This window comes from Bos mutus, chromosome 6 (assembly GCF_027580195.1).
Source record: "Bos mutus isolate GX-2022 chromosome 6, NWIPB_WYAK_1.1, whole genome shotgun sequence".
Lineage (NCBI taxonomy): Eukaryota > Metazoa > Chordata > Mammalia > Artiodactyla > Bovidae > Bos > Bos mutus.
The window spans coordinates 104,992,243-105,062,207 of record NC_091622.1 but is presented as its reverse complement, the minus strand read 5'-3'; the positions used below and the strand labels follow the sequence as shown (position 1 = coordinate 105,062,207).

The following is a 69,965-nucleotide window of genomic DNA, read 5'->3' as shown; positions in this document are numbered from 1 at the left end:
GTCCTGGGCCAGGGAGGCCAAGATTTAAGGGTGGGGCCTTGAAGCTGCTAGATCTGCTCACCTGCTCTAGCAGAGAGCAGTCTGTGAAAGTCTGCAACACATCCCCACGCAGTTTCCTCTGGATGAATGGTAGCTCAACCCCTGGAGGGCTCTGTCAGAGCCCACTATGCCACACTCCTTCCATCCCACACTAAGTCCAAGTTTTCCCACTGAGCATGGCCCCAGCAAGAGGGGCCCAAGGCATCAGGGAAACCCATCCAGTACACAGCAGCTAGCTCAGCTCCTCCTGGGCCACAAGCTGATACCTTGTTCTTCTGCCACTGCCTGCTTTCAAGCCTCTTTAGACCCCTCTTTTTCCTTGAAAAAGGAAAGTCTGCTCAAGTCCTGACCTCTACTTAGACTGAGGTTGCAAACATATGCCTCAAGTGAGTCAGATAAACCCTTTTGTTTTAAACCCAGCTAAAGCCTCCCAACACCTCAGGACTCCAATCAAGGCCACGTTTGATACTCCAGCTGTTCCAAGTCCACACGGCCATACAGATTTAGGCCAATTGTCACCATTAAGAGACTAAATTTCAGCCAACACCGGCACAGAGCCATCCCTTCTACACACACAGCCTGTATCTACACCCAGGAGCATACAGAGCAGCGAGTGTGCCTTTCTCCAGACACACCAGGAAACCCTCTTTTCCAGGTGAGATTAATTAAAATGATGCACTTGGCGGGAAGTTAACTGCATACCAGTGCAGAGTCTGAGCCAAATTCTCCCCACCAAGCTCTAACCACTGCAAAAGGGGCTCATCTATATGCTATTAGTTCCTTCAGGGCACTGCCTTCTAGAAACCTCAAGAGCAACGTCGGGTTGTGGCACGTAGGAGAATCCCGGATTGGGCGAGCTTACAGGAGAAGTGTACTGCAGGGACTCTGTAGTCATGGATCCAACACAAGAGCTGGAGCCAGCAGCCAGGTCCTCAAGCAGGAGTCTGAGGATTTCCAGGCAAAAAAACACTCCTAAAGTTGGCCTCAATTTGCATTCCGTAATCCCTAAAGTGACACTCCCAAGCTGCTTCCAAGTCTTTACAGGTGTAAGAGGTAGAGAAGCACCTCCCTCATCTGAATTCAGACTCTTCCAATGGTTAGACTTCCCCTCAGTTCCTCCACCAGTAATCCATTTATTTGCAGTTTGATTAAAAACCCTTGCCAGGGCAGAGTCCATCTCCAACACCAGGCCCTAGCAGTCCTACAGAGCCTAGCAGAATTGCCGTTTCAGCTGAGAAAAGCTGGCTCAACACTCAAAAAACTAAGATGATGGTATCCCGTCTCATCGCTTCATGCAAATAGGGGAAGAAGTGAAAATGGTGACAGATTTTCTTTTCTTGGGCTCCAAATGCAGCTATGACATTAAGAGACGCTTGCTCCTTGGAAGGAAAGCTATAACAAACCTACAGCAGAGTATTAAGCAAAGACGCTCTGCTGACAAAGGTCCAGCTATGAAAGCTGGAGTTTCTCCAGCCGTCATGTACGGATGTGAGAGCTGGGCCACCAAGGCCGATGAGTGCCGAAAAACTGAGGCTTCCACATCGTGGTGCTGAAGACACTTGCGAGTCCCTTGGACTGCAAGATCACACCTGTCAGTCCTAAAGGAAATCAGTCCTGAATATTCATAGGAAGGGCTGAAGCTGAAACTCCAATATTTTGGCCACCTGATGTGAAGAGCCAACTCACTGGAAAAGACCCTGATACTGGAAAAGATAGAGGGCAGGGGGAGAAGGGGACGACATACTGCAGTCCATGGGGTCACAAAGTGTCAGACACGACTGGAAAACCACCCCCAAGCTGTTCTATCTACTCCTCCCCAGCAGCACAAGCTTACCACTGCAAAGCGTGCAGTCAGATCATCCATTTGATGGCCTAGCTTAAGTGACCAGATCACCCACCACACCCCAGTTGTCCAAGCTAAAAACCAAGCGTCACTGGGCTCCTTCCTTCACCCTTAACTCCCACTGCCTGCACAGCTCAAGTTTATCTACTCCCTGTTCCCACACACTGTAAGCTAAATTCAAAATTTACTGTAGCCTTAAGGCAGAGGACAATGAGTTAGCAATTTGTTAGCAGTAGCCACAGAGTGGACAATGGACCAACCTGGTGAATGTAGCGATAGTCCCCCATCCGGTGGACTTTTTTGGCATTTCTGAAACAGCCCTTCCCAAAGACTCACCCGGTCAACTCCCAGGCAAAATAAAAAATTATAGAGGAAATATCTAGAGAACTCAAAAATGCCACCAGAACGTGTAGAGTCTGCTCCTCCAGGGGGAAGTGAAACACGGTGTATTTGTAATAGATGTTACATTGACCTGCAAGTTTTAAAAGCCTTAGTAAGACACGTACAAGAATTTCAAGTGAAGTGCAAAAGTAGTCGTTGATATTAACCCAAAAACATAGGTGTTTCAACATTCACTTATGTAACAAATTGGCCACCACAGGCATCAGTTTCTACAAAACTTCCCTGGTCAATCATGTGTTAAGGTCTTTTCTCCCAGAAGACATTCTCATGCCTTAGGAAGATAAGGAACCTCATATGCCCCATGTCTCTGTAGCACCTCCAGCTCCCTGGCACCCAACATGCCTTTCCTCCAAGTTATGCACTTCTAATAACTATGTGAGCAAGACTATGCTGCTTTCCCATGATGAACTCAAAGTTTTACAAAGGGATAGAAAACCTGGGGTGCACCAGCCCCCGGAATACTTTCCCATTTGTGTCTAACTTTTCAGAGCCCATCATTAACGCAATGGATCTTTCAACAAGCATGAGCCCATGAGTTGCCATAGGCCAAGATTTTGTTTTGAAATATTCAGATAGGTTTGCTTGATTCCACTCCCTCTCCCCCCAGTCAAGGGTTATAACTCAAGTATCAGTATTTTGGCACTGGATAGTGGAATGGTCGGGGGTGGGCAACCCGAGGGAGGGGAAATAAGTTTTGTGAACCAGTCCTAAACTACTGTGACACAAACTGACACCCATCCAATGGCTGACTCCACACGTACTCTGCCTGGGAGTAAGCACTTAAATTCCAAGTTCTAGACATTCCCAAGGGCACCACTTTAAACATCTCTCAATCCTAGCACTCTTAGAATTAAGTGACCTCTTCCCACTGGTTTCTAGTGGTTCTGTAACTGAGGATCACTTCAAACACCCACATCATGCCAGGCAGACACCAGGTGAGTGGTCAACATGCAGAAATCATGCTGCCTGACCTACATGGTCTCCATCCTACAGGAGAAAGTCTCTCAAGGGCCCACATTCTCTCCCCTGCGTGTCATAGTCTCCACTGTGGCCAACACAGCATCCCCCAGTCTTGGGAATCTCAGAGACACACAGATGCACCAACCTCCTGAGAAACTTCCGCCTAAAGATACACAGGGCTTCAGTGGGATGGACATGCACAGAAGAGACTGAAAGCCTTGTTTGAAGTTATATCTAGTTGCCAACACCTCCCAGATGTATGTTACTGGTGCTGCCTGAAGCCATTAACTCTGGAGAGAGAGAAGCTCAGACTCTGAACACCAGCCTTACGCTCTGCAATCTCCCTTTGGATCTATTGACTTAAACTCTGCAGGGTTCATGTTGTCTGCGTACTTATTATCCAGTCCCAAAGCCATCTTTAAGGGACTGGAGCTCACCTGACCAGGAGCAAGGAGCCTGGGGCTCCTCCAGGTCCACAGTCAAGCCAGGGGCATCAAGAGAGCCACGTGCGGCCACTGTCATGGTCTTTGTAGACCGGGACCTGGGGACTGGAGTCAACGAGAAGAGGGACTCAGGGGACCCAAGTCTGGAGTGAACAAGGGTGTTTTATTTGTAAAAAATCAAAACCACAATGAGGTACCATTTCACGCCAGTCAGAATGGCTGCGAAACGTCACGTTTTATATTTTTATACATGCAGCTTCAGGCAGTTAAAAAATTGAGCAAAAACAAAGCCAAGCAAATAACAATCCTTAAAGGGCCAGAAAGCATTCTATGTCCTGAGTAAGAGGGGCATAACTGAGTAGACTACCTTTAAGTATAAAGGTCACTGAAAGGAATCCAAGGAGATGCCCTCTCACGTGATCTCAGTCCTGTGAACCGCGTGCAGATCTCAGTCCTGTGAACTGCGTGCAGCTCTGCTCGCTGTTTTCCAGGAACTGATAAGGAAGAGTGTGTCCTTGAGAAACGGCACAAAGAGAACATATTGGATCCCTTAAAGTTGAACGTCCCCTGACAGGCCACTACCACTCTCCATCTGCCCTTGGACACAGAAGTACTTCATATGACTACAACAGCCAGGCTGAGGAATTGAGCCACAAATCTCTGGGGAGCACAAGACGCTGAGTAGCCCCCAATATGACAAATGTCCTGGTGGCTATTTTAAGAGCTGCCATTTTAAGCTACAGTTGAGCATTTTCAAATGGGAGTCAGACTTGGGGATGGGCTGGAGAGCAACATTTATGATCATTGATACTTTTGTAGGACACCTGCCTGGTTGGGGGTTTCCCCCAAAGTCAAGTATTTCAGAACAGGTGGTAAACATTATGGTGTAAATGCTATTGTCAGTGAGTGTCAAACATCTTGCCACCTTCCCCTCCAAGGGGCTCAGAGGCTAGGGGTTGGGACTCTGGGCTTGGGAAAGGATGCTGATGACAGGTGAGATGGGCAGGTCCAGTCTTCTGTATGATGCAGGGTTGAATTGTGTTCCTCATGCCCCATACATCCAGGTCCTAGTACCTCAGGATAAGACCTTATTTGAAAATAGCACCATTGCAGGGGTCAAGACAACTTCATCTGGAATTGGGTGGGCCTTGATCTAGTGACTCTAGTATCCTGAGGGTGAAGGAGGTACGGACACTCAGGGATATTGCCATGTGAACATAAAGACAGAGATTGGGCAATGCTTCCACAAGGCAGCAATTAATTGCCAGCAGGCCCCAGAAGGGAGACAGGCACACAAGATTCTTCCTCATGCCCTTCAGGAGGAACCAACCCTGTCAATGCCCTGATCTCAGACATCCAGCCTCAAAACTGGACAATGTTTAAGCCACTTATCTTGAGACATCTTGCAAGGCCCAAGTCTCTGAAATTAGGCCGGCTCCTCACCTGGACCTTAAAAGGATCAGATAATGCAGGCTGTTGTCTATGAAGTGATGACAGAAAAATACAAGGATAGGTCAGTAACGAGTGAAGAGGATATATCCTCCCTGAGCTATGTTTATTAGATCTAGTAACCTATGCAGTGATCAAGTTCTTAGAGGTACATCCATCGGGCATAACCTCAAAGGTTATGCCTTCTGTATGCAAAGTTCAACAGTTTTCAGGGAACTGCAAACCCCTACCCACTCCAGTGTTATTGCCTGGAGAATCCCAGGGACGGGGGAGCCTGGTGGGCTGCCATCTATGGGGTTGCACAGAGTCGGACACAACTGAAGCGACTTAGCAGCAACAGCAAACCCCTACAGCACTCGTTGAGCTTCCCCGGTGACATAGCAGTAAAGAACCCGCCTGTAATGCAGGAAACTTTTCAGGAGACTTGAGGTTCGATCCCTGGGTTGGGAAGATCCCCTGGAGGAGTGTATGGGAACCCTCTCCAGTATTCTTCGCTGGAGAATTCCATGGACAGAGGAGCCTGGCAGGTTACAAGTCCATACAGTTGCAAAGAGTTGGAAACAACTGACAGCAACTGAGCACACACACACAGCACTAAAGTTATTCACCTGGCTGCAAAGCCCAGCACTCTGACACAGCCTGTGAAACATTTGTTTTCATCTGCGCAGCTTGAGGAGGGACCCAGTAACAAGCACACACTCAGAGGTTAAGGACTCACTTGTTCTTGCCTTAGAAGAACTTATATTCCAGAGATTAATATTCATACAAGGTTTATATAGGTAGGTCAGGGTTTTGAATTAAGCCTCTTTGACAAAGGCCTGGCAGACAAAGGCAGAGATCTTGCTGTGATGGCCCCGCCCTCAACAGGTCTCCCTGCTAGGAGGGCAGCCCAAGGGTACAGCCCCAGGTTTCCAGGACAGGAGGAGATAACCTGTAGCTAAGTTTGCCTCATGGGACTTTACCATCCCCGCCTCCCATTCATAAAATTTATTGTAGCCTTAATGCACAGAATATAATGACTTCAAGCAACTCCTGTTATCAGTAGCTAGAGAATGGGTAACTGACCATCCTGGTGAATGTAGGGTTAACCCCATCCCCGAAAAAATACACCTCATGGGAAATCCAGTAAAAAGAACCCATAGGTAGAGGAAATTACCCACAGGACTAAAAATACCGCCAGAAAGTCTTCTCTTTCAAGGGAAAGCAGTGACCCCCATGCTGTATTTGTAATAGATGGTCTGTTCCTCTGCACAGAGGTGTCTGTGATCCTGCCTACCACACTAATGAAGTATTAGAATGTTTTAGTAAGATGTGCAAAGTTTCAAACAAAGGGCAAAAACAAGTTGCTGATATTTACATAAACACTGGTGTTTCAACAGTCACTGACATGAATTGTTGGTCACAGGCATTGGTTTCTACAAAAATCCCCCATCAACGTAATTGGGCTATAGATGGATGGGAAACTGAGAACAAGATCCATTAAATACCAACTTGCTTGTCCAAGTTGTAACTTGCCTTTATTAAGCTTCCTGTAACTGTTCTTGCAAATTGAATCCCCTCCAGGGGTCACTGGAGCCTAAGACTTATCACAAGATTCCTTTGACCATCCCCCTTATAGGCAACACCTGACATGGGTCAGTGAAGAGTTGCTCAAGTTGTTTTCAGGAACTTGCCCAGATCACTTGAGACCACTGACTATTCAGCTGGACCTGAGTGTGTGACCTTGTGGCATCACAAGAACGCTCTCAGATCACGTGAATGTTGCTACTTTCTGAACATACGTCCCATGAACCATGTCAACTCACAGATTTTCCTTTCTACCTCCAATTACCTTTCTCCTGAACCTTCTACCATCATCTGCTCTTCACCCACAAGTATCCCAAGCCCCTCAACCTTCGGGGAGGGAGCCAGATTTGAAGTTTGTTCACCCCTCACACTTGGGGGCCTCCTGAATAAGCTTTGCCTCTTCTGCAAAGCTCAGCATCCGGCTTGCTGCATTCATCAGGAGAATGAAACTCACTGGACAACAGAGGCAGACTTGACCCAGCTTGAACTCAATTTTCTGGCGATTTGGAAGCGAGGGCCTGCTTGTGGAGCAGATTAACAGGTGATGGCAGTAAAGCTGGCTTAAGGCAGGAGGCAGGTGCTGCTTGAGTGTGGCTTACATGAGCTTGTTTACAAGCTGCAAAGGACCCAGGAAAGAAAGACTCCTAGAGGGCAGGGGGCAGTTACTCTACTGCATGCGACATTCCTACAGCTTCCTCCAAGAGGTGGGCTAGTCCAACCCTGAGCTCCTGGAGGGGGTAAGTGCCTGCCCCGCACCCCCTGCCCCGTTCTTCATTCCTGCACCTGGCACAGAGCCCTCTTGCAGGGGCCCAGGGCAGAACAGGAAGCAGATCCCTTCCTTGGGAGCCTGGACATGAGAACACTAGGGTTGAAAGTGGGCAAGCAGGAGTTCGGAACAGCCGTCCAATTGCTCCTCTCTCCCCAAAGCTGCAAACAGCCTACCTCCTGTACAGATCCAATTTAGGAAGAGACAAGGGCTGCCACCTTCTCTGGTGGCTCAGTGGTAAGGAATCTGCCTGCCAATGCAAGAGATGTGGGTTCGATCCCTGGGTCGGGAAGACCACTTGGAAAAGGAAATGGTAACCCACTCCAGTATTCTTGCCTGGGAAACCTCACAGAGTGGCCTGGGGGGCCATGGGGTCATAAAGACTGACAACTCAGCACACACGCACATAGAATTTAAGAGTTCAATTGAGTGCGTGTGCTACCGTATCTCTGCCTTAGTCAGACACTGTGGAGTTGGGCTAGCGAGAGGAAGTGGCCACAGCCTTTCAGGTTGCTTTTTTTAAATCAGGGCTCTTCTAGACCTGACTACCACTTGCACGCTCGTGTGCAACAAGGGCTGAGGTCAAGCATGCCCAGGGTGAAGTGGAACCTTGTAGGGCTGTTGGGGCCACTATGAGGAAAGCAGGAGCGACTCCCATCTTGAAGCTTATCTCTCTTAAGGACAGGATGTGAACTGGGCCTGAACTCTGCCCAACAATGAGGAAAGCGATGCTAACAAAAACCAGGTCTCCTGGAGACTTCCCTCCCTATCGATGGCAAATGGAGACTGTAGTTGAGGTCAGGCTGCTCCTGTGAGATTTAACCATGGAGACATCCCCATGATGTATAATCATTGTTCCCCCATAACCTTAATTGTTTGTTCTCCTAGCACCTGCTTGTTGTAAAACTCAAGTCATATAAGACAAAGGAGGTTGCTAACATGTAACCAGTCACATAGCAAGGGGTATAAAAGTCTCAAACATCAGGGTCCTTGTTGGGAACCGATTCCCCTTGGACCTGCTGGCATCATGAACTGTACTCCAATGTCTTGAGTGTCCTCCGAAGTGTGTTTCACGACTCTAGATTCCACAACAGGGCCACACGTTAAGCTTTTTTTTTTTTTTTTTTTTTTAACTACAAATCAGCTGGCAGAACTGAAGGGGAGAGGGCCTCCTCATACACATACCTGGAGCCAAATGAACGGTTTCTCTCCAAGTTACCCAACTCAGGTAATTGCAACCAGTTTCCTCCAAAGCCAGCCTAGGGGTTTTCCTGAAGAAAGTTTGAAGGAGTATGCCCCAAAGGGTGTGTTTTTAAGAGATGCTGTTTTACACACTTTGGAATTCAATGTGGATTCAGGTGATGCTCTCGTGACTCACCTCCAGAGGGCAGATCGGCAGCTTCCCTTAGCTTATCTGGTGGGCCCTTTGTTAAATATTGCAAAAACTGTTGGCAGGGCAGGCAAATTGGATTAACCCAGCAGGCACAGCATCGTATGTTAAATGCTGTTTATGTACAGTTTGGGCTTCCCAGATGGATCAGTGGTCAAGAGTCAGCCTGCTGATGCAGGAGACGGAGGTTTGATCCCTGGGTCAGGAAGATCCCCGGGAGGGGGAAACAGCAACCTACTCTAGTACTCTTTGCCTGGAGAATCCCATGGACAGAGGAGCTGGGCTGGCAAGAGTGAGGGGCTGTGGTCTGGCGGGTTACCCAGTCTGAGCAAGGCTCTTCGGAGCTGACTGCCACTTGTTAAGAAAGGGGTCGTCTCTCCCATTATCTGCAGTTGGAAGTCTCCCCAGGCAGAGGTATGGGTGTTCCTAAGAAAGTACTTCCAACCACTATTCCCATATCACAGGGATTTGCTCCCAAGTGGTAAAAAAATTTAGTTGAATGAACTTTCACCTTAAAATTGTGAGGTATCAGGAAAGGCCTGGAAACAGGTGCAGAAACCCCAAGGCAGGCTCTGAGCCAGCGGGCAGAGCTGGAAGAACCGGGGTGAGAGCAGTTTGAGAGCCAGGCTGGGCCTGGGCACCCTAGGGCCTGGAGAGGTTGTTGCTCTCTACGGAGAGAAAAAGACTGGAGTGGGAGGCGACAGAATATTAACCAGAGATTCGGGCATCCAAGAGTCCAGGTGAAGAATGTGGCGGTTGTGGGTGGGTAGATGAGTTTTCTGGCCAGTATAGCCAGAGATGGGGCCGCTGATCACTGCAGGAAGGGACAGCACGGAGGAGCCGTCTTGTGCAATGGGAGAAGGTGAGGTTGCCTGGTCTCAGCTGGCATTAGGTCCAGTCCTAGTAGGTGTCTCTGGGACACTCCCGAGGTGCCAGGGAGGCCGTTTCAGAAATGAGGGGGTCAGAAGTGGCTGGGCGACACAGCAGTCACAGACTGGGGTACAGTTGTGTTTGAGGGTCCCCACCGGAGACTAAGAGTACATTGACACTTGTATTAAAGGTGTGGGTGAGGAGTGGGAGAGCCCAAGGTGGGTTAGTAACAGGTAGTCACAGCTGATACCAACTCAAGGATGGCTGATCCCTTACAGCTGAGATAAACCAAGCTAGGATCACCCCAGGGAAACAGCACCCCTTGTCCCTCTTCCTTCCAACCCCTGAAACTCCCTGACAAGTCATGTTTTCTGTGACCTGATTTTTATAGCAAAGGCCTGCATCCCTAACCGCCAGCCAAACTCAAGTCCCCATACCAACCTAACTTCCTCCTAAGCTATAGAGTCTAGCTTCCTGCAGGGGTTGGAACTTAGCTTTAAGTTTGCTGTATGGTCTCATTTATCAGAGTCTAAGAAGGTTTTACCCCCATGCATAAGGGTTATCTGCTTTCAAAGGGCTTAAGGTTAATGCTTTAGTTTTAGAGTCAGTCCTTCCGTTACACAGATGCCTGAGGGGTGAAAAGTTAGCACACCTGATCTTAATCCCAGTCCCAATTCTCAGATGATTACAGCCCTCACCTGTAGACCACTCCTTTTCCCTTTGTTCTGGCAACATCTCTAGGGTGGTTCAGTTCACAAGACTACCTTCACAGATACTCTTTCTCAATTGAGGACTGCACATGGGGTCTGGGGTCAGCCATTTGAGTACCCTGTGCCAGGGACACACTCCAGATAACAGGGATATCAAGAAGGTATTTGTCGAGGATGGAAGGTTTCAATTCAGTCAGGTGGTCAGGGTAGGGGGTTTTCCCTGAATAAAGAACATGCATTTAAGTACTTTTGAGTAATCCCAGGTAGCCAACAGAGGTTACAGAAGCCCTGGAGGCAAGAGCAAGGCTGGGGCATTCGTGGAATACCCAGGAAGCTGAGGTGCTGCAGAAAACAAACAAGAGGGAGCAGAGCTGAAAGTGGAGAGTAAGATAGTCTCATGGAAACCTGAGACCTAGCACATAGGGCTCAGTAGGCCATTTTTATGACTTATAGCTTGAACTTTTGAGATCGAGCACCTACAGGTTTGAGAGTAAGGAACAGATTTCATTTTCAGTTTTAAAACAGGCTGCAGCCTGAAGAGCAGAGGTGAAGGTGGGGCAGGGTAGGAGCAGATACCTAGAGACCAGATAGGACACACCTGTGTTCACACAGGTGCGCCTTCAAGGCTCTGCAGGACTATTCAGTAAAGACACAAGGAATGGACCTGGATGCAATTCAAAAATAGAGCCAACCCAGGTACAACGTCCCCTGCAACTCCGGAAGATTTCCCAAGAGAGCCAGAGGCAAGGATAGCATGGCCCCCAGGAGGTCGCACAGGCCTGGCCGAGGAAGACACACTGACCACCTCGCTCTGGAAGCTTCCACCGCGAGCAATTCCTTATAATCAGTACATCGATTCCTATGTCTGACGCCAAGATCTTTATTATGTTTTTTCTATTTTTCTATGTTGAAAAATTTTAAAGCTTCAAATGAGTAAAGGTTAAGCATAAAAAATTTTTCCCGAAAGTCAAGGATCACCCTGAGGTTTCTGAGTTTACGTTTAACCCTCCTCTACCCTCGTTCACGCAAACCCCGAGGCAGTACCGAACTTGCTTTTCCCCTAGCAACGAGGCGCTGCTTCAGCCTTACAAGTGGAAGTTCCCCCTTCTGCTTTCATTAGGAAATAAGCACTATTTTTTTTTTTTTTTTTAGAACCTACATCCCTCCCCCTTCTGCTCTTGGGTTCCTAGTTTCCTAAAAAGTTTTTGAGAGAGCTCGGGCCCTGCAAAGCACATCCATAAAACTCCTCCTACAGCTACTTTTTGCGAGGAAGGGCGACTACCAGTTAAACATGCTTTGAAGGAGAAAGCAAGAAAAAGAACTCTTCTGTGTTTGCAAAACCCAAGCAGGACGCCCACTGGGCTGAAAAGCTGGCAGCTCGGTAAACGCCCGCCACGCAAACACAAGCCTTATCCTGGAGCTCCGGTGATTTCACCGCCCGCAAAACTTCAGCAAAAAAAAAAAAAAAATCAACTTCCTTAGCCCACCCTTCCCCACCACTACCCGAGCCACCCAACGTTCTCCCGCCGGCTCCCAGGCACATTCTGATGAGCCGCGCTCGCCACGCCGCCTTTTCATGCGGTCGCGGTTCTACGTCACTTCCGGAGGCGGGGCTCATTGGGCGGGGCCGTGCAGGGAGCGGGGAGGGGCCCGAACCAGGAGGGGGAGGGGCGCGGCGGCGGCCAGGTCCGCGCAGGCTCGCCTGAGCCGCAGCCGCCGAGCCGAGCGCTTGACTATATATGGTCAAAGCTGGGGGGCGAGCCGCGCACGCGGGGCCGCGCTTCCGGGTTCGGCGCGTCCGCAGCGGCTGCGCGCAGGGCAGGGCGCGAGCCGGCCTCTGAGACCCGGCCTCGGACCGCCCGCTCCGCCCCTCTCCGCGCCCTGCACGCCCGGCGCCGTCTTTCGGCCCCTGTCCCCGGGCTCGGCCTCGGCCAGGTCTGATTCGCGGCGCGCGCGGCCCCTGCAGGCTCTCTGGCGAGCGCGGCGCGGTAACAAGTGGGCAAGGATGCCGTACGAGATCAGTAAGTGCCGCGGCCCGGTGCGCCCCCCGCCCCAGGGGTGGGCGCCCGCCCTGCCCGTCTGCCTGGTCCCCTCGGCCATCGGCCGGGTGCGGGCGGTCCGGCGAGGTCCGCGGGGCGCAGGGGAGGGGTGCGGGAGCCGGCTGGTGAGCGCCCCGCCGCCCTCCCGGGGGCGCCGGGCTGGCCGGCGAGGGAAGGCGAGGAGAGCGCCCCAAAGTTGGCGATGCGGTCGGGGCCCCACAGAAGCCTCCGCATCTCCCTGCAGGGCCTGGTTAAGGGAGCGCGCGGACCAGGAAGTCGCACCCGTCCCCTGCGCTCCTTCAAAGTGGTGGCCGCCCCTCCGGGTTGGAGGCAACAGGTGACCGGCAGAGACCGGTCCAGGGCGCCCCCCTTCTCCTTTTTTCTCTCCCCTTTTCCCTCCCCTCCGCCCTCAGCCCGGCGCGGGGCTGGCCCTCAGGTGCCTGGCTGCGTTTGTGTCTCTGCAGAGAAGGTGTTCGCCAGCCTCCCCCAGGTGGAGAGGGGTGTCTCCAAAATTGTCGGCGGCGACCCCAAGGGCAACAATTTTCTTTACACCAACGGCAAGTGCGTCATCCTAAGGAACATAGACGTGAGTACCTCGCCTCCCCCGCTCCACCGGCCGCCGCCCGGATGCCGGTTCTTTCCCTGACCACCCGCCCAGCTTTGGGGTGAATCCTTCCCCTTGCACCCTCTCCCCTCCTGCCCAGCGGCCTGGGGCGAGGACGCCACGCCCCCCTCAGACTCGGGGACCACACCTCAGAAACCCAGGGAGACAGTTACAGATTTATCCAGACCCAATTCTCTTTCTCCGTGGGGGAAGCCGAGGCTCAGATTTAGTTCCCTTCAGTTGAAGGGCTTCTGGGTTTGAGAGATTGGCCCTTGACCCTTGGGGTGCTTGGTGACTCGGCCTCTCTGAGCCCCGGTTTACTCATCTGTAAAATGGAAATGACTTGGGGCTCCCCGGCTTGCCCTGCTGGCCTGGGCCCCCCTGAGGGAGACCCTGCATGCCGAGCGGACACCCATACTCATGGCACACCCAGGGTCCCCCAGTGTGGCAGGAGCGGGCTCACACCCAGGTCTCTACCCTTCCGGCCTGGTCTTCCCTTTCGCGGGGTCTGAGCCCCACTGCAAAATAAGGAACCAGTTTATCCCCATGAATCATGCACAGGCCTCCTGTACCCAGGCTGAGAAGGCTTCTAGAGCCCATTCCTTGGGAAATCCTCGAAAAATTCCGTTACTTCTCTGTAATTATCGAAATGACCCGGTGTACTTGTCAGGCTCCCCACTGCTGAGATTACACACTGAAATCTTTTCTGCCTGCCTGGACTGAGTAGGGGGTGGGGGGTGGAAGCCAGAGGTATCTACATGACCATTCCCTAGTGTCTGGGGGTGGGGAGGGTTCTCCTGAGCTTTCTGGGTGGGGCTTGTACACAGTCTGTAGGTGGATGGCTTTGATTGGCAATGCCCCCTCAAGGGGTGTCAGCTTTAATTCAGGGTATGTGGGTGGTTACCCCTGGGGCACTGGAACTGTCCCTTTGGAGACAGCCTTGCTTCTGAACCTCAGAGCTGGCTGAAGCAGTGCAGGAGCTCTGTGGTCTTGGTTTCCTTGGTCTGTTTGAGTTCTGAGATGCTGCTGGCTCTGCCTCCGCACCCCTCTCCCCCCCCCACCCCCAAAACAGTCTGCTGGGAGACAGAGCTCCATTTGGCAGTTTCTGCCCTGCCCAGGATGGCTTGGCCCCTCACTTGAAGGGGTGGGTGGGTGTGAACGTGCTTTGAAGGTGCGAACAGCTCCTCTGCTAGACACAGATTCCTCGAAAGCTGATCCCAACTCACTCAGAACTGGGGAAAACATGGCCAAGAACTTAGATCATAAAGATCCGGAGGTCTCCAGAGAGCTTCTGAGATATTGAGAAAAGAAAAGTTTAGATGACTTGAGCAGCAATGGTCCGCTCAAGTAGATAGATATTGATAGGTCCTGAGTAGATAGATACTGTAGTTTGTCAAATAAAATGAGTAAAGGCATTCTCAGGGATACAAGGGCAGCAGAATGAATGCTTGGGTTTGCCCCTGACAAGGCACGCACACGTCCCTGCAGGCTATACTCACTTCCAGATGGGAGCCTGCCCATGAAGACCTACTGTGTGTCTGGTGCCATGAAAGGTTCTTAACCTGCAGCTTCTCCTTTAAACCGCATCTTCCCCACCTCCCTGCTCCACCCGCCCAGGGGACCCACTGCTCAGAACTGGGGTCCAGCTCAGCGAGATGAAGGCAGCCAGTAACTGGAGCCACTTCCAATGGAGACGCTGTTTACAGTCACGGACAAGCACCCTCTTTGCAGAGGCATTCCCTAACTTAGGGAACCTATTCGGTTTTCTGCTTGCTTATTCTTCTGAGCTTTTTTTTTTTTAAATAATATTTATTTATTTTTGGCTGCGACAGGTCTTAGTTGCAGCACACGGGTTTCTCTAGTTGAGGCACCTGGCTTAGTCGTTGCAACATGAGGGCTTAGTTGCCCCGTGGCTGGTGGGAATCCCAGCTCCCCAACCAGGGATCAAACCCGCATCCCCCACATTGCAAGATGGATTCCCAATCACTAGACCACCAGGGAAGTCCCTCTTCTGAGCTTTTCGTCCTTAGCCGTACCGCCTCGAGTTTACCGTACTCTTTGGCGGGCGCGTCTGCTTACCTGTCCCATGTTTGTGAGTGTCTTCAGGGCCAGGACAGCACCGGGGTGCAAATGTGTTCTTCCCACCCTGTTCGGGAAGCCCCATCAGGCATTTAGGCTTTTGTTTAATGGGAGCAGACCATTGCTGCTCAAGTCAAGGTGGGAACAATTTTTGTTAGGGCGGAGTATTCCTGGGGAAAAAAAAGACACTACTCTCATGAATATTGAAATAGAGAGTGTTTTCTGGTTGGAATACAGGCTCAGAGTCCAGAAGAGACACGAAAGGGAGGAGGGGACCAGATCGGGGAACGTCCAACAGAACATCTGATGGGCGGCTTATACTGAACACGCCCGCCCATAGTTGGGTTTCCCACACATTCATCCCCAGAATGGCGACCGCCACTCCGCCAGCGGTTCTGGCCCCAGCCTTGGACTTCCCCTTTCCACACCGTATTTAGTTCTCCAGTGAGTCCTATTGCCTCTGCATTCAGAGACTTCCGAATCTGACGGATTTTTCACTGCTTCCACCCTCATCGTGCTATCTCGCCTGGACTGCAGAAACCAAAGGCCAAACTGGCCTTTCTCCCTGGCCCTCCTCCAGCCCGCCCTCAGCACTGCTGCTGGAACGGTTATTAAAATATGGGGTCGAGCTGTTCCTTCGCTCTCCCATCCGAGACCAATGGTGCCCCGTCATCCAGCCTTGCATCCCCGACCTCTCCTTACTGCCACCTTCCCCCTGCTGGGGCTCCAGGCCCCCGGATTCCACACCCCTCCCTGGAGCTTGCTGCGTGTGGGTCTCCAGACTTGGGCCTTGCTGTGTCCCTTGTCTGCGCATTCTTGCCTCAAATAGCAGCATGACTCGCTGCCCATTTGCTGTGGCAGCTTGGCCTCCTAAGTGGCCCTCCCATCCTGGCCTTCCGGGAGCCAGACGGCGAGTAGCCACTCCCACCTGCCGTGTCCCGGCCTAGCACAGTGCCTGGCACGTAGTCCGGTGCTCAGTAAGTCTCTTCTTGATTGAAAGGCGGGCGGTGTGGCTGAGATGCAGCCACAGAGGTTTTACTGTATGGAAGTAAGAAAGGCTCCCCTGGTGGCTCAGACGGTAAAGAATCTGCCTGCCGTGCAGGAGATGCAGGTTCGATCCCTGGGTCGGGAAGATCCCCTGGAAAAGGAAATGGCAACCCACTTCGGTATTCTTGCCAGGAGAACTCCATGGACAAAGAAGCCCTGAGAGCTACAGAGAGTTGGACACGACTGAGTGGCAGATACCACCTTTATTCCCGCCAAGCAGGCATCAGGCCCTTGCTAGCCTTCCACTTGGAGCCACAGCTGTCACGCACTTTGCTGCCTTCAAAGTTGCTTTGTGAACCCAGCATCACGGCGCTTCTCAAGCTGGCGGCAGAGAGCGTTTCTCATCTGTTTTTCTCTCAACACATTTGATTGCCACACCTAGGAGAGGAGAAGAAATTCTCTGCAGGGTTAAAAGCAGGCAGTGAGATGGCCATCCAGAAAGGAAGATTCCAGAAGGAGGGAGCCTAATAAACTCGTACTTCGAGGCCCTGTTGCCCGCCGCCTGCAGTGTAGTTAAAAGGTTCCCCGCCCGCCGCCCCCCCCCCCCCAGCCCCCGCCCAGTGGCTGTGAAGGAGCCTCATCACCTTCTAAACCGCCTGGGATCACTTCCCTGTAAACTGGCTCTGGCAAGTGAGTGCACGCTGCCAGTAGTAGCCAGCAGGGCTGCTACACAGGCAGGTTTGGGGCCTGCTTTTAAAGCTCTGCAGCCCCTACATTCCAGAGCTAGAATGTACTATATGTGTGTGTAGTAGTTGCTCAGTCGCGTCTGACTCTGTGACCCCATGGACTGTGGCCCGCCAGGCTCCTCTGTCTATGAAGATTCTCCAGGCAAGGATACTGGAGCGGGTTGCCATTTCCTTCTCCAGGGGATCTTCCCACTGTATATATACACACACGCACATATGTGGGGGAAAATGATTTATATGAAGTTAAATTCCAGGGGGTGTAGTGTTTGGAGCAGTCTGGTGTTTCTGTGCTTCCAAGCACGGGCTCTATGGGCTCCTTGTCAGCAGGGCAGGGCCCAGCTGGCGTGTGTGCCACGTGCTTAGTTGTGTCCAACTCCGTTGTGACCCATGGAGTGGGTTCCATGCCCTCTGCCAGGGGATCTTCCCGACCCAGGGATCGAACCTGCATCTGCATGCCTCCTGCATCGACAGGTGGGTTCTTTACCACTTGGGCCACCTGGAAAGCCCTGGAGGCCAACTTAGGGGATGTTGAACTTGAGCGCTGAGTTTTCCACGGGGTGACCTGCCGGTCAGCGTGCAGATGGACCACCTAGGGCGTCCCCTTCAGGTGGGGGTGGGGTGTGTACACGAAGGGACAGATGGCCAGAGGAGGACCGACCTCGTCCCTTCTGTCCCATGACGCGTGCCTCGAGTACCTGCCCCCTGCCCAGGACGACTGCATGTTCTATGGGCAGCGCAGAGACAGTGCCCCTGCCTGTGTGGAGCTCACTGCCTCGGGTGGGACTGAAACGGGCCGCCTGATGACAAAAGGAGGTGGCATGTTTGATCGCCACCTGGACAGAAGGCCAGCAGGCAGCACAGACATGGGGTCAGGCCAGGAGAGCGCTGGGGTCCTGTGGTCTGGCTTTTTAATGAGCAAGGATGCTGGGCTCAGAGAAGGCTCCAGAGCTGTTGGGGAGCCCGAAGGGTGGGGACGTGTTCCACTGGCTTCTGGGCTAATGATCTTCAGGTGCTTGGGCTCTGATGTCAGTGTCCACCCATTGCCAGTCGTCTTGACTATATGAACCCCCCACACCCTGAGTGGCAGCTGGCTCAGGGGGTCACTTCCACTTCTCTCCCACCCTCCTTGCCCCCTCCACTTCCTGTGCTTGAGCCTGACTTGATCCTGTTATAGGTGTATATAAGCACCTGCTGTGTAGCGGAGCCCAGGCCTGGCTCTGGACACTCCCCGGCAAAGGCCTGTCCTCACAGAGCTCAGTCTCCAGGGAAACCGACACTCAGGACTGATGCCGAGAGGAAGAAACATGCCAGGAGGTGTCATCCCAGGGGACCTTGAGCAGCTGGGGCCCTGGGAAGGGACCAGTCAGGTGGAGCGGGGTTGGCGAGAGAGTCCTGCACAGGTGTGGACCCTTGTGGCAGGAGCCCTGGGGTGGGGGGAGTTACAGGCAGGCAGGAGAGGGTGCTGGGAGTCAGGCCGCCCCACCACAGCCTGGCCCTGCCCCGAGGCCACCAGAACCACGAAAAGGTTCAACAGATGAACCATGTAGTCAAGTCAGTGGAGAGACTGTTCTGCAGCTAAGGTATGAAGCAGGTGTGTGCATGCTCGGTGCGTCCCACTCTTTGTGACCCCACTGACTGTAGCCCCCTAGGCTCCCCTGTGCGTGGAATTTTCCAGGCAAGAATACTGGAGCAGGTTGCCATTCTGCTTTCTCGTGGGATCTTCCCCACCCAAGGATTGAACCCACGTCTCCCGCGTCTCCTGCATTGGCAGGCAGATTCTTTACCACTTCACCACCTGGGAAATCCACGTGAGGCAGGAGGGAGGCCAATTAGGAAGCTGCTCGAAGATGAAGGCATCGTCAGCTGCTGCATCCAGTCCTCAGCCCTGACGTTTCCCACACACGTTCCCTCTCTTGCCAAGCCTGGCCCGTAGCCATGGTGCCCAAGGTTAAATCAGTGGCTCTCAGTTGAGAGGCAGTTTTGCCCCCACCCCACACTGTTGAGGGGTATTTGGCAATATCTGAAGACATTTTTGTGCTACTGGTATCTAGTGGGCAGAGGCCAGGGGTTGCCAAACATCCCACAATGCACAGGACTGTCTTGCAACAAAGAGTTCCCCAGCCCAAAATGTCAGCAGGGGCGAGCAAAGAACCCCAGTAGGTAACATTCTAACTCACCAGGTTAGCGCTTTAAAGAAGCGTGTCCTCAGCGTTTTGGGAACAAGAGGAAAGGGCCAGCTGTGTCACAGAGCCTCAGGGAAGGTTTCTGGAGCAAGGGCACTTTTGAGTTGGGTTTTGGAGGGTGGGTAAGAGTTTTCCAGGAAGGGGGGTTGAGACAGCAGAGATGAGGGGAGTCTGGACAGGGAGTGCAGGCGCATGGAGGTTGGAAGAAGCTGAGCTCGTGTCCTCAGCACTGTTGCGGACTCACTGGGGCCTTTGGGTGTCTGTCTTACCCTTTGTTGTCGTGTGCTTGCTCAGTCATGTCTGACTCTGTGACCCCATGGACTGTAGCCCACCAGGCTCCTCTCTCCATGGGATTCTCCAGGCAAGAATACTGCAGTGGGTTGCCATTCCCTTCTCCAGGGGATCTTCCGACCCTGGGACCAAACCCGCGTCTCCTGCATTGGCAGGCGGGTTCTTTACCATCTGAGCCACTGTTTCTTGCCCTTGGCAGGGAGGCAAAGAAACGGTTGCAGCAGAGCGGCAGCCCTGTCCCTGGTTACACTGGGGGCTGACCCTGGCCCCCAAAGCCTGCCCTCCTGACTCCTCCTAAGGCCCTGGGCAGGCAGAGGGAAAGGGGGACAGGAAGGGAGGGGGTGTCATGCTGGGCCCAGCAGGGAATGGTATGCCCACTCTCACGTGGGCACCCCCGCCCCTGGGGCCCCTATTCTAGGGCTTGGTTTGCTTCAGGGTGGGGGCTGGGCAGGAGCCAGAAGGAAGATTGTGGGCGTGGCCACTCCTGCCCGCCTCCATTCGGGCTCTACACTTTGAGGCGGGTAGCTGGGTAGCTGTCACCACCGCTGCAAACCTCTGTTCCCTGAGTTAGGAGTCAGGCTGACAGTGACTCCAGACGTAGGTAATGGAGTAGAACCAAGGGGAGCAAGGCCGCTCAGCTGAGTTCAGGTCCCAGTCCCCCCACTTACTTGGGCACATCCCTCCAAGTCTCTCTGCCCCACTTCTTTGCCTGTAAAATGAGTCCTAAGGTTACCCATAGGTACTGTGAGGTTTCAAAGAGAATCAACTGAAGGGTCACCCGGGCTGTCTGAGAGTAGTCATCAGCATACGATGGTTGTGTTTTCAAAAATGGCTGCTGGGGACTGGCATGCCCCAGTCTTTTTGGCGGGTGGGGGGGCGGTGGTCAGAAGTTGCAGTGGTGAATCAGACCTGGGCTCTGCCCTCTGGGGGGGTCCACTTGGTGAGCTTTGCAGGTGTAAAAATGACATGTGTCCAAGGTAGCAAATAATAAGGGTGGGAGGATAGGGAAGGTAGTGTATAGGCTTTCTGGGCTGGGAGAGATCATTTCTACCTTGGAGCATCAGGGAAGGCTTCCTGGAGGAGGCTGGGAGCCTTTGCCCGAGCATTAGAAGGTAATTCGGAGAAGGTCATCTAGGAAGTAGGGAAGGTATTCCAGCCTGCAGCCCTGGAGGAGGGCGAGGGCAGAATGGGAAATGGACTTTGGACTGTGGCTTAGGGCTGCTTCCTCTGGGTGAGAGAAGGAGGCTTCAAGGTTGAGCAGGGCGGGCTGGCTGAACCCTGGACTGAGCCTTTGGGTTCAGTTCTTCAGGTCTGGAAGCAGAGAGGTTTGTGGAGCTGCTTGGCGGTCATTGAGTTGGGGCCCCCGTGAGCAGAGGGCCCCGCAGGTCACATTCGCCACGCAGGTCCGGTTTCTAGGGCCTGCTTTTAGGAACTGGGTGTGTCTAGAAAGCCAGCGCTCTGGAAACTTAATCCTCCCAAAGGTCACTTTGCCTGGAGTTTGGAGGAGGCCGCCACGGGCCATCAGCAGCTCCAGAGGAGCAGGGCTGTGTCCCACGGCTTCACTGATGTGGCGACACGTCCATAGGATTCCAGGCGCGCCGTGGCAAAACTGCATGCCCTGTGGCTGGGGCCACCCCTTAACCTTACCTGTAAAGTGCCGCGGTGACCTCTGGCCTCAGAGGACACAGGAATGTGAAGGCTCCTTTGGGGGCGGGGGGTGCTTTAGGGATTCTCCCTTCCATGTGTGGAAAGGTATGGGGGGAGAATGCTTCATTTGCTGGGCTGGGGCGGGGCCTCCACGCACAGGTGGGAGGTGGGAGCGGTCCAGGGGCCTCTGAATGTGTGATCAGAGTCCGGACACAGAGCCTGGTGGGTTGGTGAAAGGCAGAGGGGTCAGTTCAGATGTTGTCACGGTATTGTCCTGGTCCCAGGAGGGGCAGGAAAAACTGGAATCTGGCCAGGGTGGGAAGATGAGTTGGATGGACTTGGGACAAGCCTAGGATCACAGGGCAGGGCAGGGTTGAACAGCAGGTCAGGGCCAGGGCTGGGACAGGCCTGGGGTCAGAGGTGGAAGGCTGCGAAGGGACGCACCAAAGATGGAAGGTTGGGGGCAGGGCTGGGATGCACCTGGGTACCCAGCAAGATGACAGGAGGTTTTCGCAGGCTCAGCCCACATCCGCTAGGCACCCACGGGCCTCAAATGCCAAGGCTTCCTTCTGGTTTCTGCCTGAAGCCCCTGTCCCCTGATGGGGTGGTGGGGGGAGGAGGGCAGGAAGGAAGTCCCAGGGGAGGGGCGCCCCAGCCCCGCAGGGCTGGGTTTGCCATGAGCCTGGCCTCTGGGGCCAGGGAGGTGTCCCCTTTGGCCGGGGAGCTGAGGGCGGGGTTCTGCTGCTGACTCGGAGTGTTCTGTTTGTTGTGTTCAGCCTGGAGAGCTCGCCCCCAGTTGTGTCGGGAATGTGGACGGGGGCGCTGGGAGAGCTCGCTCGGGCTGACCCGAGGTTTCACTCGCCCCAGCCGCTTTAGGGGAAGTATCTGTAGGGGCAGGACTGCCTCCCAGGGCCGCTGTTTAACTCACCTTCCACTTCTCCCCACGCCACCCCCTCCCCGCTCCCCTTTAAGGGTAAGGCCAGGCTGGGCATCACTGTGGGCATGAGTCCCCCTGGGGGGGTGGTCTCCCACCTGTTGTGCCCACATGCAGGGCTGAGAGCCCTCGGTCAGCCTCGGAACACGGGCCTTGAAGCCACCCGGCCACAGACCGCTTTCGCCAGCTTCTCTATGAGGGAAGTTGTCCTCGTTAGAACGTTCCAGTCCAGAGGACTAACCTGGGCAGGAACAGGTTGGGTTCTGACTGACGTTTACTGGATCCTACACGTCATCGTTTTATTGCAGGGTAATCTAAGGACAATAAAATCCTTCCGTTTCAAAAGCACAACTAGAGTTTTGACAAATTAAATATCATCCCATCACCCCCGCCACCAGCTGTCCAGTCACCGCCCTGGGCCTCTCCACGGGCCTCTCCACCCTGCCCCCCACCCCCCAGGCCCTGGAAGCTCCATCAGCGACTGGCTTTCTGTGGCCTGTGGGCTGGCCTTTCCTGGACTTTGATCAGAACAGACTCCTGCCGCTCGTTCTCCTTTGCGTCGGCTTTGTCACTCAGCATGAGGCTTTCGAGGCTCCTCCCGTGGTTGAGGGGCCTCCGCAGTTTGTAGCCTTTTGTTGCCGAGTAGTGGTCCCTTGGGCGGACAGCCCTTTGCTTCTCCAGGCACCTGGGGGTGGACTTTCCGGTTGGTTGGTTCCCACTTAGGGGCTGTCGTGAACTTTCATGTGTATCTTTTTGTGAGCACACACTTTTCTTTCTCTTGGGGTTTTTGCATAAATGTTGTGTTTAACTTTATAAATAACCAGCTCAACTCTTCCAGCTGTATTGTTTTACATTCTCCCCAGCAGTATATAAACATTCCAGACTGTACCCCACCCATCCTTGCCAACATTTGGTCACTTCAGTCTTAATTCTCTTGACTCTCCTGGGTATAGGGTGGTTTCTCACTGTAGTTCTGATTTGCGTTTCCCAAAAGGCTAATGACATCGAGCACCTTTGCACGGGTTAATTTGCCATTCAGAATATCTTCAGATGGTTGAAGTCTCTCTAATTTCACTTTTTGCATATGTTTATTCTGCATCGGATTAACGTATGAACCACATATGTTAAGTACCTACTCTATCATGTGACACCAAGTCCTAGGGGTAAAAGGACTGTGTAAACTTTTACCCCCCGCCAAAAAAAAATAATTGAGCATCTGTCATTTGCTAACGGCTGTGATGGCTAAAGGAGATAAATGCACATGGAGCAGCTCAAAGAGGAGTTGGAGGAGAGGGATAAGGGGGCCAGGGACCGTGGTGTGTGTCGGGTTAAATGATTCTCAGGCATAGGAGAGAGAGGGGCTGTCACAGCAGGCTTCACGCAGTTGGCTCTTCAGGCCTGATAAGTGGGTGTTAGCAGGCAGGGAGAGGTGTTGCTGGCGAGGGCACAGCATTTACGGAGACCGGGGGGCTTGTAGGAATGGTAGGAGGGCGGTTGCCGGAGCTGGGACTTAGCAGGACGCTTCTCCGGACTCTTGTCGGGTGAGAGGGCGGGCGATCCTGTGGCTAGGAAGCTGAGAAGAGTCCGGGCCTCTGGCCTTGTTGAGGGGCGTTAAGGAGATGGGGAGGGGGAGACTATGAGGTGGTTAGAAGAGGTGGGAGCGGTTGGGGGGCAGGTCAGATGCACCCGCAGCAGCCTCCCTGGGACCCGATGTGTTCACAGCCTGTAGCTGCTCCTTTCACAAGGCTCTTGGCTCTGCAGTGCGTGTCGGCGGGTGTCGGGGATTAGATGCCTGGCTCTCTCTGCCCTCCTGGGAGGACGCTGGGCTCTGATGACAGAGCATCTGAGCTCAGGGCCTTAGGTTTGCTGAGGCCCCTGGGCCGTGTGTGTCGGGGAGTGCCGTGATCGACTTTGATAAATTGTACGTTTAAGCCTGATGATGGAGTCCGGAGAGCTGCTCCTGGTCTCCGACACTGGCCCAGTTCTCACTGCAGAGTCCAGCCAGCCTTGGATTTGAGCCACGAAAGGGAGTTTCCCAAATCGAGGGATTTGACCAAGGAGGGGTCACACAGAGGTGCACACAGGTGCCTGCCCACCTCTGTGTTCCTGCTCCTCCAGGCCAGAGGCTCCGGTTTGGGTCAGACCCCACCTGGCAGCCTGGGGAGAGCTGGTTTGGAACAGGGGAGACCCGCTCTGGGGAGCTAGACTCAGGGAAGGCGGCAGCCCCTTACAAGTGGGAGAAAATTAAGAGTCGTAGATTTTTTTTTCCTAAGGAAACTTTTATGTCCCATGTGTATTTCGAAAATACATACTTGTTCAGCAAGTACCGAAAGAAAGCAAATCACCTCGCATCTCATAAAAGAGTTAAATTGCCTAGAATTCTTGTCACCCAGGCAGGTAAGTGTACTTCTGGGATTTTCCTTACGGAGGTTTTGACGTCTGTATTTGTGTATGTCTGTGGGTCATTTTCCCACCCACCTCTGTTAATCCAGAGAGTGGAAAGCAAGTTTGCCCACTTCTGGGTTGCCTGTGTTCATTCTGGTCTCCTCCCTGCAGAATCCGGCCATTGCGGACATCTACACGGAGCACGCCCACCAGGTGGTGGTGGCCAAGTACGCACCCAGCGGCTTCTACATCGCCTCCGGAGGTACCTGTCCATCCGCACATGTGGCTTCTGGCTGCATGTGGTGTGGCCCACCCCTCCCCCGCCCTCCCCACCCCGCCCCAAGTCTTGGGTGCCTGGCTTGGGAAGGTTGGGGAGGTGGGTGAGGGAGGAAGGTCCAGGAGGATGGAGATGGTAGGTGGGCTGACATGGGAAGTGTAAGCCACCGAGAACTCCCTTTCCAGAAGTGCAGCTGGCAGTGTTCCAGCTGGTTCCAACTCGGAGGTCAGCGGGATGCTCACGAGCCATTAGGGCAGCTGTGTTGTGATGTATCAAAGCCCATTGAGAGTGTGTGTGTGTGTGTGAGTGAGTGTGTGTGACTGTGTGTGTGTTTCTGACTTGTAGCTTTGCCTCGTGTGTGTGTGTTTCTGTGTTTGTGAGTGTGTGTGTGTTTGTGAGTGTGTGTGTGTGTTTCTGTGTGTGTGTGTGTTTCTGACTTGTAGCTTTGCCTCGTGTGTGTGTGTGTTTGTGTGTGTGTTTCTGTGTGTGTGAGTGTGTGTGTTTGTGTGTGTGTGTGTTTCTGTGTGTGTGTGTGTTTCTGACTTGTAGCTTTGCCTCGTGTGTGTGTGTGTTTCTGTGTGTGAGTGTGTGTGTGTGTTTCTGACTTGTAGCTTTGCCTCGTGTGTGTGTGTTTCTGTGTGTGTGTGTGTGTGTTTCTGTGTGTGAGTGTGTGTGTGTGTGTTTCTGCGTGTGAGTGCGTGTTTCTGTGTGTGTGTTTCTGTGTTTGTGTGTGTGTGTGTTTCTGACTTGTAGCTTTGCCTCGTGTGTGTGTGTGTTTCTGTGTGTGTGTTTCTGTGTTTGTGAGTGTGTGTGTGTTTCTGACTTGTAGCTTTGCCTCGTGTGTGTGTGTGTTTCTGTGTGTGTGTGTTTCTGTGTTTGTGAGTGTGTGTGTGTTTCTGTGTGTGTGTGTGTTTTCTGACTTGTAGCTTTGCCTCGTGTGTGTGTGTTTCTGTGTGTGTGTGTGTGTTTCTGTGTGAGTGTGTGTGTGTTTCTGTGTGTGTGTGTGTTTCTGACTTGTAGCTTTGCCTCGTGTGTGTGTGTGTTTCTGTGTGTGTGTGTGTGTTTCTGACTTGTAGCTTTGCCTCGTGTGTGTGTGTGTTTTCTGTGTGTGTGTGTTTCTGTGTTTGTGAGTGTGTGTGTTTCTGTGTGTGTGTGTGTTTCTGACTTGTAGCTTTGCCTCGTGTGTGTGTGTTTCTGTGTGTGAGTGTGTGTGTTTCTGTGTGTGTGTTTCTGACTTGTAGCTTGCCTCGTGTGTGTGTGTGTGTGTGTGTGTGTGTGTTTCTGACTTGTAGCTTTGCCTCGTGTGTGTGTGTGTCTGTGTGTGTGTGTGTGTTTGTGTGTGTGTGTGTGTGTGTGTGTGTTTCTGCGTGTGTGTGTGTGTTTCTGTGTGTGTGTGTTTCTGTGTTTGTGAGTGTGTGTGTGTTTCTGTGTGTGTGTGTTTCTGACTTGTAGCTTTGCCTCGTGTGTGTGTGTGTTTCTGTGTGTGTGTGTTTCTGCGTGTGAGTGCGTGTTTCTGTGTGTGTGTGTTTCTGTGTTTGTGAGTGTGTGTGTGTTTCTGTGTGTGTGTGTTTCTGACTTGTAGCTTTGCCTCGTGTGAGTGTGTGTTTCTGTGTGTGTGTGTTTCTGTGTTTGTGAGTGTGTGTTTCTGTGTGTGTGTGTTTCTGTGTTTGTGAGTGTGTGTGTGTTTCTGTGTGTGTGTTTCTGACTTGTAGCTTTGCCTCGTGTGTGTGTGTGTTTCTGTGTGTGTGTTTGTGTGTTTGTGTGTGTGTGTGTGTGTTTCTGACTTGTAGCTTTGCCTCGTGTGTGTGTTTCTGTGTGTGTGTGTTTCTGTGTGTGTGTGTGTGTGTTTCTGTGTGTGTGTGTGTGTTTCTGACTTGTAGCTTTGCCTCGTGTGTGTGTGTTTCTGTGTGTGTGTGTGTGTGTTTTCTGACTTGTAGCTTTGCCTGTGTGTGTGTTTTTCTGTGTGTGTGTGTGTTTTGTTTCTGTGTGTGTGTGTGTGTGTGTGTTTCTTCTGCGTGTGTGTGTTTCTGTGTGTGTTTTCTGTGTTTGTGAGTGTGTGTGTGTTTCTGTGTGTGTGTTTCTGACTTGTAGCTTTGCCTCGTGTGTGTGTGTGTTTCTGTGTGTCTGTGTGTGTGTGTTTCTGTGTGTGAGTGTGTGTGTGTGTGTGTGTGTTTCTGCGTGTGTGTGTGTGTTTCTGTGTGTGTGTGTTTCTGTGTTTGTGAGTGTGTGTGTGTTTCTGTGTGTGTGTGTGTTTCTGACTTGTAGCTTTGCCTCGTGTGTGTGTGTGTTTCTGTGTGTGTGTGTTTCTGTGTGAGTGTGTTTCTGTGTGTGTGTGTTTCTGTGTTTGTGTGTGTGTGTTTTCTGACTTGTAGCTTTGCCTCGTGTGAGTGTGTGTTTCTGTGTGTGTGTGTTTCTGTGTTTGTGAGTGTGTGTTTCTGTGTGTGTGTGTTTCTGTGTTTGTGAGTGTGTGTGTGTTTCTGTGTGTGTGTGTTTCTGTGTTTGTGAGTGTGTGTGTGTTTCTGTGTGTGTGTGTGTTTCTGACTTGTAGCTTTGCCTCACGTAGCCTTTCTCTGCTGCCCCTTTCCCTGTACCGAGCACAACTCTGGCCTCAGGCAGGCACTCGTTCTGTTTGGCGGTTGAGGTCTTGGCTCCCTCCAGCTGGACTTCTGTGTGGCTCGGTGGGAGGCTGGGCGAGAGGAGGGACATGAGATGCCCGTGGTGAAGGAGGCTCTGTTCACCCCGACGCTGTCTGGTCTACAGCTGAGAAGGAGGGCACACAAGGTAGACTGGCTGCCCCCGCGTCTCCCATCCATTCATCGGTTTGTACACTCAGCAGGTGTTGACGGGCAGCCTTACCTGCATCCAGCCAGGTCTCAGGCCCCAGGAAGGGTGATGAGCTGATGTGGGCCTTGTCAGATCCCCCCCGGAGAGGGATGGAAATGAGCAAATTGCTGAACAGATGAATGGCCAGCGGAGAAGGGCAGGGATCGTACATACCGGCGTACGGTGTACATACCGGTTGCCCCTTCATAGCTGTGTTGTCGTTGTCTAGTTGCTCTGTCGTGTCTATCTCTGCAGCCCCATGGACTGTAGCCCGCCAGGCTTCTCTGTCCATGGGATTTGGATTTCCCAGGCAAGAGTACTGGAGTGGGTTGGCATTTCCTTCTCCAGGGGATCTTCCCAACCCAGGGAACGAACCCGAGTCTCCTTTACCACTGAGCCGCCAGGGAAGTCCTCCTACCTATGCAAGCCTTCCTTAAAATAACTCACCTTCCTGGGCCTTAATTTAAGTGCCTTGTCTGTAAACCGGAGCTTTTGTTCCTGCCAGGTTGGTTTGGGGAGGACCCCGGGCAGCAATGCGTGTGCGATGCCCGGGGTGCCCTGGTGGGCACCATAGGGGACCGGGTGTCTGTCCCTGAAACTCCGGGGTGAGAGGCGTGCTCCCTGACGGCTGATGCCAGCTGTCCAGGGTTGTGTGTGTGGGGCTCAGCCAGGAGCTGGCACGAAGTGGGCCCTTAATGATTTTTATGTTTAGACCTACTCTTGATTCCATCTGTAAAACTTGCTCTAATTTATATCCTATGATTTACTCTAGCCCTGTGATTCCCAACCCCCCCCACCCCCGCCGGCCCTGCTTTGCTTGCCAGCACAATGCCTCTTCATTAAAAGCCCGGGATTTGGCCCTGGTGCCTTTTAAAATGTGTCTTCTCGGGAGAGGGAGTATGGTTGGCGCAGCTCAGCGGCCTGGTGCTGGGAGCCACGGCCCAGCTGCTGAATCACTCACGAGCCAGGCCTGCCCTGCGGTCCCCGGGCAGGTCACTGAACCAGCAGGAAGCACGGTCCTCGCCTGCTGGTGCAGAGACCGTTGCAAAGGACAGTCCGCAGAAGTACAGGCTCCATCTCACGTTTTCCCTCCCTTGCAGGCTCCCGGGTTTGATGGGGAAGTGAGCGGGGTGGGGCTGTGAGCCCGCAGGCCGTGGGCGGTGTGTTTTATGTTTCTAGCAAGCTGGTCCTTTGAATGGAGCAAAGACCAGGAAACATTTACTGCACGGAGATTAGAGCTCTGGGCTAAAGATAGTGTTGTGTGTAGAGTATGGAGCTGGAGAGGTGCCGTGCTCTCTGGCTAAAGTGGGTTACCCAGCACCTGGTATGTCCAGGGTGGGGTTGGGGGTCCCAACACCTCGGGAATCCTGCGGTCACTCCCAGACAGGGCTCCAGCCTCAGATCTGTGAGTCTGTAGATCCCCGTAAGTTTGGCTGGTCCACATTCAGGTAAAGGATCGAACTTTCCGGAAGGCCTGGGTGAGGAGCCCAGGCCCCCAGCCCCTAAACCAGACAGCAGTGTATGCCTTTGGGGACCCTCTCTCCTGGCTGGTGGTCCTCAGGGTAGAGCCATTCCAGGGCCTGATTTACCTTTCTAGGGGATCTTCCCAGGCTGCTGGGGCTGCATAGGGGTCTCCACCCCTGACACTGCAGTGATGCTGGTGTGAGCCCCACACCAAAGTGGGGGGCACAGGCTCACCATGAACAGATCCTGTTTCTTTTTTGGAAGCAGCTTATTGTCTGGGGAGAGACCCTCTCCGGATGGTGGAAGGAGGCCTTGTGGAGGAAGGGAGCCCTTCCCCCTGGCCCTGTCTGCCCCGTGCACTGTGGCCTCTGCTCTGTGGCCCTGTGAGTGCAGCACGTGGACGCGTGTGTGTGTGTGCAAGCAGGTGCCTAGTCTGTGCTGTACCCCGTGGCCTAGTGCAGGGGCCTGGTCCCCAGGGGTACCCGGTTAGGGCTGCCCTCAGCCGATGGGGCCACGCCTGTTCTCTAAGCCCTCCATCTGTTTCCAGCACAAGCGCTCCTGAAAAGAATTAAATGTACCAGCAGGGCCCATCAGAGGAGGCTGATGGTCCAGGTCGGGGTCGGGGGGCAGGTGGTGGAGAAGAACTGTGATGCCAGGCCTGTTAAGGGGAGAGTGAGCTGAGGGCAGGGCAGGCAGACCCCCTCTGAGCCTGGGGAGGGGGAGAGCGGTTCTGCTGTCTTGGGGGCCGGGGGTGGGGCTGTTTCTGCCATGTGCTGCAGACGCTGCTGTGTTCTCCATGACTCCGTGTAGTGCCCTGGGCTGGCCTGAGCGCGGGGACTACACGGCCTGGTGTGTGTGTGAATGTGAGCACACGTACACGTGAGCACGGGCGTTGGTGCATGGGTCCTTCCTGCACACGCAGTACACCTTTCCCTTCTCCGGCCTCTGCCCCTTTCTTGCCTTTCCCTGCTGGCCCGTTCGTTCAGCCAAGGGGCCTAACTTACTCGAGTCAGCTTCTGAGCTCGCCTCGGGCAGCGTGCCAGGCCGTCCCTGGACCAGTCCAGAGACCACGGTCCCCTCATCTGTGCCATTCACAGGGAGGCCTGTGTCCCCTCCCAGCTGTCCCACGTCCAGACAGGAGCCCCGGGTGTGCGCCCTCAGAGGCGGGGTCCCCAGTGGCCTCTGCAGAGCCTTAGGCAATCCGCTGACCCATTAAAGACTAACTCGTCTAGACTGCAGCGGACTGGGGGCTGGTCTGAGACTTGCACGTGTCGACTCGCTTTGTTGGCACAACAGCCCTCTGGTGGCTGGTTGTCCCCCCTCGGGTGTAGTCGTAGGGGGCATTTTAGACCCACAGAGCTACAAGGGGCAGGGGTCGCGTCTGCAGCAGACACTTACCCTCGAGTGGACCCAAACAGGAGACAGGAGCTGTCCCCCTGGACCTCACATTCAGTGAAGCAGCCAGGGATCCTGGAAGCAGGGTGAACAGAACTGCTGGGGGATGGGACTTCCCTTGCCACCCCACCCCCACCCCCACCCCCGACCCACGTGGGGCTGAGCTCCTAGCCTTGAGAGTTCCTGTAAAACACTCCACCTTTCCTGCTCCTTTGGGAAGGGGTGTGTCAGGGTTGGTGCTGGGAGCTGGGTGTCAGGGTGGTGACGGGCAGGGAGGGGGTGATGCTTTATCACTGATCAGCCACAAGTGCTGCCGTGAGAAACCAGCTTGGCGTCAGGTTCTGCCTGGAGTGTCATCCCTCCCAGCGCCGACCTGTGTGTCTCCCAGGAGGCTCTCAGCCACCGGTGCTGGCGGGGTGCCTGGCTCTACGAGCAGAGCCTGCAGGGCACAGGGGCACCTCTCGTTTCCACTGTTCAGTGCAGCACCCACACCCGAGAGACAGTGTCACTAGAATTTTCCTGTTTTGCAAATGAGGATCCTTAGCTCCTAAATGTTAAAGGTAGTTGCCCCAAGCCTGTGTGCCAGTTAGACCCCCTTCAAGGAAAGGAATACAGTCATAAATCAGACTGCTTCCGGGGTTCAGGGGGTGCCACCGTGCGTCCCTGGGCTTCCTGACAGCCTGTGCAGGGCCCATGATCCCCGGGGAAACACGGAGATCCTGTGCTGGTCCTCACGGAGGCAGCGGGTTCTGAGTGATGGCGTGTGAGTGCTGCTTACCTGATGGATGCCCGTGCCTCCTTCCAGCCCCGCCCGCGCCTCCTTCCAGCCCCGCCCAGGCCAGCCCACCAGCCTGGGGACGGTGGGCAGCATCACATGGCATGCCCAGAGCCCACTCAGCCCTTGGCCCCGAGGTGAGCGTGGCCCTCACCACCCTGTTGTGCCCGCAGACGTGTCTGGGAAGCTGAGGATCTGGGACACCACGCAGAAGGAGCACCTGCTGAAGTATGAGTACCAGCCCTTCGCTGGGAAGATCAAGGACATTGCTTGGACAGAAGACAGTAAGAGGATCGCCGTGGTCGGGGAAGGAAGGGAGAAGTGAGTCTGGCCTCTGCCCCGTCCCCCTCTCCCCGTCTGTGTCCCTTGCTTGGCTTTCTCTCCTGGGCACCCCGGTGGGAGGGCTGCGGTGACATCCGTACGGCTCGGACTGGGGGTGGCGGGGTGTGTGATGAGTCCTGTGGGTGCCGGGCCTTTGATGCAGGGCTGGCTTTAGCAGTGCACGTCCAAAAACCACGTGTCACCACAGGGAGCACCCCCCACCCCCACCCCCGGGTTTGTCTCTGGGCCCAGGCACCTCCTTTGACCCGGCATCCTCGGCCCTTCGCCTCCTGAAACCCGTGCTATCCTGCACACGTTCTAGATACAGGGAGACAGAGCAGGTCAAACCATGGGGCTCCTTAGAGTGTTTACTGGGGTTCCTCCCTGAAGCTTCCCCACCGCCACACCTGCCGAGGGGGGAGGCTGGATGTGATCGCCAGGTGGGCACACCCCACATGGCTTTACTAGGGAGGAGGGACACTGGGCAGGTGGCCCTGGGCGGCTGCTTGCCCTCACAGGGCCGCTGACCAGCAGGGTCAGGACCTTGCTCTAGGTGTCTGGCTCCAGGTGCAGGCAGGGTTCTGTCCTCAGCCCCGCTGCTACTGTCCAGCACTTTGAACTTGTCTCCATTTCCCTTACTCAGGCTTTCTTTTAACGGGTATCTTGATAGGTATTCATCCTTCCATTATCTCTTACGTCATCCCTGTTGTTCTTAATTCCTTCTTCACTGAGTCATAGCTCGCAGTGCAAACAGCACATTTTCATAGACTGCCGACTGCCCGCTGACTGCATGGCGGCGTCTCATTTCGAGCAGGGGCCGGGGCCTGGTATGTTTCCTGGTCCCCACCACCAACCACCACCCCCCATCACTTCCCCCACCCCCTCATTAAAACGGCCGTGAGACTGGTGAACCAGGCCTGAGCCATTGGCCTGGCTGGTGCTTCTGAGGCGTCTTCACGTGGGGGGCTCCTTGAGTCTGTGCTGTAAGACACGGTCACCTGGTCCCTTCCCGAGGGCCCTCGGGGCCGCTCCCACTAGCTCTCCAGCATTTCAGATGAAGCCAGGGTGCTGGTGTGTTGGTTCTTTCGGGGAGCACGTGTGATGCGTGATCATGAGCGGGGCTGCCCCCCGCCGGCATCCCTACCCCTGGTCGCTAGCAACACAGCTGCCCGTCCCAGTGACCTGGCAAGGCCTGACCTTTCTCTCCTGTGGCTCCTCTCGTTGGTGAAGGTTCGGAGCCGTCTTCCTGTGGGACAGCGGCTCCTCCGTGGGTGAGATCACGGGCCACAACAAAGTCATCAACAGCGTGGACATCAAGCAGAGCCGGCCGTACCGCCTGGTGACTGGCAGTGATGACAACTGTGCTGCATTCTTTGAGGGGCCACCGTTCAAGTTCAAGTTCACGATCAGTGTAAGTGAGCGTCTTTGGAGGGTAGTTCTAGGGGGAGCTTTGTGGCTTATGCGTGAAGCCAGCGGAATCTAGACATGTTAGATGCTGGTGGCAGAAGGTCATGCGTGCACAGAGTTCATGCCAGGTTTGCTGGGTCATGGTTCCAGCACTCGGGGGTGGGCAGGGAGCAGGTGTACCCTGGGACTGTGTGTGTACTGGGCGGGGGGCACATCTCTGACCAGGCGAGTATCCTGGCCCGAAGAGGCCCTGTTAGGGGAGCCCAGGCCCGAGGCAGCCTGCCCTCTGGTTGTGCCAGTGTGAGGCCCACTGAGCCACCAGTGTGGCATAGGACGTGAGCTCCAGGGATGTCTGGGTCTGTTCCCTCCGGCGCCTCCTGGGAGATGGATGAGGGCGGGTCACACCGGTAAGGTGGCACGTGGTGAGCAGAGTTGGGTGCTCTGCCTGTAGGGCGTGCTCTAAACGCTGAGTGGAACCACACAGCCTTCTGTAGGAACGACTGCAGGGCCTCGGTCCCCGAGGCTTTGCACGTGGGCCTGACCCTCCCTCAGCCTCACTTCATCCATCTGCAAGGTGGGCGTGGGACACGGGCGTGAGAGCATTTTAGCCATGGGGTTGGGCTGTGCGCAGTGCCCTCCCCGGGCCCAGAGCGGCCCCAAGGCTCGTTTCCCACCCCAGGGGTCTGAGTATAGAAGGAAGGGCACCTGGCTGCGGACAGCCCACCGGTGAGTCTCACGGACCACCCACCGGCAGTCGTGGTTCCAGACCTGCTCTCCCAGCGACTCGTGTGAAAACACTGCAAGGCCGCCAGCCCTGGTGTAGAGGTGGACATGACCTCGCTAAGCTGCAGAGTGGAGGACACTCAGCCCTTTACTGCTGGCTGTGTTCCCTGGAGGCGGCCGAGCTGGGCTTGGCCAAGGTCCAGGGACGTGTCCAGAATGTTAGTGGCTCGCTGAGGAGTCTGTAAACTCTGATGATGACGCGGTGAGTCATGAAGAGCGGGCAGGGTGTGGCCCGACGGTGGTGAGGGTTCTTGGCGGGCCCCTGGGGCGTCCCGGGGACAGGATCCAGGCCATGGGCGGCATTTCTGGACATGGGTCTCGGCCCGGCTGCAGAGGGGCTTCTCCAGGTTCCCTGTTCGTGGTGAAGCGGGGTCAGTTTTATCCCAGGGCCCCTGAGGAGGGTCTCTGGCTGGCTGCCTGGGAGGCACAGTGGGCACGGCTCCTCTGCCCTTCGGGGTGGGCAACCTGGAGTCCCTCCCAACACCCCCAGCACCTCCCAGAGGCTGGCCCCCGGGGCTGCTGGTCGTGGTGGGGTGGTGTTCAAGGTCATGTTTCCTGAGCAGGATAAGGTGCTCTGGAGCACGGATGAGTCATGCTGAGTCAAGTAGCCGGGCTTCCTGCGCGGTGCCCAGCGGAGGAAGGAGGGGAGGTTTCCGTGGCAACCAGAGGCTTTCCCAGCTCGTCCCTGTGGAGCTAGCCCGCCCAGCTCCCCACGCCCCGCACACTCGTTGTGTTTGTTTTTACTTGGCTGAGCTATGGGTGGACAGGGCTTCTTTCCAACCACCCCCACCGCGCCCCCCGCAACCCACCCAAGGATTTAGTTGCTCTTTGCAGACGTGGGTTAGACCCAGCAGCTCAGTGGCGGCGGGGGGTAAGTGGACCCAGGATTCTTTCCAGACTTGACCCGAGCCTGTGCTCCTCACCCCTGCCAGTCTTCCTTCTGTAGTATGTATGTGTCCGTTCCACCGTACATGTGCCTGATGAAATGATCGCTCACCTGGGGACCTGGCTGAAGGTTCTTCCCCTTTCCATGCTCCTTTCTCATCTGGGAGTACCACCCTCGCCCCGTGGCCCCGGCCAACATCTGTCTCCAGGGTGGGCACACAGCTTGTCCCCAGGTCTTCTGTGTAAGGACCTAGCAGGGATCAGAAGGGGCTGCGGACCAAGGATGGGGTCCTGGGTGGCAGCCCAGCACCGCAGCTGGCCAGCTCTACAGCCGGCGGGCTGGCCCTGCCCCTGAGCACCCCCTGGTAACAGGGTGAGGAAAGCCCTCGTTCATGGCCCCCAGGGCTGGGGCGAAAGGAGAGGCGCTGGTGGACATGTGAGTGTCCATGAGCAGCTAGCTGTTGGGCTTCTGCTGGAGAAGATTCTGAGAGGCTCAGTTGGCCTTGAACAGAAAGGATAGGAGGACGCTCGGGGTCCCTCATGCCCTCCTAAAATGCCTCCTAAGGGGCTGACAGCAAGGTCAGCTTGTGAGTCCTCCGTGTGTACCTGGCCTCGACCCTCATGGCCCCAGAGTAAATCTGTAACGTGAGGGCTGCCCATTGGTCCACGTTCCAGTTCCTGCCATCTTCCTCTTGGCCATGTTTAGGGCTGTGGGGTAAGGGGTGGGTGTGAGGAGCCCAGAGGGGTCAAGTTCAAGTTGCTGCCTCAAAAAGGAGTAACTGGTGTTCAGATCAACTCCCAGGAGGCTTGGACCCGGGTGGAAGGAAAGCGGTGTTACAGAACACGTTGGGTGGCCACGCGTCACCTTGCCGGCCTGAGTGCAGGGGTCCTGTTGTTTTTCCTTCTCGTTCAGAGTTTGTTTAAACCACCTCCTCCTGTTGGCAGAGCAAGAGTGGAGACAAAGCTGAGTCATGCCCAACTGTAGCCAGACGGTCCAGGTTCCCGCCCGGCCCGCCATCCTTGTTTGTCTGAACCTGAAATGGGCTGAGAGGCTGCAGGGCACCAGGTGGAGGTGCTGCAATTCCAATTCCCCCTGAAATTGACCCCAGCCCACCTGGGGAAGTGACATCAGAGTCCAGGGGACCGGCTGTGGGACAGAGGCCGTGGGCAGCAGTGTCCTGTGCCCAGGGCTTTAGATTCCCCTTTGAGGCCCTCCGGGTGGCCTGAAAAGAGGGCAGGTGGCCCTTGCCCATCCCTGCCTCTCCTATGGGGTCTTCTTCCTGCTGAGGGCATCCCTGGGCTAGGTGCATCTGGATGTGTGGTCACAGGCCCACTAAGCATCTCTAGCTCACCTGTGTGTCTGCACCTGGCCACCTGTGGCCTTGGTGAGTTTCCATGCTTCTCCAGCCTCTACTTCCTCCTCCGTCGGGTGGGCAGGTGGGCACTCCTGGAGCAGACACCTCTGTGACTGTGTCCATGGTCCATTCCATAGTATGTGTGCCTGATGAAATGATGGCTCAGAGCAGGAAGCGTTGGGGGCCTTCTTTGCCCCAGGCCCGCTTGTCATCACACAGACTGTGGCTGTGTGATCTGGGACTGGAAACTGCCCGTGTCTCCCCAGGCCTCTGAGAGCAGAGCACACCCTGGCTGAGGAGGGGATGCCTGGCTTCCCCTTCGCCCAGGTGGGCTGCATAGTCTGGCACCTGAGTGTCTCACACATCACCCCGTGGGAGGAGCTGCCCTTCCTTCTAGAGCCTCCGTCTACTGCGATGCAAGTATCACCTTCCTAGACACATAAATTTTGCGCTTGAATGTGTGAGGTTTCCGGGCTGTTGTGATGTCCTGTGTCCTTAGGACAGGGCAGGAAACAGCTTTGCATTCAAGTGTGTCTCAGGTGCCTGCTCTGCACTGGCCCTGGCCTGGGCACACAGGTGACCTGAGCTGTCCTTAACCACCACACCCTCATGCTAGCTTTTCAGAAAGCTGTGTACGTGTCCATGGGGGTCATGCTGGAAGGTCAGTGGGGCAGGGGGTGACCCAGCCAAGCTCTGCGGATGGTCAGTAGCCTAAGGAGGGTTCGAAGGAGCCTTTTGATTCTCCCATCAGGTCCAGTGGTCACTCTGGGCAGGTCTGCAGGGCGACTGGAGAGGCAGGGGAGAAACGTGGCGCTGCCCCTCCAGGCACTTGACAGAGGGTCCTGACCTTGCAGAGGAAGAGAGAGCCAGGTTTGGGAGGGGCGGTGGGCTGAAGGGGGCAAGGTAGCCTTCCAGATCAGGATGGACACCCACTCCTGGGGTGCTGACCATGGAGGCATCTGCTGCCCTCAGGGAGTGTGGGGGCACTGGGCCCAGGAATCTGAGCTGTTTGGTTCCTTTGCAAGCCTGTGACATGGGATCAGGAGCAGATGATCCAGGGTTTCAATGTGCAGGTAGGAGTCCCCCTGCAGGACCCCGCCAAGGCCGGTGAAGCCAGGGCGGGCTCTGGGGACACCCGAGCTGATGGGCTGGTCAGTTCAGTGGAGCCCAGGGGCTCTGTGTCCCTGTCAGTGACTGGACTCAGTGCATTACCTAATTACTGCTGGTGGCTCCCATCTCGGGTTTCTCAGTCGTGGCGGGGAGGGGTGATGGGGAGCAGCAGTGATGGGGGGATAACGATGGGTACGATGACAGTGGGGGAGGTAATGATGGGACACAGGTAATAGCAGGGTGGGCGGGGGTAATTGTGGGGAGGTTCTCGGGAGGGTCCATTGGCACTGCCCCAGTCAGAGCTCTGGCTTGGCCGCGCCTGAGGCTGGGCAGCCCGCACCCCCGGGACCTGCAGGACGTTACCGCCCCTCCAGGACCTTAGAGGGTCCGGGGCCCCCGAGCCCAGCTCCGTCTTCTGAACCCTCCATGATGTTTCCCCCAGCCCGTTGGTCCTTTGTCCTCTGGCCTCCTCTCCCCGTGAAACTGGCTATTTTTAGCCACCCCCTTTTTTTTTTGGTTAATGGTCTGCTCACTGTTCCTCCCTTTAAATTGGCTATTTTCAGGAGCAGACATCAGTCTCCCACTCATCTGGGCTCTTGGCTCCAGTGGCAGGAAAAGCTGACGGGGAGACTTTCTAAAGCCACAGCGCCTGGTCCCCGGGCGGAGGGATGTCTGCCCTGTTCAGTTTGACTCCTGCCCGGCAGCCTGCCTGGTTCAGGGGTGGGATGACAGACAGATCCACGTGTGTGACGTCCCTGTAGGGCCAGGGGTGTTGAGGGTGGCAGGCAGGGGGGAGGCCTGGTGACTGTGCTGACCTCTGAGCTGGGTGTGTGAGGGGTTAGTCCTGTTGTCCCAAGGAACCACGGTACCCGGAGTTGGACGAGCTGGCATTGCAGGGTGACCCAGGGTCCCACTGGCTCATAGCGTGTTCCTCACTCCCCCCAGCATAGTCCCTACTTTGGCCCCATGATCTGCTCCACCACAGGGCACTCTTGGCATGCCGGGTCAGTCACAGGGACCCAGGGGGGGCTGGCCTATCCCCGTCCCTCGCCCACCTCACCACCCAGGAACCCAGAACAGCAGGGCGGGGTCAGCCAGTAGAGGTGCGGACGAGAGGACCAGACTTGTGGGCAGGCGTGCAGAGCAGCAGTTGGGTCGTTTTTCCTTTGACCTTGTGCAGGAGGAGCCGCTTCTGCCTGTCCATCCTCCCATCCCCATGGGGTGGTTCTGGGAGGACTGAGAGACGCCCTCCCAGCACTCGTCCTGAACTACCCCAGGAACAGAGTCCGGGAGCCCTCGCCACCCAGCAGGCTACCTCGCAGCCCTGGGGACAGCAGGCCGCTGGCCATGGGCCTGGGGAGTTAAGGATCTGAACCCCGGGCTCCCCGCTCAACCAGCCAGCCGGCCTGCCTGCCTCCTGTCCAGGGCCGAGAGCCAGAGCTCTGCACGGGAAACCAGAGACCTGGGTTCCCAGAACCTGGGCCGCTTGGAGCCTGGTTGTCCCCTGGGGAAAGAAGAGTACCTGAGGCTCCCAAGGGGGTCTCAAGGTGGTGGGGTGACAGAGTCGCGGTCGTGGGGAAGGGTAGTCAGAGGGCCCAGTTTGGAAAGTTCGTTCATTTTAATGGAGAGACGGCCGTTCTCCAACTAGCTCAGAACGCAAGCCTGAGAGCCGGAAAGGTTGGCCTGAGAAGCAGGATAAGTGGACGTGATAAACAAAAAAGGCAACACAGGCCATCCTGGGGAGGGGGGTGCGTAACCCTGTCTCTGCCCCCATCTTCATGTTGAGTCAGTTCCTAGGCAGGTTGATAAGTCCAGGGGTCCCCAAAGAGAAGAGGGCTCTGGAATTCTCAAGGAGGAGAAACGGACAAACTTTTTCCCCTCTACAGTCCTTAGCATTATATAACAATAATGTATCCTGCCTGAGGACAGTTTCTGGAAAAAAACCTGGCTAATCCTGTTATCTTAAAATGTAAATTATGGGAGTGGGTCTAGTCACAACCTCCAGACATTCTTTTGATTCACTGTAATAACTGATTAAAAGTATATACCTCCATTGCTAACACTAGTGAGGGGGTACTCTTTCTGACCCCCTTCTGATGTTGATGTCAGAAGCTTTGTCTGTCTCTTTTATACTTTAATAAAACTCTATTACACAAAAGCTCTGAGCGATCAAGCCTCATCTCTGGCCCGGATTGAATTCTTCTCCGGAGGCCAAGAATCCCGGCGTCTTTTGTGGTTCAGCAACAACTTTCAACGTGGTCCCCCAGTGTCTGCTCTGAGTCCAGAATTCCCTCCCCCCACGAGGACCCCCGTGGTGTTGGGTCAGGGCCTACCCACCCTCAGGGGCGTCATCTTACCTTGACTACACACATAAAGACCCTGTTTCCAGTGAGGTCACATTCACAGGTCCTGGGATTTGAAGTCATCTCTTCAGGACAAGTCAACCCATAAACTTTATACACAAACACGTGCAGCTCCTTCCAGCCCAGCAGCTCAGGCTTTAAAACTGTCGGTGGTTTACCTTGGTAGGGGCTGGGATTTGCATTGAGTCAAATTGCTTTTCCTGCAGTTGGGGCGTCTGTGGCCACGGGGGCAGGTGACCCGTGCACCTTTAGGAGAACTGACGACACTTGTTGCTTCATGCGTGCTGGCACGGGGCAGGCTTCAGATTGATGGCTTGTGGGGTTTTCAGAGGATCACTTTCTGATGCAGACCCTTATTGACCCAGGAAAGAATGACTTCATTTACTCCTTTAGGTAATGGAATCACCACTGGAAGTCACATCTCCTCAGACTCTTATTGCCAGGAAGGTCATCGCCGCTGTTTAATTTCTTTGAAACCTCAGTTCATTCAGCAAATGCCCAGATGAGCGTCTGCTGTGTGCTGGGCCCCGGGCCAGGCTCCGAGGACTCAGGAACGAGGCCTTACAGTTCCAGCCTCACTAAGCATAGGGGTTCTGAGCTTGAGCGGACTTAAGAGCCGGAGGGAGGGCGGCGTTTCTGTCTGCAGAGGTTGGGGAGTGTGTATGTCACAACAGGGAGGCCTGGCAGGCAGAGATGGGCCCTGCCGAGGCCGGGGGCTGAGCCAGACTTCTTGGCGTGTCCGCTCGGGGCTCCTGCCAAGCTCAGAGGGCTCCCGTGGACTGGCATTCGCATGCATGGTGGTCGTGGGCCTCAGAGCTCGTAGAGAGCTTTCCTGAACTGCCTGTCCCTGGTTAACCGTCCCTTTTCCTACAGGACCACGGCCGCTTCGTCAACTGCGTGCGATTCTCTCCCGACGGCAACAGATTTGCCACGGCCAGCGCCGACGGCCAGGTAAGGTCCAGGACCAGGGAGGTGGGGAGTGGGGAGCATTCGTTCATCTCTTAGGCCTCTGGTTGTTCAAAACAGACAGACTCAGTGAAGCTGGTCTCAACGGGCAGCTCCCTCCCTCCTCCTCCCAGGATGCAACTCAGTTTGAGACTGTGTCCTCAAAGCGTGATAGCCCCATCTCTCTGTCAGTCTCCTTTAAAAGGCACTCCAAATTCATCCAGTTTTGATGAATTCCTTTAAAGTCACAGTTGCCAACCCTTTTGATGGTGGAGCGGGGATGAGTGGGAGGAGCTCAGTCAGTGTGCTGACGGCCGGGCATACACACCTACACAGGATCCGTGTGTTCATACACACGTACGTGATTCACATGTTTGTATTTCCTGAAAGATCTTCATCTATGATGGGAAGACAGGAGAGAAAGTGTGTGCGCTGGGAGGAAGCAAGGCTCATGACGGCGGCATTTACGCTGTGAGTATAGGCCCGTGTTCATGGCTTGCTCAGTGCTTATGGTGGGGCCTGTCTGCGTTTGTCATCATCCATATGCGGGTTGAAGTTGGAAGCTTGAGATGAGGGATCAGGAGTTGGGGCACTGGCAGAGACCTTCAAGGTCACGCGGGACAGGGTGCCGTGGCCCACAGAGGCCTGTGGCCGGGATGCTCATCCTGTCCTTGCCCTGAGTGTTCCACCACCTCCCAGGCTGTCATCTCTGCTCAGGCACCGGGGCTGTGGACACAGCTCCGGTGTCTGAGTCTCTTACCCCCTGGTGGAATGCTCTGACCCGTGACCACCATTTGTTGGAGTAGATCAGCTGGAGTCCTGATAGCACCCACTTGCTCTCTGCTTCCGGAGACAAAACCTCGAAAATCTGGGACGTCAACGTGAACTCTGTCGTCAACACGTTTACCATGGGCTCCAACGTCCTGGACCAGCAGCTGGGCTGCTTGTGGCAGAAGGACCACCTCCTCAGCATCTCCCTGTCTGGCTACATCAACTACCTGGACAAAAACAACCCCAGCAAACCCCTGCGGGTCATCAAGGTAAGGCCGGGCCACGGAGCAGCTTGGCCTGCAAGGGCTGGCCGGAGGGGAGGTGGGTGTCCTGCCGGAGAAGGGGCAGCTGGGGCGAGTGGAGGTCCAGTGGCACGGCAGGACATGGGTTGCTTTGGGGATGTGAGTTTAGCAGAGATGAGAAGCCAGGCGCTGAGATCCCCTTGAGCTGTTATGAAAGCCCTGGCCCCTGCTCTCGGGGCTCGTTTGTCCCAAGGGGCTCAGCCTTCCTCGGTTAGGAGCCCACCAGCTGTGTCCCCCGCATCAGGCAGGATGAGGAAGATGCTGAGCCTTGAGACGAGGCATGTGGCGGAGTGTGGCCGCAGTTGTGGGGGGCCTAGCTGGCCTTGGAGCTGGGCTGGGACGATGTGCAGGGTGTGAATGTGAGAATCAGTGGGGAGGCACTTGTCCCGTGTGGTTAGGGCAGGGTGGGCACCAGCCAGTGGTGGGGAGTGGGCACTTGGAAGCGGACATGGACTTGGAGAAGCCCGTGGAACCCTGAGGGGCAGAGGCCCGAGGTGTGGGCAGCAGGGAGCGATACTGGAGGGCATTGGGGAAGACCCCCCCTTCCCTGCCTCCCATCCTCGTCTCATCGGGACGGCTCACCCAGGCCAGCTGGCCACCAGCATCTGCCCTGAGTGTCCCGTCCAGGTGGGGCCGTGCCTTCTCCCTCCCTCAGCCCTGGAGATGGTGGCATCTCAGGAAATCGCAGCCAGACTGGGAACTCCTGTGTCTCAGGGCCCCGCTCTGACCCCCTTGCTGCCCACAGGCTTGCTTCTGCTGCAGGGTCGGGTGCTCAGGGTTGCCCTCACCTGCCCTGGCAGCCCTGGGTGAGCCATGCTTTCAAGGGAGGGGCCTCCACAGCAAGGCTTCAAGCGGCTCCCTGTCCTGCGGCTGAGCCCTGGGGCCAAACGTCAGCACCTCCTCACGCCCTGCTCGCTCAGCTGCTTTCGGGCCATGCAGACAGGCTCTGGGACGCGCCTGGGCCCCGCGGCCTGGGTGTAGACCAGGCTGGGATTATTCCCCGGGGGCCCAATCCCTCCCTCAGGCTGTGGGTTGCCAGCTACCTGACCCTGCAGTGTGTGTGCACCCCACAGTCTGTGAGCTGGTGGCTTTCATGGGCTCATGGCTTTCCTGATGACCGTGCCCGTGAGGCAGGGGCCAGGCCAGGCCATCTGCCTATTTAGGCCTTGTGTAGCTAGCTTGTGAATCCCGAGGGGTGTTTGGTGCCGACATCAGGCTGCGGGTGAGCCCAGGAACTGGGCTGGAGTTAAATCAGCTCTTCTCAACCCTAGTGCACGTTCAGGTCATCTGGACATTTCCATAAAGGGCTTGATGCCTGGCCAGCCCCGTCGGGGTGCCGTCAGAGACCGTAGGAAGCTCTGAGGGCTCGGTACTTTTAAGGCGCACCCAGGTGATCCTGTGGCTCGAGCTGGAGCTGCATCAGAATCGAATCACCTGAGCAGGCCCGCTTGTCACAGCGTTCGTCTGTGGGGCGCGGGAGAGCCCCAGTGCTCACAGGCTCCTGGCAAGGCTGCTTGCTGCCCCAGATGGGGCGGGCCAAGTCCCAATGCATCCCGTTGCTCACAGGTTCTGTCTGGGTTCCCAGGCTGCGTGGGGCAAGACTCCCGGTAAGGCCTGGTGGGTTGCTGCCCTGTGGAAAGGACTCAGGGGTCCTGAGAACTGTGTGTTCCTTTCTCTGATGAAACACGTCTCGTGGTGGCAGCAGTCAGTGATGCTCAGAGGGCTCCGGCTGCATCTGAGGAGGGGAAAGAGCTGTGATTAAACCCCATCTCTTAGATTTCCATCCCAGGAGCAGTTAGTTCAGTTCAGTTCAATCGCTCGGTCATGACCAACTCTGCGACCCCATGGACCATAGCACGTCAGGCTTCCCTGTCCATCACTACCAACTCCTGGAGTTTACTTAAACTCGAGTCCATCGAGTCAGTGATGCCATCCAACCATCTCATCCTCTGTCATCCCCTTCTCCTCCCACCTTCAATCTTTCCCAGCATCAGGGTCTTTTCCAATGAGTCAGTTCTTTGCATCAGGTTGCCAAATATTGGAGTTTCAGTTTCAGCATCAGTTCTTCCAATGAATATTCAGGACTTATTTCCTTTAAGATTGACTGGTTGGATCTCCTTGCAGTCCATGGGACTCTCAGGAGTCTTCTCCAACATCACTGTTCAAAAGCATCAATTCTTCGGTGCTCAGCTTTCTTTATAGTCCAAGTCTCACATCCATACATGACTACTGGAAAAACCAAAGCTTTGACTAGACAGACCTTTGTTGGCAAAGTAATGTCTCTGCTTTATAGTACACACATCACATCATGGCAACAGTCAGCGATGCTCAGAGGGCCCCGGCTACATCTGAGGAGGGGAAAGAGCTGTGATTAAACCCCATCTCTTAGGGTTTTTCCATCTCAGAAGCAGTTAGAAAGGGAGGTAAAATGCCCCCCTTCAAAGCAGTCATCTGGTTGTACACGAGTGTTCTGGGCCCCTTTGTTGCTGATCAAGGAGGGATCACAGCCCTGGGACCGCCCTGGCTGTGGGATCACAGCCCTGGTGAGGGTAGGGAACTCAGGAGAGAAGAATCCTCACGAGCCAGGGACAGAGCTAGAGCTGTGAGCTGGGTCTCTGGGTGGAGACTCTCTGGGCCGTCCAGTGGCTTTGGGGTTCTGCTTCTGCGAGAGTTGGGCCTTTAGTACTGCTCCTTCACCTTCGTGGAGACCCAGTGCTGGGTGGGGGCTTGTCCTCCATGGATGGGGACGGGGGGCGGCTGCCTGGGTCAGTCTGCACAGACCCAGGCGCTCTGCTGGGGCTCCCGCTAGACCCCCGTCCTCCACGCAGGTCGGGGTTAAGTGCCTGGGTGGAGAGGGACCCAGGTATCAAGGGGTGGTCAGCAGGAGGCAGCTGACCCAGGCCGGCGGGCGGTGTTTCAGGCCCACGAGGGCCGTGGCCTCTCCCTGGGGCTTAGCCGGCGGTGAGCGTTTGACAGTCACTGGCTGGACACAGGCATGTCCTCAGCTCACCCCACCCATCTGTCTCCTCTGCAGGGTCACAGCAAATCCATCCAGTGCCTGACGGTGCATAAAAACGGCGGCAAGTCTTACATCTACTCTGGGAGCCACGACGGACACATTAATATCCTTTGACTGACAGTGCTGGCTCCACAGGCCCTGGCAGGAGAGGCGGGAGTTTCCTGTTCCCACAGAGCCAGAGGCCAGGCTGGACAGGTGGTGGCCACAGGGCTCCTCTGCCTCGTCCTGGCCACTGAGAGGTGGCCCGGTCCACACTCGGGCCCTCCAGCTCCAGGTCACAGCCTTGACCTGATGGGTCACTCGCTGTGTGCGGCCATGAGGGCCTGGTTGCTGAACTTCCCTGTTTGTGACCTGGTCCTGGCCTCACCCCTCACGAGCAGCAGAATCCATGTGCATTAGAATCCAGAAGGACTTAGAGCCTGTTGGGGGAGTCCCCTTGTCTTAAAAATGGGAAAAGCGAAGCTCAGACACCTCGAGTGGCTTCTGCTCGGCGACAGCAGAGCTGGGCAGAGCCCATGCCCTGTCCCCCGGTGCGGGGCTTTGGGGTCCCCCCGAGACGTTCTTGGCAGCCCTTCCAACCCTCCCGTTCCAGGATGGCCAGTGATGTCCGCAGGGCCTGGCTCGGCGAGGCATCGTGGCTGCGTGCGAGGCCTGCCCTTGTGCAGCCCAGCCCCTGCCCCTGGAGGGGCTTCCCAGGCCCCGTGCTTCCCCCACCTCCGTGGTGCTCCTTGTCTACAGGGTTCCCTCCTGGGAACAGTTCCCCGTAGCCCCAAGGGAGGAGGGCAGAGGTCCCCCTCTGCCCCCTCAAAACAGAAGGAAAAGAGGGTACAACCAGGGTTCTGCCCCATGTACCCCAACTCCGGGCACCACCCCGTCCTCCCTGCTCGTCCCCGGCCAGCCCTGGTGTCCACTCACCATGATGTTGACCTCTTGGGGGATCCACAGCGGAGGCGGGGTGGGGGGCTCCCATCCTGAGACCTGTGAGCTGCAGAAATTGCCCTCAGCTTCCTGGGGAACTATCCTCAGTGCAAACAAAAATGCTTCTTTGTTGATGTAAAAGGAGAGCCTCATAAACTTAAAAACAGCTCACACTCAGGCACCCCGAGCGGACGGTCAGCCTGGGACCGGTTGCCAAATGGCACCTGGGCAGCCATCAGCCAGTCCTCGGGGCATAGGCTGCCTCCCACTGAAGGTGCTGGGCTGGACAGCAGGCAAAAGGAAGCGAGGGGGTCAGGGGGTATCGGCCCGGGTACGTGGGGTCCCCACAGGGCTTCCTTCTGAGCTCCCTCGGACAGAGGCGCCACTCCATTGTGGCAGGACAGTGCCGTCCTGCGACCTGCCTAGTTCTCATTCTAGAGACGGGTGGACTCTCCCACTGCGTGCTCTCTTGCTGATTGATCACAACGTCCGCTTCCTGAAATTTGGAGCTGAATGTGCACGAAGAAGTTCACTCGGCCCGGTGCCCACTGTCCCTTCCCTAATGTGCTGCCCGGGAGAGGGGACAGGCCATGGCCTCCCCAGGGTAGGGCATGCACCGCATCCTAAGCCGGGCTCTTCCTTAACCCCCCCGCCCCACATTACTGGGATTCTGAGACGGGGGAGAACGACTCCTTTGCTGGGAAGGGCCACACGAACCAGGTATCCAGGATGACCGTGGACGAGCACGGGCAGCTGGTGAGCTGCAGCATGGACGACACGGTGCGGTACACCAACCTCACGCTGCGGGACTACAGGTGAGAGCTGCCCGGGGCTGGACGCGCCCCCCTGACCCTCAGCCCATCGGTGGTGGAGTCGCCCTCGGGAGGCCCATGCTGCTGCTACCAAGCCTGGGCTCACCAGCGCACCCAGGGCAGAGCCATGGGCTGGTCACCCTGCCGCAGGGGCCCTTTCACCCAGCCGGGGAGGCACCACGTTTGGCTCAGTTCTGTGGCGTTTTCCTCAGTTTACCGTTTGTTAAGAAGTGGTTTGTGTGTGCAGATTTTTCTGGGATGTGTCTTTGTAGTTTGAACCAAAAGTGCTAAGTCCCTCAGTCGTGTCCAACTCTGCAACCCCATGGACTGTAGCCCGCCAGGCTCCTGTGTCCATGGATTCTTCAGGCGAGAATACTGGGTTGCCATGTCTTTCTCCATTAACCAAAAGTAAAGATGACAATTTTCACCCATCCCGTTAAAAGTGCCAGTTACATATATATATATATTTGTTTGTTTGTTTGTTTAATTACATTGAGGAGGAGACTGGTCATGGCTGTGGAAGGCTGGGAAAGTGAAAGTGCTAGTCACTCAGTCGTGTCCGACTCTGCGACCCTATAGACTGTAGCCCACCAGGCTCCTCTGTCCATGGGAATTCTGCAGGCAAGAATACTGGAGTGGGTTGCCATGCCCTCCTCCAGGGGAATCTTCCCGACCCAGGGATTGAACCTGGGTCTCCCACATTGCAGGCAGATTCTTCATCATCCAAGCCAGATTCTTTGGGATGTCAGGACCAGAACTAAATTCTGTCTGAACCCAGGGAGTGCCAGCCAGGGTCTCTGGCCGGCGCACATGGGGCCCGACCCAGGACAGGGCAGCAGGGGGGCGGCCCTCGGCGCAGATGCGGGACGTGCCGCCTTCACCTCCTCTCACCGCCCCCACCCCTCGTCCCAGCCCCCCACCTCGACTCTCTCCTAGAGTCGGGGAGTCTTTCCTTCCTCCCTCCCATGTCTGTTTAGCAGAGGCTCCTTCGGCCACGATCGGGTGGAATTCCCACCTGTCCCCGAGCAGCTGTGGTCCTCACTGAGTGAGTGTCTATGCCTGCCCTGCACCCCTGGAGACTAACACATCCTTCTCTCCACAGCGGACAGGGAGTCGTGAAACTGGACGTCCAGCCGAAGTGCTTGGCCGTCGGCCCCGGGGCTACACCGTGGTCGTGTGCATTGGCCAGGTACGGCTCCCACCCGGGTCTGACCAGAAGGTCCAGACACACTGCGCAGTGTCTGGTCCCCACGTCCCTCCACAGCCGTTCTCCCCTTCTTTACTGAGAGCTCTGCTGCGTGTGCTGAGGGCCTCCCACGTGTTCACTGAATCCTCAGCAGCCCCATCAGTTAGGCCGGCATCATCCCCACCTCACGGGTGGGGACACTGAGGCACAGAGGCTAAGCTGCCCCAGGGCTGCGTCCGGCAAAGGGCAAAGCTGGGATTTGAACCCGGGCAGCCTGGTCAGAGCCCACACTGGAGGGTCAGGTGCCCTGCACGGGGTGGTCCCTCGTCCCTGCCGCCCACAAGAGGCACAGCCAGTGTGGCTCAGTCCACTCATTGCAGATCCCAGCCCTGCAGCACTTGGCTGTGTGGCTTTGGGCGTTTTCCTCACCCTCTCTGAGCTTTAGTTTTCTTGTCCCTTGCAGCTCACAGGGCGGGTTACAAGGAAGTACACAGCAGGCTGTTGGTACCGCCTCCGCGAGCGAGGAGGCTGAGAGTGGCCGTGCCTCCCTCCCCGAGGCCCTGTGATGGTGGAGGGTGGCACCCGGGCCTCCGCGGGGTCTGCTCTTCCAGCCCCGGCAGCCTGGGTTCTCATTCAGGGCGGTGAAGGTCTGTCTACATGCCATTTCTTAAAATTTCCGGAACACACCGCCCTTGACTGAGACCCAGGCCTGACCCACTTTATCCAGGACACTGCTCTGCAGCAGATGCCGTCTGTCGCCAGGGCTGGGCGTCCCAGCGTGCAAGGTGGAGGAGGCAGGTGCAACAGAGCCCCTGTTGGCACGAGCAACAGACCCGCTCCGGAGAGTCTCTCGGATTCGCTGCCCCTCCTCCGTCCTGGGAGCTTAATTGCTTCGGGGAGTGTGGAATCCTATGTGTCCTAGATAACACAGCCCTCCCGCCAAGCAATTACAGCAGACAGCGGGGTGGCCAGTGAGGGTGCACGAGGAATTGAGGACTGGGAGCGCCGTAGCGAGTGTGGGAAAGACTGGACGTGGCCTTTCTAGAAGGTCACACCGGGAGAGCTCACAGGTTCTGGGAAGAGCCGCCCGAGGCTCTGCTTAGAAGGGGCTGGTGGGTACAGGGTCTAGTCCTGGGTTCCCAGGAGTCCATGGCCCATGCGATCAGGTGTGATGACTGCCCTGTTGTATTCTGCTGTTCCCCTGCTTCTCTCGGGCATCCTGACCAGAACTCCCCACAGCCAGTCATAGGGTCCACAGACCATGCTGGAGGGGCCCACGATTCTCGGTCAGGGAGCAGCCACATTCAGGTCTCACCTCGGAGACTTGAACCGGAGTCTGGACAAAGGCTCTCCGTCTCTCCGTCGGGGGTGCCGGGCAGTAGGGGTGCTTCCTGAGTCAGGCTGACGACTCGGGTGAATGTTTGTCCAGGTGAGTTTTCCGTAGCAGATTTTAAGGTGGGTGCTGCCGCCCATCGCCTGGGCTTCTTCACCTCCCCCACCCCACAGCAGAGCCCACAACAAACCCCAAGGATGGCGGAGGGGGGCTACCTGCCCCTGGGACCGCTGGTGGCTTGAGCCGGGATCAGATGGGGTCAAGCCAGAGCTATCACAGGTGGAGGCCACGCTGTTGGGACAGTCCAGTGAATTAGAACCAGGAGGGGTAGCAAGAGGTGGGTGGGGATGGGGACAAAGGAGGGTCACCATATCGGGGGGCCCTGGGCCGTGTGCAGAGGGTGGAAGATGCAGCATGGTGGCCAGGGCAAGGCTTTGAAGTCGTGCAGCCCATATGTGAGTCCCTACTTGGCTCTGAGAGCTGCAGGGCTTGCACCTCGTTTGCTCCTATATTGACAGGAGGTGACCCTGCCACCCCAGGGACCTGCAGGGTGCGTGGCTCAGGTAGGCTCCAGCGGCTGGTTTTGTTTGCTTTTTATGAGGCACTTCGTTTACTCTGAGCCGTGAATTCCATCCTCAGGCTATCTAGGCACCGCTGGGTTTTTAACCCTGGGAGCCCAAGGCTCAGGACAGTTCATGAGCCGCATGTGTCCATCCCCTGCCCCTCCACCCCTGCCAACCCCCATCCCGGGCAGCAGGTGGCTGAGCCAGGATCAAGTCCTGTCTGTGTCGGCAGAGCCCTTCTGTAGGGCCTGCACCCCTGGGTGCTGAGCCCCGCCCGCCAACGCTGTCCTGCCCTGGCAAACACGGGGGAACTGAGGCAGGAGCTGGCCAGGGTGGGACAAGGGGGCGGGGTGTGCTGTGGGTGCCTCCAGGCCGCTTAGCCATGAGCCATCTGTGTCCTGTCCTCCCCTCCCTGCCAGGGCTGGGGACAGATAGATGGCCTCCACAGACCCGCACTCCCAGCACTGCTGTCTGCCTGCTGGAGTTAGCCCCCAGGGGCCCGGTTTGCCCTCTGTTAGTTGGGAGTTGGGGGGGGGGCCACCAGCACTGTCCCCAAGCTCTGGGGACTCACCAGTGACGTTGCTAGCAGTTTCATACACCACGGGTGGAGGTTGCAAAGGATGTTTCTTTGGACAGACCTGAAAGGCCAGGACTTAGAAGTCCAGCCGGTCCCGTTCATTTCTGGTGTCAGATTAGAGGCTCATCGCTTCCACGTGCTGTGTCTTCTTGAACCCAGGACAGTCTGCTTAGCAGAGCTCTGTCATTACGCCCGCTGGTGTGTAGTTGGAGGAATTCAAGTTCAAAAGCAGCAGATGGCTTACCCAGACATCCGGGCAGGGGGTAGGGACAGCACCATTGCTGCTGATGAGGGAGTAACACTGCGGGGCCCTCGGGTGGTCCCACTTAGTGCGGCTGAAGCCCTGTCCTGGCGCCCCGCGCTGTCCTGCCCCCGACCCCCGGACGGCCTGGGCCATCTGTCCCGGGCCTCTGCTCTAACCGCACTGTCTGTGTGTTTCCCAGATCGTTCTGCTGAAGGACCAGAGGAAGTGCTTCAGCATCGACAACCCCGGCTATGAGCCCGAAGTAGTGGCCGTGCACCCGGGTGGTGAGACAGTGGCCGTCGGGGGCGCGGTAAGGCCCTGTCCCCACACCCTCTGCCCTAGGGTCTTTGAGTGATTTGGGGGAGGGTGGTCAGGGCTGTGTGGGTGCCAGGCTACCTCCTGCCACCCAAGTGAGAATCTCCCTGGGCTGCCCCCTTCCCCCCCAGGAGACCAGGGTCCCAGCAGTGAGCAGGCTGTGCTAGGGGCACAGGGCAAGGAAGGCCTCAGCCTGGGTGTCGGTCCTGGGGGCAGGTGGGAGAGCCTTGTGGGCACAGGGAGGGGACAGGGGAGCCTTCACACCCGTGCAGTGCAGCGCCCGCCAGAGGGCTTCAGTTTCCCCGAGTCTGACTTCCCGTCGTCCACTCTTTCCCCTCACCTCCTGGCCCCTGCAGAGAAGTGCTGGGACCCCACGAGGATGGGGCATTTGCTAGGACAGAGGCTGGACAAAACAGGGAGAGAAGCCTGGTGCCCGAGGGGATCTGCCGGGCCGGGGAGGGGCATGGGGTACAGGGCACGGGACAGATGGTGAGGCTCAGTGCACAGTCAGGTTGGACAAGGGGCCCTCGCTGGAGACTTAACGCCTGTACAGGTGCTTCTCAGAGCTCGGCCTGTGGACAGTTGATTGGAACATACTGGAAATTTTATAAAAAGGGCAGTCTCGTGAGCACCCAAACACCCAGATCACAGTTAGGGTTGGGGAGGCTGGGATCCGCAGTTTGATGTGATTTTAAGATAATTAAACCTCTTTTCATGTAATTCTGCCCACTATGCTAAGCCAGACACCAGAGCTGCTGCTGGGTTGTAGGACATGTCCTCTGGCACCGGGGACGAAGGGGTAGTTCTTCTGGCACCTGAGCTGGCATGTGGCCAAGCCGGGCATGAGTCGGTGGGGAGGAAAAGCACTACTTCTTACATATACTCGGGCCCCTCCCTCTAGGAGGATGGGCTCCAGGAGAGTCGGGGGGTGGGGTGGGGGCAGGGAGGGCACAAGTGTTGTCTGTGGGCACAGGCGCCCATGTCAGGGGAGTGACCCGCTGCCCCTCTGTCCTCCTGCAGGATGGGAACGTCCGCCTCTACTCCATCCTGGGCACCACGCTGAAGGACGAGGGCAAGCTCCTGGAGGCCAAGGGCCCCGTGACCGACCTGGCGTTTTCCCACGACGGCGCCTTCCTCGCTGTGTGCGACGCCAGCAAAGTGGTCACGGTCTTTAGCGTTGCCGACGGCTACTCGGTGAGTGGGCGGGCCGCCTGCCCTGGCCCCACACCAGGCAGCACAGATGGCAGGAGGGGTTCACAGCCTCTCTCCCTGGTCATCACTGATGGGGCGGGTGCACAGGACACGCAGTTTTGCTGCTCCCGGAGCATGAATGACGTGGGCCAAGGAGACTTCCCCTGCCGTCCAGCAGTTTGTGGGCTCGTAGCAAAGTTGCCAAAAAGCTAGGGGCCTGAGTAGGGGCCAGGCTGCTGTGAAATCGGGCTGGTAGGTTCACCTCGGCAGTATTGCCCAGTGACTTCTGGGACCTTCTCTGTCAAAGGGCTTAGGCTAGGTTTTTTTTTTTTCTTGGATATCATTGCCACTTAAAGTCCTGTCAAGTGTGAGTGCTGGTCGTCCAGATGTGGCCTTGCACTCGGGGTGGGGGGGGTCCCTGGGCAGTGGATGGGTGAAAGAGGACCCCATTGCCAGGACCCCGGAAGCTCATCCGGCCCTGGCTTGGGAGGCGTGAGAAAGCCTTAGACCCGTTTCACAAGAGACTGCACTCCGGAGGGCTCTGGTCAGCCTCTGGGTATGAGGGAGCTGGTGTGATTGAACCACAGGGCAGATGGGAGGAGGGGTCCCTCCAGTCCCCCCCACCAAGCCAACCTCCCCCCCACCCCCAACTTCCAACCCTTAGGACAGCTTTGAAATTTATAGCAGAGTCCAAAGAATTTGCCCCCTAGATTCTACCATTAACCATTTTACTGTGTCACATTACCCATCTAGTAATCTAATTTTTAGTGCATTTAAGTGTATATTTTGCCATTAAGTATATCAGCCCACATATTGACTAGAGTTTACTGGTTTCTTAGTTTTGGCTGTAAAATTTACATATAATGAAGAATGAATGAGAACCTAAGTATATACTCATGCTTTGCTTCTGACTGCGACCCACACCTCCGTCAACATGAAGAACATTCCACCTCCTAGGAGGTTCCTTCCACCTGAGTAGCACATTTATCAAATCCTGCATTTATCACATCTTAAGTGATTTCATTTGCATATAACAAGTTTACAGTATGCTGAGTAACCTGCAGCGTAGACTCAACAAAAAATGAAAGAGGCAAACTCGAAAATCATGGTTAATCTAGGAATTAAGAACAAGGTGGAATACTCGAAGTAAAAGCATTAGTTTAGTTAGAGAGCATTAACACTCTGTTCACATTGACCCGTTTGGTAAGACAGCGGCTCGAGGCTGGCACATGCTGTAGACACGTGCTCCTGTGGACAGACGTCTGCCTGCAGAGCACACCACCCAACTCGGGCTCCAGGGCAGTGGCACATGTCTAGGGGGCAGCCACTTCCTCCGTCCATACACGCATAGGGCCTGGTCCATGCCAATAGGACGTTCTCGTGCTTTCTATTCCTGCTTTTCTGACTGTCCCCTCCCTAGGGCAGAGAGCTCTGCAGGCAGGTGGGCACATGTGGCCCATTGACACATGCTAGGAGGACAGCCCCAGAGTCCCAGGATCCTGGGAGGGGTGCAGCAGCCGCTGCTTGATCTTGGGCTGCTCCTGTCTGTGCCTTTGAGCAGTGGGCACCCTGGGCATGTTATGAGGGGTCGGTGAGTTGGTGAGAAGCCTGACCTTAGGTGAGATGATGCCCACTCACTCTGGCCTGGACCCTGACCTGCCACCTATTTTCAATTCACATCCAGGAGAACAACGTTTTCTATGGACACCACGCAAAGATCGTCTGCCTGGCCTGGTCTCCGGACAACGAGCATTTTGCCTCGGGTGGCATGGACATGATGGTGTATGTGTGGACCCTGAGTGACCCTGAGACCAGGGTCAAGATCCAAGGTGATGCTCCCACCCACCTCGGCTCCCTGAGCAGCTCCGGAGAGGCGTCCCCAGGGCCCGAGGGTCCCTTCTGTGCTTTTAGGGAGGTGGCCCCCTCGGGAGGCCTGGCCATCCAGCAAACATCTCTGTTGGTCCAGGCAGACATGCAGAGGACACCTGTGTGCCCAGCATCCATCCAGCAACCATGTCCATCCAGGGTGGATCTCAGTTCTCCTGTCCCCATGTCCCCACCTTCCACCACCTCATGTGGGCTCTGGTCCCTTTCCATTCAGTCCCTACCCCACAGGGAGCCTTTTATGTTGAATATAAATGGGATCCTCTACTATTCAAAAAAGTTGTGTCGGGTGGGGGAGGGGTCCCCACCTGTGTCAGGCCCCACCCTCACCCCCCATCAAGAGCTCTTTCTCAGGTGGTGGGGGAAGGGCACCAGTGGGCTGTCCTCAGGTGTGCAGGCAGGCGCACTCCTTGGTTCAGAATGGGGGTGGGGAGCAGAGCAGACTTAGATGGGCCATCCTGGTCTCCACGGGAAGCAGTGCTGGTTTTGTAGGAAGACTCAAGTTCAAGATGCAGCAAGGAGCTCTCAGAGTAGAGGGTGGGAAGTCCAGTCCTTGGGTCTGGGCTGTGGCGGGGGCGGGGGGTGCTGTCGCAGGTCACTGAATGTGCACTGGCCTGAGGTCAGGCTGTTGTGTGCCGGGTTCCCCAGCTTGTGTTACCAACCTTTTTATTCATTGTGGTCTTGGTCCTACCAGAATTAACACTGTGTCCTGTCTGTGTGTTGTCTGTATATTGTCTGTATATTGTTGCCTTAGGCACAGAAAGACAGACTTGTACCCCTGTGGGGAGGGGCAGTTCTGCCCCCCTGGTTGTCAGGACTCTGCTGGTACCAGGAAGCTGCAGCCAGGGGTGGCTGGCTGCTAATCCCCGAGTGTCAGGGGTCCCAGCGCGGGTAGGGGTGCTGAGGAGCCCGGCCACTTCCCCTCCCATCACCCAGACTCTCCCCCGCTGAGAAGAGGGCAAGGGGGTCTGGTTGAGCAGGAGGATCGTGTTGGGTTTCTGCCGTGACCCCTGCAGGTAATCTCAGGCCAGGGTGTCCCCGTGGCCGCAGAGTTCAAAAGCCGCCGCCTCTTTCTCCCCAGATGCGCACCGGCTTCACCATGTGAGCAGCCTGGCCTGGCTGGACGAGCACACACTGGTCACGACCTCGCACGACGCCTCTGTCAAAGAGTGGACAATCGCCTACTGAGGAGCCCCCCTCACACCAACTCGAGACCGAATCAGGGACGTGGGGTGAACGCAGCTCCGCCTCTGTCACTCCTCTGCCCCGCCCCTGCCCCGCCTCCCAAGGGAGGGGCCTCACCTCGGTCCCACCCCACCCTGCCTCCTGGGGGAGGGGCCTCACCTCGTGCCCACCCTCGGCCCCGCCCCCTGGAGGGAGGAGGCCCGCCGCCCACCTGCCAGCTCGCCGGGCAATCCTGTCTGTCCCAAGTTCTGAAAGCTTTAGACCCTGACCGTTTGCACATGGGAAATTAAGCGGGCACCTTCAACCACGTGTGGCGCCTGACTCAGACCCACCGCTTGCTGCGCAGAACATTCCAGAGGCAGAGCCTCCAAAGCACACAGACCCTCCCGTGGCTCCCGGGGGGTTTGCAGCCCCTCGCGCTCCCCACCTGCGGGTCCTTCCGGTTTCTGTACCTGCGAGAAGAGGGGCCGGCAGGGCCGATGCTGTGGAGCAGGTGGCGCTGGTTTCAGGCTGACGGGCGCACACGGAACTCCATGTTTCACTGTCAGTTTCTGTGCTTGGTTTTGAGAATGGAATCGTGGGGGTTGGTTTTTGTTTTTTTTCCAGTGTATCTTAATCCATACCTGTCCGTGTTTACTGCGCTGCCTCCAGGCCTTCAGATCCTCTGCTAGCGGGACGGGAGGCATCCTGCTCACCAGTTCACTCTTGTGCTTTGATGTTTTTTCCTGTCTTTCTATCCTCTGCCCTCGAGAGAACAGATTAATTTAAAAGGCAAATATGGAGTCACTGTAAACTAACTTGTCCTCATTTACACCTTCCTTTTCTTTACCAGTGCGGAAATTAAAATAAGTATATAAAGCACGGTGATTTGGAGTCTCTTTGCGTTTGTCGGAATCACTGGTAAAACGCTGGCTGAGAGCGGGCCCTCCCCTTGCACTTGTGAAAATACTTTGAGCGCTTTAAGAGATTAGACAGAGAAATAATTAAATATCTTTTCTCTTCACTGTGGGTCGCTGACTTTGTGTAATGGGGACACGTGGAGCGGGGGCTGGAAAGCTACATGGGACCCCATGACCTGAGTATCTCACTGGCATGCAGCCTCGGGGGATGGTTCGGGAAGGCATGGAACCTCAGGATCCCCTCCTGCCCCAACTGCCCAATACTGTGTGTCTTGGACCACCTCGCTTCTCTGCACCTGAATTTGTCTGTATACTGAAAGCGTCGGAGTTGCTGTTGGTTTACTTTTCGTGAAACCATGTCTGGACGCGGCAAAGGCGGCAAAGGTCTGGGGAAAGGCGGCGCTAAGCGCCACCGTAAGGTTCTGCGCGACAACATCCAGGGCATCACTAAACCTGCTATCCGCCGCCTGGCTCGTCGTGGTGGTGTGAAGCGCATCTCTGGGCTCATCTACGAAGAGACCCGCGGGGTCCTGAAAGTGTTTCTGGAGAACATGATCCGGGACGCGGTCACCTACACCGAGCATGCCAAGCGGAAGACAGTCACCGCTATGGACATGGTCTACGCTCTCAAGCGCCAGGGCCCTACTCTCTACGGCTTTGGCGGTTAAGCTTTCCAGTTTGCTCTCAGGAGCTTGATTTCAACCAAAGGCCCTTTTCAGGGCCAAAAAAAAAAAAAAATGAAAGCGTCGGACAGGTTGAGCTCAGTCCTGCCTGACGCTCAAGTTCTGTGGCAGTTCATGACCTTTCTGGTACTGCCTCGAGAATTAAAAAATAGTGTGCATTCCGATGTTGAAAAAAACTAAATTCCCAAGCATTTAAATTAGTAATGGAAAGACTATCTTACTCTTGGCTAGAAGACAGCATCATAAAGACGTCTATAAATTTACAGGCCCAGTAAAAAATTTCCCCTTCTGTTCTCATTGCTTCTACAGTTCATGTATAAAAAGGAGCTAAAAGTGGAAGAGAAATGTTAGTCTATAATAACTGAAGTGAGGGTCACCAGAGGACACAAGTACAGGACAGCTTTGTTCCGGTATGAGTTTGGACTGGGACCTTCACATCAGTGGGGAAGTGACTATTAAGTAAGCTGGGTAAAACTGGCTAACAGTCTGAAAAAAGGTTTTCTTGCCATGTCACCAGATCGAGACCTAAGGTCTAAAAGTAGATCCAAGTTTTGGATTTTAAACAGCAGTTTTAAGAGTGCTGGAAGAAAACATTCAATCTCAGATAGTACACACAAGCCTGAGTGTTCCTTAGAATGACAGAAATAATGGTCAAGGAGAGAAGACTGGTACTGCATGAAGGTGGGGGGAACACCGTAAAATGTTAAATTATGGTAAATGGCATCCATATTTTCAGCATATGCTAGGCAAAAGCATGTCTGTTTGACATTTGGTGTGGTTTTTTAAATGGAAATTTTATGTCCACACGTGGGAAAGTTTTCCAAATATATGACCAAAAACAGAATAATGCATACAGACTACGGACATTAAGACACCAGGCTGAGAATTTAAAACAAGGCTTTCGGGTGTAGAAGGCCAAGAAGAGGGAGGGAGTGAGGAGGGTGTTTACCAGCCAGCCTTGGGGCTACCTCCCTCACTGAGTCCCTTCACTCATAAAACTAGAACATTTTACAGCAGAACTTGACTACACCCAATATCCAACTCGTTTCAAGGAAGGAGGTGTTTGTATTCAGAGACCTTCACAAGAAAATTGAATGTGGAAATAAGCCACTTCCATTATCTTTGGAGAAAAGCTGGGTGTAGGTAGCCTTTGTGAGCTTACAGTTAGCATAGGATCTGTGCTCACAGCCTAAGCTGCCCTCAGGGCTCCACGAAGGGCAGGAGTGATAACTGCCCAGTGTCATTTCTTCTTGCAGACCAGCTCTGGTCATCTGGGAAGGTTATAAGGATCCCAGGACCTTGCTGAGCTGCCTAGAACTGTGTAGTTGTTGTTCAGTCACTAAGTCATGCCCAACTCTTTCTGACCCCATGGACTGCAACACGTCAGTCTCCTCTGCCCCTCATTGTCTCCCGGAGTTTGCTCAAACTCCTGTCCATTGAGTTGGTGATGCCATCCAACCATCTCATTCTCTGTTGGCCCCTTCTCCTGCCCTCAATCTTTCCCAGCATCAAAGTCTTTTCCACTTAGCCGGCTCTTCACATCAGGTGGCCAAAGTATTGGAGTTTCAGCTTCAGCATCAGTCCTAATTCAGGGTTCCAATTCAGGGTTGCTTTCCTTTAGGATTGACTAGTTTGATCTTGTAGTCCAAGGGACCCTCAAGAGTTTTCATCAGCACCACAATTCAAAACATCAGTTCTTCAGTGCTCAGCCTTTGTGGTCCGACTCTCACATCTGTACATGACTACTGGAAAAACCATAACTTTGAGTGTACGGACCTTTGTTGGTATAGTGATGTCTCTGCTTTTTAATACGCTGTCTAGGTTTGTCACAGCTTTTCTTCCAAGGAGCAAGCGTTTTTTAATTTCACAGCTTCAGTCACCATCTGCAGTGTATTTGGAGACCAAGAAAATAAAATCTGAAACTTTGACTTGATCCAAAATTGATCAGCAGTGGCTGGCAAGGACCCACAGCTGGAGGGAGCAGCACGCACCCTATTGCTCAGCTGCCAGCTCAGGGCTGAGCACAGACTTGCACTGGCCCTAGAGAGGTGACGTGGGGAGAGAGCTGGACTAAGCGACGGGATTCTATCCCAGTTCTGAGGGGCTTGACATTGTGACCGTTGGGCAAGTCAGCATCTTCTCCAAGCCTTCCTCTCAGTTGGTAGGCTGAAGTTCAACTAGAAGAATGCTGGCTTCTATGAGACTCTTTGGGAGCATTGCCCCTCTTAAACGACTATGTAGATAATTGAAAAATGCATCTGTGTGCGTGTGAGAATGTGCTACACGTATGAGAATGTGCTGGAATGGAGTTCCTTGCTACAAAAGATTGTTTTTCCATGTTTACTGCTGACCACTGATCACTGCAGTGACATCACTGTATTGATCACCAAACCAGCCCAGAGTGGTATGAAAACCACTCTCAGTGGTTCCTGTACTGGAATCAAGAATTACTGGGAGAGGTGTTGGGTCTTGGGTCCTGTCCTATATGAATGTGCCCAGTGTGGGTGCAGCCCTGAGCCTGTTAAAACTTCACATCGCCTGCCTGGACTTCTGAGTCCCAGCTGCCCCCTTGGAATATAAACCAGAGCAGTGACTTGTAGTCTCTTGACACTCTTGAAAATTACTACAGACCCCCAAAGAGCTTTTGCTTGTATGAGCTTTATCTATCAACAAAACTATCTATCTAATTTTATCTATCGATACTGGATTAGAAATGGAAAACCAAGGGGGAAATGGTTACTGATGTATGAATCTAGTATTAGCAATTATAAACCCATTCCATGTTAGTACATCTTTAAGAAAAATAATTATATTTTCCAAAACCTACAAATAAAAATAGTAGAAGAATGACATTGCTTTGTATCAGTACTTTGGAAAGTTTCTGTAATGTCTGGCTTCTCCAATCTACAAAATACATCTTTTAGTTGAAATTTATAAAGAAAATGTGGCCATGCACTGATACACACCTGGAAAAGGGACAATTATTTGAATAGTGTTTTTAGAGAATTGCAAATATTCATCTTTGACACTATACCAAACTCAAGAAGTAGAAACTTCTTCAAGGTTAACTGCAAGATGGAATCGAAACCATTATAAACTTTATGTACTCTGTTATATTAAAATTCACTCAATGCATCTTTGATCTATGCATAGTTTTATATCATTCTTTGACTATTTGAAAAATACTGGTTCATTAATTTATGCAGATCTTTCCAATGTTAACATTTTATACAATATCAAAAAAATCACATTTGTTCAGCTCCTCACCTCACCAGCCTCATCAGAAACATCATTAACTATTGAGAAGGAAGCTCTTGGGCTCATGGAACTTAAGAACTCCAGATGATTATTCTAGGTCCTTGGGTGTTCCTTGGAGCCCTTCCACAACCTGTCTTGTTGTCCTGGTTGAGGTAGAGTTGCTTCCGTCTTGTGGACTCACCTTCAGAGGAAGGCACGCAAAGTGGTCTTTAGGGCCCAAACACCCATCATTTCTACTCCCACTTTGGGGGAACATTAGTCCTCTGACCATACCTACCTGCAGAGACCTGGGTGGCTGGAGTAGTGGGTGGAGAATGTAGTCCAGGCCTGGCACCCCATGCCCAGCCAAATGCTAATGTCAGGCATTTGCTTGCCTTGCTAAATCTGGTTTGCTTTCAGGCAGATCTGGGACTGCAATGTTTCCTAACATCTCTGTTAACAGTATCCTTGGATTGCAAGGTAAATTTTAAAAATCTTTCTTTAGTTGCCCCTATTCTGCATGAACCAAAATTTTCCTCAAGCTCTATGACTAAAACAAAATGAATAGTTGATTACTGAAATTATTGAAACTGATATAAAACTCCAACCACACATGATATAAAGATGATATGAAGTTCCAACCACATGTGATAAAAATATGATATAAAGCTTCAGTACCCATCTGAAGTTTATCTGTCATTTCTAAACTGTATTCTGAAGTTACACTGATTATATATTTGAGCTTAGAGCATACTATTTTTAACTTCTAAATATCCCACTTAACACATATGTTGAGATTCTATATAAGATTTTATTTATAGAAGTAATTTTACTGAAAACAGTTTGACAACCACTGAATCAGATCATCTTTAAAAGCAATAATTTCACATTTTATTATAGAATAAAAACAAGCTTCAAATTTCCCCGTGATTATTTAGGTACACAAAAAAAGCTTCTAATTTTTAACTTCTAATGATTTCTTTTTTCAAGGGGGAAAAAATTTGCCAGAAAGAAAAGGAATCTTTTTTCTGCTCTAATCCACAGCACTGAAGAAGCAGTTTAGTAAAGTTACTATTAATTATTCCTTCATTTTAAAGTGAGAATATAATTACTGTGTGAGGTGAAAAATAAAGACTGGGGAATCCACTCAGTGCCATCCCTGGATCACGTCCTGCTGGGCAGCTTCCTCCACTTTGTCTCACTATCTGATGTGGAGAGAGGAAAGCTGGGCCAGAAGTAAGGATGCCCAAGTTCCAGGCTCTTTTCTGTCACTTAGCAGCTGGGTAACTTTCACTTCAGTCAGATTGCCTCCCTGGTTCTCAGTTTCTCCATGTGTTCATTAATTTCTTTATTCAAAGACAGTTGAATAAAGACAGTTGTTTTCCTGATATTGTGTCTAGTACTGCGTTAGGTGCTGGAAGAAAAAAGGATTAAGAAAAAGAAGACTATCAGCTACTACTATTCACTGGGGACCACATAAAGGGCAGGCAATGTGCTCTTCACCAGATAAAACAGAAGCCTCAGTTACATTTGAACCTCAGATAAGAAACACATCATTTTTTAATACAAGTATATCCAAAAGCAGAACCTCTAATACTCTGTCCACCTGATGAGAAGAGCCGACTCATTGGAACAGACCCTGATGCTGGGAAAGGCTGAGGGCAGGAGGAGAAGGGGCCGGCAGAGGACGGGACAGTTGGATGACATCACTGACCCAATGGACATGTGTGCTAAGTCATTTCAGTTGTATCCAACTGTTTGTGACCCTACAGACTGTAGCCCACCAGGCTCCTCTGTCCACGGGATTCTCCAGGCAGAAATACTAGAGTGGGTTGCTATTCCCTTCTCCAAGGGATCTTCCTGACCCAGGGATTGAACCCAAGTGGCAGACAGGTTCTTTACCACTAGTACCACCTGAACATAAATTTGAGCAAACTCTGGGAGATAGTACAGATAGGGAAGCCTGGCATGCTGCAATCCATGGGATCTCATACAGGACAGCAACTGAACAACAAATATCCCAAATATTGTGCAAACATACACAAAATAGTATTCATTGCCAATCTGAAATTTAAATGTACCTGGACATCCTGTATTATTTATTTATTTATTATTATTATTTTTTTGCTAAACCTGGCAATCCTACATAAATTGTTTGCATAATTCTCACAGTAGTCCTATATGGGTATGGGTGTTATCCCCACATAATAGATGTTGCAACTGAAAATTATCAGCTGGGTAATTTGGGGCCAATGTTTGAACGCCTTCAGAGAGAAGAATATAGACTTGATATCAGATTATACCAGAAGTTCTTTGTTATGTCAGAGTGCAGAATCGAGACCAAAGAGTAGGGACTTCCCTGGTGGTCTAGTGATTAAGAATCCGCCTTCCAATGTAGGGGATGGAGGTTCAATCCCTGGTTGAGAAACTAAGATCCCACATGCTGAGGGGCAACCAAGCTCACAAGTAGCAACTTCTTAGCCTCATACTCCACAATGAGAAGCCCTTGAGCTGCAGCAAAGACTCAGTACAGCCAAAAACAAAAGACCAAAGAGTAGAAGACACAGAGAGACAAACTGTGGCTCTAGAGAGTGGGATGTGCCACCTTCGAAGCAGTGAGCTGCCCGTCCACGTTTGTATGCCAAACGTGTACAGTACAGCCAAAAACAAAAGACCAAAGAGTAGAAGACACAGAGAGACAAACTGTGGCTCTAGAGAGTGGGATGTGCCACCTTCGAAGCAGTGAGCTGCCCGTCCACGTATGTATGAAATTGATGGCAGCTTGAAGACCTAATTGAAGATGCTCGAATGAAGGGCTACTTGGAGACATGTGAGTGAGGTTAAGGCAACCAGGAGGAGATAGTGATGGTGAAGCACCTGGGAACTCACTCAACAGGACTCTGGGCCCGAGGGCACGCAAGGAGGCACTAGTACCAGTACCCAAGAAGTATAGTTCAGTTCAGTCACTCAGTCGTGTCTGACTCTGCAACCCCATGGACTGCAGCACGCCAGGCTTCCCTGTCCATCACCTACTCCCAGAGCTTGTTCAAACTCATGTCCATCGAGTCAGTGATGCCGTCCAACCATTTCATCCCCCATCGTCCCCTTCTCCTGCCTTCACCACCCAAGGAGAGTGGTGGTCAAGAATAGGCCTTGGCTCCTTTCACAGGCCAACCTCAACAGGAGCCAGAGAGCCTGGTTTATCCCCTTCCCAGATCTCTGACTATCCCTCTTGGCAACTGCTTTCAGACAGGTCAGAGCGACCGAGGGCTAACCGGGAGCCATCCTGTGTACACCTCCATCATCATTGTCCTGGCTCCTGCCCATTGGCTCCACCATCTTTAAATGGTATCTTTCATTCTTAGGCTGTTGCCTCATCTTCTTTTTGGTGACTCTCCCTCCAACGTCATATCTGCATTCCAGAAAGGACTAAATAAGGAAGATGAAGAAGTGATACTTATATGAAGACTTCCTCCTGGAATTACTATTGGCTTCCAGTTGGATTTCATTAACCAGAATTGGGCCACTGCTCATATCAGAAGCACTGGGAAACGTGTATCTTAGTGGGACCCTTGGCCACCCTGAACAAAATTGGCAGAGCCAGTTTGTGCATCACCAAATATGGGTTGGGCCCTATGTTTCCAGCCTCCTTGCAGTTCATATGGAACTTGGGGGAGCAGTGGAGACCACAGTTGGACAAATTAAGCTTGAAGCAAGTGGATATGAGCTGAGATGCTTGGCCCAATGTCATTTGTGGTTCATGAAGTCAGGTCGAGAAATGTGCTGCCAAATAACTCAGCTTTTTGACAATTATGACTTCTTTAATTCCTCCTTCCCCCTCTCCCTTTTGTCTTTTCTGTTATAGCATCTAGTTCATTGGGTATGGAAACAACATCGATAATGTTAGAAAGATGCAAAGTACTTAATCAAAATGATTCCAGTGCTCAGGATTGGCCAAATTAAATGGCCACAATGGCCTGGGAGAAAGCTACCTTTATCCCCATCTCAGCCACAGACACATTTCTGACTTTAGTGGACACAGCGTAGAAAAGTACCACCCATTTCTTCACTTTCTGATGAACAGCTTTATCAATTCTTTGGCTTTTTGGACATAACTTGTAAAATCTTCTCTAAGTGGTCCCTGTCCATTTCAGCTTTTCAGTCTCCCTTTTAAAAATCATATATTTATTTGGCTGTACCGTATCTTAGTCATGGTACCCTGGATCACCAGGTAAGTCCCTCAGTCTGCTTTTAACTGAAACAAGTTTGTAGCAAGCAATGTCATCACCAGCCGTCAGGGGACAGGCAAAGTCTGTATTGCCGTGAACTATTCTGTGCATCACAGTTGCCTGGAAGTGTCTCTGGCCTCTACACCCCACAGTAATGTGTAGCACCACCAGGAGCACCCCTGCCCCAGGTGTGACAACTGAAACTATCTCCATACATGGCCAATTCAGAAAAGAGGATCTCTTGCTCCAGTTAAAAGCAGACTGAGGGACTTTCCTGGTGATTCAGTGCCTAAGACTCCACACTCCCAATGCAGGGAGCCCAAGTTCAATCCCTGGTCAAAGAACTAAATCCCACATGCCACAGCTAAAAAAATAAATAAAGATCTTGCATGCCATAAAGAAGATTGAAAATCCCAGGTGCTACAACCAAGACTCAGTCCAGCCAAATAAAATATATAATTGCTTTTGCTTCATCCCATAGGTTTTGGACCATTGTCCTTTCATTTGTCTCTAGGATAGGATACTGAAAGAGAAACTCCCCAGGTCAGTAGGTGCCCAATATGCTACTGGAGATCAGTGGAGAAATAACTCCACAAAGAATGAAGGGATGGAGCCAAAGCAAAAACAATACCCAGCTGTGGATGTGACTGGTGATAGAAGCAAGGGCCGATGCTGTAAAGAGCAATATTGCATAAGAACCTGGAATGTCAGGTCCATGAATCAAGGCAAATTGGAAGTGGTCAAACAAGAGATGGCAAAAGTGAACGTCAACATTCTAGGAATCAGCGAACTAAAATGGACTGGAATGGGTGAATTTAACTCAGATGACCATTATATCTACTACTGCAGGCAGGAATCCCTTAGAAGAAATGGAGTAGCCATCATGGTCAACAAAAGAGTCCGAAATGCAGTACTTGGATGCAATCTCAAAAACGACAGAATGATCTCTGTTCGTTTCCAAGGCAAACCATTCAATATCACAGTAATCCAAGTCTATGCCCCAACCAGTAACGCTGAGGAAGCTGAAGTTGAACGGTTCTATGAAGACCTACAAGACCTTTTAGAACTAACACCCCAAAAAAGATGTCCTTTTCATTATAGGGGACTGGAATGCAAAAGTAGGAAGTCAAGAAACACCTGGAGTAACAGGCAAATTTGGCCTTGGAATACGGAATGAAGCAGGGCAAAGACTAATAGAGTTTTGCCAAGAAAATGCACTGGTCATAACAAACACCCTCTTCCAACAACACAAGAGAAGACTCTATACATGGACATCACCAGATGGTCAACACCAAAATCAGATTGATTATATTCTTTGCAGCCAAAGATGGAGAAGCTCTATACAGTCAGCAAAAACAAGACCAGGAGCTGACTGTGGCTCAGACCATGAACTCCTTATTGCCAAATTCAGACTTAAATTGAAGAAAGTAGGGAAAACCACTAGCCCATTCAGGTATGACCTAAATCAAATCCCTTATGATTATACAGTGGAAGTGAGAAATAGATTTAAGGGTCTAGATCTGATAGATAGAGTGCCTGATGAACTATGGAATGAGGTTCATGACATTATACAGGAGACAGGGATCAAGACCATCCCCATGGAAAAGAAATGCAAAAAAGCAAAATGGCTGTCTGGGGAGGTCTTACAAATAGCTGTGAAAAGAAGAGAAGTGAAAAGCAAAGGAGAAAAGGAAAGGTATAAGCATCTCAATGCAGAGTTCCAAAGAATAGCAAGAAGAGATAAGAAAGCCTTCTTCAGCGATCAGTGCAAAGAAATAGAGGAAAAAAAAAAAAAAAAAAGAAAGAAATAGAGGAAAACAACAGAATGGGAAAGACTAGAGATCTCTTCAAGAAAATCAGAGATACCAAAGGAACATGTCATGCAAAGATGGGCTCGATAAAGGACAGAAATGGTATGGACCTAACAGAAGCAGAAGATATTAAGAAGAGATGGCAAGAATACACAGAAGAACTGTACAAAAAAGATCTTCATGACCCAGATAATCACGATGGTGTGATCACTGACCTAGAGCCAGACATCCTGGAATGTGAAGTCAAGTGGGCCTTAGAAAGCATCACTATGAACAAAGCTAGTGGAGGTGATGGAATTCCAGTTGAGCTATTTCAAATTCTGAAAGATGATGCTGTGAAAGTGCTGCACTCAATATGCCAGCAAATTTGGAAAACTCAGCAGTGGCCACAGGACTGAAAAGGTCAGTTTTCATTCCAATCCCAAAGAAAGGCAATGCCAAAGAATGCTCAAACTACCGTACAATTGCACTCGTCTCACACGCTAGTAAAGTAATGCTCAAAATTCTCCAAGCCAGGCTTCAGCAATATGTGAACCATGAACTTCCTGATGTTCAAGCTGGTTTTAGAAAAGGCGGAGGAACCAGAGATCAAATTGCCAACATCCACTGGATCATGGAAAAAGCAAGAGAGTTCCAGAAAAACATCTATTTCTGCTTTATTGACTATGCCAAAGCCTTTGACTGTGTGGATCACAATAAACTGGAAAATTCTGAAAGAGATGGGAATACCAGACCACCTGATCTGCCTCTTGAGAAATTTGTATGCAGGTCAGGAAGCAACAGTTAGAACTGGACATGGAACAGCAGACTGGTTCCAAATAGGAAAAGGAGTTCGTCAAGGCTGCATATTGTCACCCTGTTTATTTAACTTATATGCAGAGTACATCATGAGAAACGCTGGACTGAAAGAAACACAAGCTGGAATCAAGATTGCCAGGAGAAATATCAATAACCTCAGATATGCAGATGACACCGCCCTTATGGCAGAAAGTGAAGAGGAACTAAAAAGCCTCTTGATGAAAGTGAAAGTGGAGAGTGAAAAAGTTGGCTTAAAGCTCAATATTCAGAAAACGAAGATCACGGCATCTGGTCCCATCACTTCATGGGAAATAGATGGGGAAACAGTGGAAACAGTGTCAGACTTTATTTTTCTGGGCTCCAAAATCACTACAGATGGTGACTTCAGCCATGAAATTAAAAGACGCTTACTCCTTGGAAGGAAAGTTATGACCAACCTAGATAGCATATTCAAAAGCGGAGACATTACTTTGCCAACAAAGGTTCATCTGGTCAAGGCTATGGTTTTTCCTGTGGTCATGTATGAATGTGAGAGTTGGACTGTGAAGAAGGCTGAGCACCAAAGAATTGATGCTTTTGAACTGTGGTGTTGGAGAAGACTCTTGAGAGTCCCTTGGACTGCAAGGAGATCCAACCAGTCCATTCTGAAGGAGATCAGCCCTGGGATTTCTTTGGAAAGAATGATGCTAAAGCTGAAACTCCAGTACTTTGGCCACCTCATGCGAAGAGTTGACTCATTGGAAAAGACTCTGATGCTGGGAGGGATTGGGGGCAGGAGGAGAAGGGGACAACAGAGGATGAGATGGCTGGATGGCATCACCTACTCAATGGACATGAGTCTGAGTGAACTCTGGGAGTTGGTGATGGACAGGGAGGCCTGGCGTGTTGTGATTCATGTGGTCACAAAGAGTTGGACAGGACTGAGCAACTGATCTGATCTGATCTGATTTGCTTCTTAATCTCCCCTTCAATTTCTTCAGTGGTCCACTGGTTGTTTAGTAGCATATTGTTTAGCTACTACGTATTGTGATTTTTATTGTTTTTTTTTTTTTTCTTGTACTGTAGTTCTAATCTCTTAGCATTGTGATCAGAAAAGATGCTTGATATGATTTAAATTTTCTTAAATTTACCAAGGCTCACCTTGTGGCCCAGGATGTGGTCAGTCCTGGAGAATGTTCCATGTGCACTTGAGAAGAATGTGTAATTTGTTGCTTTTGGATGGAAAGCTCTATACATAATAATTAAGTCCGTATGGTCTGTTGTGTCTATTAAGGCCTGTCCTTTCTTATTTTCTGTCTGGATGATCTATCCATTGATGAAAATGTCAAAGTCCCCCACTATAATTGTGTTATAGTTAATTTCTCCCTTTATGGTTGTTAGTATTTGACTTACATGTTGAGGTACTCCTTCCTATGTTGGGTGTATATAGATTTCCAATTGTTATATCTTCTTCTTGGATTGATCTCTTGATCATTATGTAGTGTCCATCTTTGCCTCTTAATACAGTCTTAGTTTTAAAGTCTATTTTGTCTGATATGAGTATTGCTACTCCATTTTTCTTTTAATTTTCATTTGCATGGAATACATTCTCCCATCCCCTAACTTTCAGTCTATATGTGTCCCTAGGTCTGAAGTATCATTTTTAGACAGTATATACAGGGGTGTTGTTTTTATATCCACCCAGCCAGTCTGTGTTTCCCTGGTACCTCAGTGGTAAAGAATCCACCTGCCAGTGCAGGAGACAGAGACGATCCCCTGGTGAAGGAAGTGGCAACCCACTCCAGTATTCTTGCCTGGGAAATCCCATGGACAGAGAAACCTGACAGGCTATGGTCCACGGGGTCGTAAAAGAACTGGACACAGTCTACTTAGCAACTAAACAACAACAACAAGCCAGTCTATGTCTTTTAGTTGGTGCACTGAATCCATTTACATTTAAGGTAATTATCAATATATATGATTCTGTTGTCATTTTCTTAATTGTTTTGTATTTGTTTTTGTAGTTCTTTTCCTTTTCCTGTGTTTCCTGCCTAGAGAAGCTCCTTAAGCTTTTGTTGTAAAGCTTGTTTGGTGGTGCTGAATTCTCTTAACATTCACTTGTCTGTAAAGCTTTTGATTTTTCTGTCAAATCTGAATGAGAGCCTTGCTAGGAAAAGTATTCTTGGTTATAGTTCTACATTACTTTAAATATATCATGTCACCCCCTCCTGGCTTGCAAAGTTTCTGTTGAGAAATCAACAGATAGCCTTATGTGAGTTCCTTTGCATATTATTTGTCATTTGGCCCTTGTTGCTTTTAATCTTTTATCATTGTCTTTAATTTTTGTCAGTTTGGTTACTGTGTGTCTCGATGTGTCCCTCCTTGAATTTATCCTTCCTGGGACTCTCTGTGCTTCCTAAACTTGGTTGACTATTTCCTTTCCCATATTAGGGAATTTTTCAGCTAGTATCTCTTCAAATATTTTCTCTGGTCCTTTCTCTCTCTCTTCCCCTTCTGGAACCCCTTTAAAATGAATGTTGGTGCATTTAATGTTGTCCCAGAGGTCTCTTTAGGCTGTCTCTATTTCTTTTCACTGTGCTTTCTATATTAAGTTCTGTGATTTCTACCATTCTGTCTTCCAGGTCACTTATCTGTTCTTCTACCTCTATTATTCTGTGATTGATTCCTTCTGGTGTATTATTCATCATTGTTTGTTTATTCTTTAGTTCTTCCAGGTATTTATTAAATATTTCTTTCATCTTCTCCACTCTTTTTTCCAAGATCCTAGATCATCTTCACTATCATTATGAAAACATTCACTTAGATTGGGACATGAACCCCTGTGCTGGGACTTAAACCCAGCCAAAACCCAGTTTGGGATGCTAACCTATGTGGCTGGAACTCAACTCATGGTCTTCCACTGAGATCACACACCTGGTTTCAGGAACTAATGAAGCTCAGGTTCTTGATGTCTTGTCACAGAAAGAATTCGATGAGAGAAAAAGTGGTAGGTAAGAAGTGGATTTATTTAGAGAGAAACATTCCACAGAGAGAGTGCAGTCCACCAAGGGTGGCCTTGAAATGTGGTGTGGTTAGCTTTTATGGATGAGGAAATTTCATAGCCTGATGAGTAAGACTCATTAGGACTGTAACCTACCAGGCTTCTTTGTCCATGGGATTTTCCAGGCAAGAGTACTGGGAGTGGGTTGCCATTTCCTTCAGGAGATCTTCCCGACCCAGGGATTGAACCTGGGTCTCCCGCATTGTAGGCAGATGCTTTACCATCTAAGCCATCAGGGAAGGGACTTATGAGTAGGAAGATTATTCCAACTATTTTGGGGAAACGGCAAAGATTTCTAGGAATTGAGCCATCACTCACTTTTTGGTCTTCGATGGTCAGCCTTGGAACTGTCTTGGCGCCTGTGGGTGTGTCATTAGCTTGCTGATGTAATAACAGTGAGTGTTTAAAGGTCTGGCGGAAGTCAACTCAGCCACCATCTTGAACCTATTTGGTTCTAATTAGTTTATGTTGTGTTCTCAGGCTATGTCCTTCTTTTACAAGTTGTGCCCTGCCCACTTCCTTCCTGTTTCAATCATTCTGAATTCTTTTTCTAGAAGATTGCCTATTTGTACTTCAGTCATTTAGTTGTTTTCCTGAGGTTTTTTGTTGTTGTTGTTGTTCCTTCGTCTGAGAAAAAAGTCCTCTTTTCATTTTATTTAACTTTGTTTAACTGGGATTGTGGTTTTTGTTCTGGAGGCTGCAGGATTCTAGTTCTTCTTGTTCCTTCTGTCT

The 69,965-nt window shown here is 53.1% G+C and overlaps 2 protein-coding genes across 2 annotated transcripts; both read left to right on the top strand.

The window, feature by feature from the left end:
• The first annotated feature begins 12,233 nt into the window (after positions 1-12,233).
• WDR1 (WD repeat domain 1) lies at positions 12,234-55,539 on the top strand. Its single transcript, XM_070372695.1, is given in 16 exon segments — positions 12,234-12,459; positions 12,942-13,063; positions 24,505-24,595; positions 31,241-31,388; positions 32,619-32,799; positions 40,165-40,242; positions 40,627-40,707; positions 41,043-41,276; positions 44,344-44,433; positions 45,907-46,061; positions 47,161-47,213; positions 47,216-47,247; positions 50,161-50,271; positions 51,297-51,470; positions 53,152-53,296; positions 54,433-55,539. Coding segments are annotated over 16 exon segments (1,818 nt in total). The 5' UTR covers positions 12,234-12,443; the 3' UTR covers positions 54,540-55,539.
• A 211-nt stretch (positions 55,540-55,750) lies between these two features.
• On the top strand, positions 55,751-56,118 carry LOC138988242 (histone H4-like). The gene has a single exon (XM_070372696.1). It carries the CDS (start codon positions 55,792-55,794, stop codon positions 56,101-56,103), a length of 312 nt encoding a protein of 103 aa, XP_070228797.1. The 5' UTR covers positions 55,751-55,791; the 3' UTR covers positions 56,104-56,118.
• Positions 56,119-69,965: the final 13,847 nt, after the last annotated feature.

Bases quoted from the DNA above. Each gene is read 5' to 3' on its own strand.
- LOC138988242 (XM_070372696.1), top strand. From the start codon at position 55,792: ATGTCTGGACGCGGCAAAGGCGGCAAAGGTCTGGGGAAAGGCGGCGCT.